General features: G+C 39.0%; 2 long non-coding RNA genes across 3 annotated transcripts; both read right to left on the bottom strand.

The window, feature by feature from the left end:
* Positions 1 to 644: 644 nt before the first annotated feature.
* On the bottom strand, positions 645 to 30,764 carry LOC116183123 (uncharacterized). 2 transcript variants are annotated; one of them, XR_002464983.2, is made up of 3 exons: positions 7,766 to 8,293; positions 6,607 to 6,766; positions 645 to 925 (listed from the first exon to the last, which is right to left on the bottom strand). It is a non-coding gene; the product is annotated as an uncharacterized LOC116183123 (long non-coding RNA). The 2 variants fall into 2 exon arrangements; XR_002464981.3 differs by lacking the exons at positions 645 to 925; positions 6,607 to 6,766; positions 7,766 to 8,293 and adding exons at positions 9,304 to 10,804; positions 28,198 to 28,369; positions 30,699 to 30,764.
* Positions 30,765 to 40,365: 9,601 nt separating this feature from the next.
* LOC110468047 (uncharacterized) lies at positions 40,366 to 43,501 on the bottom strand. The gene is made up of 3 exons (XR_002464980.2): positions 43,373 to 43,501; positions 42,480 to 42,738; positions 40,366 to 40,720 (listed from the first exon to the last, which is right to left on the bottom strand). It is a non-coding gene; the product is annotated as an uncharacterized LOC110468047 (long non-coding RNA).
* Between the last annotated feature and the right edge of the window lie 17,859 nt (positions 43,502 to 61,360).

The following is a 61,360-nucleotide window of genomic DNA, read 5'->3' as shown; positions in this document are numbered from 1 at the left end:
AAGCACCCCTAATTACTGTTAGTCAGCTGCTCTCCCCCTTTTACACACCCCTAATCACACTTCTTCCTCATCAGCCTGGGAGCTCTGCAGGGGTTAACTCTGAAAAATTTTACAGTAAAGGCAGCTTTTATTGTAGTGGCAATTACAGAAAGAGAAAAAGCAATTTAGTCTTTTATGTGGTTCACAGTTTCACTAATGCCACAGACTTTTAACTGACTTGAGTTGTTATGCATTAACTCAAAAAAGCATGGTACACAAACACTGCTAAAATAAAAAATAACATAAGACACAGCAAACTTGAACTCCTGAAACATAGGCTTAATTCCTCAAATACCAATAATGCTTTTATATAACAGCTTTGTTAGTGCCCTCAGCTTCAAGCCAAAGTCACTGTAAAGTAAACTACTCAAACAAGGCTGCAGAAGAAAAAGAGTTTTAAAAATCTGCAAAGAATTCCTTACTCCTCTTGTGTGTAGCTCCTAGTGCTTCCTGCATCTTCTGTCATGTGATGACAACAGGAACCTGGATAAAAGGCAGTATGGCCAGTTGAGTCAGTTGAGCTGGAACAAAGACTCTCATTGCCATAGGATATCCCTGGTGTGTTCTGTTCACTTGAAGAGTGAAATCTGCTCAGAAGACTTTGATAATCTTTAGTTCTGATGACACCATACAGCATTGCATGTCTCCAACTCTGTCTTGTCCAGCTGAGCCTTGCCAACTGTCTGGCATGAAAATGTCCTTCTCTCAAAGAAAACTGCTTCAAGGACTGGAAAAAGGTCTAGTCAGCATTCTCTCCTCCCTTCCTTCCCATCAGGTATAGGACTGAATCTCTCCACACAAAATGAGAGGTGTTCCAGCACTCTGCTGATTTTACAACCATGTGAGGCAAGGTTCATCCAAAGTATTGTATCCTTTTATCTTTGGCCTGCAAAACAGCAGAGAGGACAGACTGAGATAAGAGTAATCACCTGAATTATTTTGTTGAGCCTCAGCTTCAAATTCCAGAATTCATAATTGTGTCTGAGGAGTCACTGGCATTGCAGTACCCAGCATGCAAGCAGATGCTAACCACTTACAGAGACTTTTCAATTATTTCTGGGTAGCACAGTCACAAATAAAGAACTACCTTTGTTATCCTTTGGGATGAGAATGTATATGAACCCCTTAAAGTGGTTCTTACTTATCACTTAACATGGATACACTAAAAGCCATATCAGATTAAAGACATGACTACATGACTATGCTTAAAATAAGCAAACACTAGATATCTATGTCTGTAGTCTTTCTACAAAGGAACATCCAGGGAAGTTAAGATAAACCAACTAAACCCATGATGATAATGCATGTAAGTCAAAATGCATTAAATCCCTCTGTGGATATTCTCACTGAGAGGCAAAGTAGTCTGACTTTACTGTAAAGAGGATTAAGCTACCATGAACTACAGCCATTTTCCTTTTGAATTAGATCATCCACAGAGGAGCTTAAAGCACTGTAGGCTTGGTGCACTTGCTTCACATATATCCTTAATTTATCTGAATTTTCCTACAGATGGAACAAGCCTTAGTACCAAAAGACTCCTTTAGCAAATTTCTACTGATGTTAAACCAAATTACAAGTTAACTTTGTTTACAAATGTCCTATATAAAACAGACAAAGTTGTTTTACAAACAGCAAAACCAGATGCACCCTTTATAGAGCAGAAGAAAATGCCAGCAGCAGGTGTGGAACCTGGGACACCTGACAGGATCACCAACTGCAGTGCTCATCCTAAGATGTTGCTAATTTTGAAAAGCAAACAAAGAAGCAAAACTTGAATTCAGTATCACAGTCCATCTGGAAATGTCTTATTAAACATGAAAAGACAGACAAACAAAAAATTCTCATGGGACAAATTTTGGATGGAAGGCATTTTTGTCCTTCTGTCTGAGCTGGGCTGGCACAGTACTGGAGTACCCATGTCACTCACCTGAGGTGCCCTGATTTCAGCTGGGAGAGACTTAATTTTCTTCCAAGCACGTCCAGTGCAGTGTTTGGGATTTAGTATGAGAATACTGCTGGTGACACACTGATGTTTTAGTTGTTGCTAAGTAGTGCTTACTGTAAATGAAAGCTTTTGCAGTTTCCCATGCTCTGCCAGCAAACAGGTGCACAAGAGGCTGGTACAGCTGACCCAAGCTGGCCAGAGGGACATTCACAGCACAGAGGGACATGCTCAGTAAATAAACTGGGGGGAGTTGGCCAAGAGCTGCTGATCACTGCCTGGGGATGAGCTGGGCATCGATCACACAGTAGTGAACAGCTCTACTGTGAATCACTTGAACTTCTTTAAACCCCTCTCTTTTTCCTATTATTACTTTTTTTTTTTTAACTTTATTTCGATTATTAAGCTCTTCTTATCTCAATCCATGAGGTTTACCTATTTCCTGATTCCCCTCCCTGTCCCACTAGGTACTAAATGGTACCTACCTACTGTCTGCAGTTAAACTATGACAAGATACATTTTTAGAGGTTAAATCAGATGCACACTGAAATTTATCCATCCCACACTCACAGATGAAATGCTAACTAATGAGCAAGGAAGAGCAAACTGTCTGATACTGACTCTGATATTAGTTTATCTGGATGATAAATTTTACACTTGACTAAAATGAAATTGATACAATTTACATTTCTGAGTATTGGCAGGTAATTGAGATGTGGCAAATAAAAATCCAAAGAAAATAAAGCAAAAATACATTCAGCGAAGATTCATCTTGATTGCTAAAAGATAGTTTGGCTCCAAATACGCCAGTGAACAGAGAGCTCTAACTAAAATGCAAAGTTAAAGGCAACTAATTCCCCAAATACTGTCAATATTCAGTTTTCTCCACAGCACATACAGGCAACATAGATTGCCTGCAAAAATCTATCTATTGCTAATCTATCTATTGCTATTACCTACAGATCTGAGATATTAACACTGACAGAGGGAAAGTTTAAAAGAAATCTAGCACAGAGAGATGTTGAGCTTCATTTTTTTTATGCCTTTGTTAATTCTTGATCTTCCCCAGAAAGAATGAAAAGGAATCTGCCTACCCAAAGAGGCAGTAGCTGCCAGAGGCACTGCTGGTCTCACACCTGCAATCCACATGCCAGCTACAGCAACACCTCTGCACACCTGGTGCAGAAGCAGCAGTTCTGCTGCCACTGGTCCTACAGAAGAACTCTAGAAATTACTTTTTAGTAAAATTTTAAATAGTAAAGTTTTAAATTTGTTCAATCATTCCATATAAGAAGAAAGAGATCACTTTTCTTACAGATCTCTGTTTCATCAATGCACAAGCCACCCCAGAAAGAGCACTCCTACAACTCCCATAAATATAAGACCTTTCCTACTAGCTTGTAACACAGATTTTTACTTGCTTTTTATACCAAAAGTGTGAGAATTACACCATGCACTACATTGCATTAAATCATTATTATTCACAATCGAAAGATTTATTTAATCTCTAGCTGAAAAATTCTTTGTGCAAGGAGTTTGGAGAGCACACTGTCATCCTTATAATCCCAGCTATGTTATTCTGTGCTTCCACCAGAGGAGCCTCAAACCTCTTTCCATGCCCAGGGAGCGCCCCTGTGCCCCACCCTGCAGCCCGCTCCCTGAGGGCAGTGCAAGGGCTCTGCCCAGGAGAGGATGTTTCCCTTTCCAGGCTGTCCCTGCTGCTGGGAGCACTGCAAGCCACAAGGGTCCCCATCCCCTTGGTCTACCACTGTCACTGCTCGCCAGGATGTGCTATCAGCAGGGACAAGCTAAAACGCCCATCCTCAAGCAGCAAACTGTACACACGCCAGGCACTTCTGTCTGGCACAGCTTGAATTTTCTGCCTCCCTCGCAAAAAAACATTACCCAGGGGCATGTGTGGCTGCAAGGGACCAGTCAGTCAATGCATATTTCTTCTGCAAAACTTTCCTCAGCATCTGCACTGCTCTATGATTATCTGAGTGCTATTCAATCTACCTCTAACTTGAGTTACATAAGTATATTTGCATCTATATTGTAAGCATTATACTAAATGAGATGGGACTGCCTATGTAATCATGCCATGACTTTCCCTTAGGGAAATCTGGTAAAATTATGTTCCATTACATTTGTAAAATACTACCCATTAAAAGCAGGAATAAAACTTTTATGTTCATGTGAAACAAAGCACAAAAGATTCTCCACCCTTTAACTTGTATCAATTTTGATATGAAAGAAGCATTTTCCAGGCAAGAAGGGAATCTGAATTTGACTTCGCTATTACATGCTTTTGGCTTTGATTGTTTGATAGTTAAACCTCTTTCCAAAATTTTGTGGTTTTATTCTGTATTTTAACATTATGAAACAAAATAGAAGAAAATCAGTTCATCTGCCTTGAAGATAACAGACAATTTTGGAACAAATTTTCTTGGAGACTTCTTATTTGTTATTGTCTATGCCACAGAAGAGAACAACAATTTCTACTGTACTATTCAAGATCTTTTGCTGCTGGTCAATTCATTGTTTTAATTTGTTGATGCTCTGGCAAACTTTCAAGTATGTCATGGGATAATTTTAAAAATGAAGCATTCATTTAGAAGTCACACAGTGGAGATATATATACAGAGCTTCAATTTAAACCATTATTGCATAACATCCTTTTCCTTTTATAATAATCTATTAAATGCTTTCAAGTATGGAGAAGGAATAACAACCTGTAGATCTGAATGGAGCCCAGATGACCTATAAAATACATCCTGCCTCACTGCCTGACTAGTTCCAGCTCTCATCTCTAATGGTTGCTATTGTTATTCTACCATTCAGACAACCACACACATCAATTATACATTCTTCTGGGTCACAAATCCATTTTCTCAGGCAACATTTTTGTCTTAATGCATGACGCTTCCTTTTCAACCTGTGACCAAAGTTGAAGGTCTCAATATTAAAAAGATATTTTTTTCTTAAACTGTGTTGATAATAGGAAAAACAGCTTCGTGGAAATCAGAAGGTGCAGCTTTTTGAACTATTTAGAAGAGTGTGTTTAGGCCATATATTGTCTCTTTATTACAGCAAATGTATTAGGCAGTACTTTGTGCTTTAGGTGAACATTTTTTCTTTTGTTCTATTGGTGCCTGGCAGCACAGATATAATTAAATGTCCCCTGCCTTCTCTATTTTATGACACTTACAATTCAGTCATCTTAATTGGACTTTTCCCAAGCATATAAATGGCTGGCTCAAGAAACAAAACTTTTCTCAGCAAAGCAAACTGAAAACCTTTCACAGTGTATTATCTCAGCAACTTCTTTGGAGTCTTTTGCCGTTTGCCTTCTTAAAAGTGATTATGATGACAAAAGCTTCAGATAACTATCTGAAATAAGTCTAAGACAGGTCCCCAAATTAATTTTTTTTTTTGCATATCATATTCTCACAAACAAACCACTCATTATTTCCAAAGGGGCAAAGTAATTTCAATTTCATGGTTGACAAAATAAATAGGAGAGGGTAGCACACCACTTCCAAGGGTTTCTTGCACATCATGTACATTCTTAAAACTCAAAGTGAGAAATTCAGGGTAAGAGTACTGAAGCCTCCTCAGCAAGATGTGAAGGCCAGGCCTCAGCTTTGTCCAGCCACAGGAACCAGCAGCACCCCAGCAGCAGCAGGGCCTCACCAGCAGTCCCAGGGGCTGGAGGAACACACCCAACCCACCACCACTCACTGGAGTGCAGAGCATCTGCCTCAAGGACGTTGCTTCTAGCCACGGGATGCTGACACCAGAGATGCCATCACATCAACCCAACAGGTACAAGACCAAGTCAGTGGAACAACCCCTGCAGAAAATGGTTGTATTTTCATCATTTCCAAGCTCTAGTCTCAGCAGCTTTCTCAGCACAGAGACAGTTTTGCTGGCTACAAGATTAGGCTCCTCTCCTGTAGGCACATTGGGCACTATAACAAAATCATGGTATTTTGAAGTCATGCAAACTGACCTACTGAGAATGGATATTTGAGATAGACAGTGAACCTTGTAGCTGAATAAGTAACTCCACAACCAAGGAAAGCATCAATTCAGTAGCAGACACAAGCACCTCTAACAAACCAGAACAGATATGCAGATGACTACAGAGAAACAAAAATTGCTTCATTTGTATACAGACAAACACACATAAACGTTCATGTTCATATAAATGCACATTCAAGCACATACACACCAGCAGGCACAAACCTAAACAGAACCCTGCTAGCTGGTTTTTTGCCTACTGTTTCCTCCATCCATGAGCTGCTTTCTCAGGATAGTGCTGCAGTCAGAGGCTTGTGCATAATCATACCAGTCTGATTCTGAAGCATTCTCCTCATATACTCAGACCCTGCTACCATCCTCATTAGGCAGGTCCAGCTTAATTGCCCTATTAAAAGCATTTCTTCCCTTTGGAGACCTATGGCCAGGGGTGTGGCATCATCAGGCAAATCCTTTAAAAAGTATTTTCATGTTTTCTTCATTCTTTCTGGTGCATAAGTCAGGGCAGGGGAATAACTTCTGAATCTGTCTTAAAAAACTTTTCAAGCCTACATAGAGGCATGGGATGAGTTATCTTAACTCACTTGTCTTCTTGTCCTGGTTTCTGCTTCCCCTGGATCAGCCAAAGAAGTCACATCTCTCTAAGGACATCAACACAGGGAGTTTGCAAGGGGTTTTACTCCATGTTCAAACATGTACTGTTTTCGAGATAAGCCAGTGTTCAGCATTCAGGATCTGCATGTTCTGCAAAATTCAAGAAAGAGTCTTCAGGTGCTAGGGAACATGAAAGGATGATAATGGAGCCCATCTCAGACACTTTATAACTCTGTCATGAAGACTATATGAATTACTAGTCTCTCATCCATGTCACCCACTCTGTGGTTTAACTCATCCCACATCAAGATCATTTTTAAAGAAAACCCTTGGTTTACCCTGGTGAGGAGAGAGGCAGCCTTACAGGAGAGCTGAAGTTGAAGGGATGGCCAAAGCTCTGCAAGCCTGCATTTCACATGGTCACAGGCTTTGGGCCTTTAAAGCAGCCAGTGGGAACCATTTAGCTGAATCCTGTTCAGATCTAGTAAAACTGACAGATAAATATTATTTCAACATACAGGTTTTTGGTTGGCTGGTTGATTTGTTTGTTTGCGGAGGCAAGGGGGTGTGCTAGGTTTAACTTTATTATAACTAAGCCTATATAAATGCAAATACTGTTTTCATAGATATAATTTCATAAAGCAAAACTACCCACAATCTTTAGCAGTGAAATTCAAGTGGCAACTGTGACAAGTAAAGAAAAATGAATGCAGTTAACTTCAGCCATTCCTGCTCATCTGAAAGCTTGTGTCAGTTCCTAAATAAGCTTTTCATTTTCCCTATTCAGTCTGCTGATCTTTGTTGATTTACAGCATGAATGAGCATGGCACATAGCAACTTGTAGAGTATATTTTTCCTAAATAATAAAACATTTATTGCAGACCCATCAAGCCTGCCAGTAGCCTTGAATTATTATTGCAATGAAGTACCATGTTAACAACTCATTTACATTGTTGCAGAATACTCTGGGTTAATACCATATGTAATTTAATCCCATTCAGGAGACAGGACTCCCTAAAACATATCTAGAACTGATAAATTACAGTTTGATGATACTTTTCTAATCAACTGTTTTTCAAGATGAAGTTGCCTTCATCAAGTCCATCCCACCCCTCACTTTCCCTGCTGAGCAATGGCAGCTGAGCAAACCATTTCCACATGGTGTTCTCAGCAAGCTCCAGCCTCAGGCTCTTCCTCTGTCAAAACAAGAAGAAAGTATATTTAGTGGAGAGCTGCAAAGATCTTATTGCTTTGGGAAGAAAATGATGTGTTGGGCAGAATGAGGTCTGTATTTTGGTGGCTCTGGAAGGGTCTGACCTATAGCTTCATCACTGGCCTGGGGTGGGTACCAGCCTCTAGCTGAGGAGGCACAGGAGCTCTGGCTGCTGCTGTGTGCTCGGCAGGAGCCCCCGAGGGCAGGGCAGTGCCAAACACTGCCACTCACCTCAGCTGCAGGGACCCGGAGACAACAGACACCACAGAAAGATGCTTCTGCCAGAGCACACAGATGTTTTGGATGCTATAATAACAATAATGATGATAATAATAATCATAAAAAGTTATTAACAAATAAAAAAAATCCCCTAGGAATTACATAGTTCTCCATGTACCCATCAGAAATTATCTTTTTAGTCAGAGATTAGAATCAGTGTAACATTTCTTTCCAACAGAATCCCCTTGGCATGGAGTGTACACTGCAAAACCCACCTTCACATGAGTGTCCTCCAACTTTACACCAAATGCCCCAAGGCCACAGCGAGGCCAGAGTCAACACAACAGAGGGAAGGACATGATGTCCAGCACACAGGGACATGCTGTGACTGCCTCTGGAGAAGGTGGCACGCCGTTAGAGACAGCACAAGGCTCAACACCTCACGATGTCTCGGCAGCTCCCTGCTGCTCTGCCACAGTCCCAGTGCTGCCGACACAGCTGCAGCACCATGCCCAGGCTGGCACAGTGTGCTCAGAGCAGGCGTAGCCACCCTGAGTCTGGTGGGCATGGACTCCTGGGAGTATGCTGTGTGATCTCCTATGTCACAGGGTACCCAAGTTATGACCACTTTTGCATTTTAAAACTCTTGTTTTGGCAGATACTCGCAGTCAAACAAGTGACTGTTCCCGGTGTTTTGTGGGCTCATGATTTATTTGTAAGACCCCCAAAATAATTTTTCAACAGTTTTGTTTCTAGTTCCTAACACTTAGTTCTGCTATTTATGAGAAAGACATTCTTTCCTGAATATAATTTAATTTGCATCCAGTAAATCCAAATTCTACTTTTGCATAATCTTCCATGTCTATCTAATAAGCTGGGAGAGATAACATCACTAACTTCTTTAACTCTCTTGGGTACAGAGTACCCAAAATTTCACCAAATTTTGACCAAGTCCTGTCTAACAAATACTTTTTACCACATCATCAGGTACCCAGTCCATTCCTGAGATAATTCATTAATAATTTGATTTCCTTAGTTCTTTTTTTAAAGACATTTCAAGTGAGCTTCTTAGCATGCTAAAGTTCTCTGTCATTTTCTAGGTCCCTGAAACTGCTTATAGTAGAGGGCAGTATTTTAGTTCTTCTCTATTAATTTTGTTTGCAAAAACATTTGGTTTAGTTGGGTTTTTCTTTCCCTAGTACTCCAGGTGGAATATTGACTTGAATAACTTGAAAGAGCCTCCTACTTCAGTTCCATTTCAGTCTCCTTCCAAGGGCTGACTCTTATCCAGCAATATGCACTATTTCTCCTGAAACTGAGCAAGCCAGAGCCTCTGTCCTACCACCAGGTGCCTCATTTAACCCAACGCCAGGAGCCAGGTATGCCAGGCACAGGCAGCACTTCCAGCACACACGTACCTGCTCTCCTAACAGGCATTGGTGACAGAGAGGCCACCAGAAAGCAGAAGCCACGTGGCAAAAAAACCTGCTAAATCTGTCCCATTTGTTAGAAAAATATTCCTGCATGCGAAATCACATTGCTCTTATTCAGCTAAAGTTGCATGGCTGAAAAATACAACCATAAACCCCACATCCTACGACCTAATGGTATTTAATAATGGTAATCTAACATCATTTTAATACCTCTTTTACATGAATATGCTTACTCTGCTTTATTTCAAATAAATTACCTAGTTTTTTTTTTTTTTTAACTGTAAGGCACAAATAAGTGAGCATTATTGTTTGCTGGTTGACTAGATAAGGAGTTAAACATCTAGAGGTGAAGTGGAGGACAATTAATGTACTACCCTGCTTAATTATCACACAATGCCCACTTCTCAGGGAATTAGAGCTATTATGATCTACTCCTACGAATAAATGAGAATTTTAGCTCTCAGAGGGTAATGCAATAGTTTTGGAAATAATCTTTTTATGAGATTGTGGTTTTATCAGTATGTTTCAGAGTCAGTATAAACACTTTGTGTCATAGGAGAACAACTTCGGATAGGCTTGTAATTTTAATTTCTGTACCCATATTCTTTTAGTTCACTTTTCCTATGCTCCTATTCTATAAAACAAAGGAAAAATTAATTTGCTTCCATATATTGTTTCACAAAACACTATCATAATAGTAATATTCAACTAAAAATACAAATGATGATTTAAGCAATACAAATTATGTATAAATTGATTTCCAATATAACTAAACATCCAGCAAAAGCAGCCCTGATGATGCTCAGTGATATCCATACACTGGAGGGTAACTCAATCACAGCTTCAAAGACAAAGAAAGAGGAAAGGACATTTCTTTCAGAATTTCACATGATGTTGTAAGACATTTGTTTTTATTCAATTTTATATAGTGATATTCTTTATGGGCCATTTCGTCTCAAATTCTTTGGCTCTTTATCAACAGAACTGCTGAGTTACTCAAAAGCTGCCCAGTTTCAGAGTTTCATATTCAACTTCCCAGCAGACAGAACAAACCTAAACAGACATAAGTTTGAAAGCAGCTTGACCACAAAAGAAGCTTTAGGAGACCCAAATAGTGGACCATATGTGATATCAAATGGGCAAGCCATTAGCATCAGCTGTGAACATATTGTACCAACTGGGAATGAAAATAAAACATTCAACTACCAACTGTTATAATCTGTAAATAGTCAAACCAATTCCTCTGGGTTCCAAAAATATATGAATAGGGTGACTCATTGGGGCCCCATTGTCCTGTTCATAGGTAATGCAGCAGATCTGCTCCTAGGGGAAAAAAAAAAAAAAAAAAAACAAAACCAAAACAAAAAAAAACCAAACCAAAAAAAAACCACAAAAAAACCACAAAAAAAAAAAAAAAAAAAAAAAACACAAACAAAAAAACCCACAACAACCAGAAATTGTGGTTAGTGAGATCTGATACTAGCAACAGTCTTTGTATATTAAAAGACTCTTGGGGTTTTTGAAACTATATCTAAGGATTTCACATTAGGGATAACAAAGTAAAGAATTTTTTTGAAGCAACTTTTCTCTGTACAATGTGAAACATTAAAAAAGATATATCCCCATTGCAAATTATGTTGAGAAACTGGCAGAATACTAGAAAATTTATAGAGGGCACCAAACTACTGAGAATTCATTGTACAGCTGGCAAGTGCACTCTTACCTACTAGTTGCTTCACATTTAATAATACATGTTATGAACAGATGGATAGAATGTCAATAAGGCTCTCTGTATCATCAGTGGTAATGAAATAGTGGACTTTGAATGCTTAATAGCACAGAAAACAAAAAGCCTAGAGGAAATTTGTCAATGTCGTGCATGCAATACTTCAGCAGTGCTTTAACACTGTTAGTGTGAGGCCATATGTTTCTTCTAACAGGATCTACTGGAGCTGGGTGCCAAAAAAAGTTTGACACATTTTTTTTAACTCCTACAACACGTTAAGAGCAAATACCCTGTGAATCAGTCAAGCAGAGTAGTCAGCAGAAGTGCAATATCATTACTCTGTTTTACTCCTTTTCTCAATGAAAAGAAGTTATGGGAAACTTATTTGTAAACATTGTTCTTTATACCTGTTTCAGAAATACATTTGAAAGTAATCTATTTGCAATTAAATATATAAATAAAGACACTAATGTGTTAGCAATAGATCTCATTGTCAAGAACTGAAGAACATGTGAATTTAGAAAATACTGCAAGGGATGAAGAAAATATATATAACAGCACCTAGACATCAGACACATAGAAAGGAATAAAATAAAAAATTCTCTTTGGCAAATAATTTTAGTCAAAACTCAGCTAAAATATCCAGTAAAAATGTCTTGGAATAGTCAGAATGAGGAGGATAGCAGCAAGTGGCCATTCTGAGATGCAGATCTGGGAATATGTGGGAATGAGCCCACCAGGCTTTCTCAGAAAAATGCATGGACAAAGAGCAGCCTGGCAGGTAGTAGCACCTACAAAGGCTATAAGGGCACCTGGAGCGGTGTTTCCAACCTGAACACTTTTCAGGGAAGCTGTCCCCAGTATTTCAGGAAGTGTTAGAGAGCTGTGGCAGGTAAACCTCTGTGAAACACCGAGATCCCAAGTTCCACAGTACAGCTGGAATCCTAAGCATGTGAAGTCAGCAGAAATCAATGCCAGTTTAACTATTGATTCTAGGAGAACAATTAAACAAGCACTGAATCCCTAACAGTCTGAAAACTCCTCAGGAAAGGCTCAAGTACTTTGAGCAGAAAACCAATACTTTCTGCCTTGTGACTCACTCCTAAGTGACCAAACTCCCCATCCATGCCCTCCTTCCCCACACTGTCTCCTCAAAACTTTCCTGGGCTGCTCCAGTGCTACCCAGTCATGATGCCCTGAGGTGCACGCCATGCTTGTCAGCCAGGACACCCAAAAGTGTCCCTTTGATTTCAGAGCCACCACACAAGGCCACTGTGGGATGAGATCTCTACCACCACTGACTTCAGCTGTGCAAACATTCCTTGTGTTCAAAATTGGAGAAATTTGACAGACAAACAGCATTTCCTTAGAAAACAAGCTAGAAATGACAGCCAAAATCTGTGTAAGCCATTTCAATTTCTTCCCCTTCCGTGCAAGCCAGAACACTCATAACTAATAAAAACAAAAAAAAGTTGCATTAAAAAGAAAGCAAATTTTTCCAGCTGCCTGCAGTTTTTGCTCTGTATAGCACCAGTATCCACCAGCATGCAGCAGGAGACTGAATTGCTTCCTTGCAGAGGGGAAGGATGTGCAGAGAAACAAAACCTATTTCTCAGTGCCAGGAATGCATTGGCTTGCCTGTGCTCTGAGCTGGCACAGGCTGGATCCCTTCCTGCAACCCTGAACCATGCAAACACAGGACTAGTAATCCCCCTGAAAACTTGTTATGGCTCTATGCATTTCCCTTCATGAACATATTTCAATTTCTTCTGAATAAGGAGCTAAAATTCAACCCAGGACTTCCAAATCAGACCTCGAACTTAAGGAGAGCATCACCCTCCTTTCTCTTGCCTTCTGTTTCCTGGGAGGTATTCTGAGTTCTGACCTCAACAGTTGCACCTAACAAGAAAAAAGTGAATTTTGTGCAAGCTGCAGAAGTACAAAGACTAAGCAGTATGCAGGTTTTCTGTGAAGCAGAGCAGCAAGAGGTGAGAAATTCAGAACCAAGTAGCAGTTGGGGATCCTCACTCACAACGACGAGAAGAGCTGTGCATCAAGAATTAGAAAGAAAGCAAAGGGACTTATCTCAAATCACTGATGAAAATAGGCTGCTTATCAGACTTCTCATTCAGAATCTCCTGTGTTCCTTGGACCCTGAGAAAGAGGACATGAAGAAAATGCTGTGGTGAGCATCTGACTGCTGTGTGGTTTGAAGGTAAATGTAGTTCTCGGCTTAGAAGGTCTTAGGTGGGTTTTTCAAAACCAAAAAGATACTGATAAACTGAAAAAAGGTTCTTAAGGGGAAAAAAAAAGTATTAATATTTAACATGTGTAAAAGGTATCAAGGAAAAAGGACATAACTAGAAATAATGGAAAGAAAAAGCTTAAGCTCAATGGAGTATTGGGAAAGTCTTCCTGACAGCGAGATGTATTAGCCTGTGAAATAGTCTCCCAAGGAGAGATATGGAAGCTTTCACTTGGGATTTTAAAAACTAAAGTTGACGTAACACAAAAAAAATTCTCAATGAAATAATTCTACAGTGGCAAAAAAGCAGGCAGGATGATCTATTATGTCTTTTCTAAGTTTCTTCAGTCTTTGATGATTTAGGAACATATCTTGAGCAGCCAAAGATTATCAGAAAGGAGCTTCTTCAATTAATATGATGAACAACAAGATTACAAAGGTGATCACTGTGAAAGCCTATTATAAAGCATCTCTCTAAATACTAAAAAGGAGATGCTTTTCAGACAATGGAAGTTTTACCCAAGACCTGACAAATATAACCTCAATCCACCAGCTTTCAAATGCATGCTTAGTTTTAAGTATGCCCTTGTTTCCCATTAATTTAAAGAAACACAAACGCATGTCTGAAATGAACTTAAATAGGCTTCCCAAGAGTCTTTGAAAAATTTCATACTCTCTACACACACCTGGGAAATGCTATCAGTAAGCAGATTTAAGCAAGCAATACTATTTGGTACAGATGTATATTAACACCTTTCAAGTCTCCACTGACCTATTCTGCCTTATCATACAGTGGCCTATCATTACCAATATCAATATGTGTTTCATTCACTACTCCAATATCACTGACAAATACTTAAATAGAGCCATGGAAATAATGAATTGCTGAGTTACTGGTTCAGAATAAAAATAAAGAAAAAGTGATTCGTAAATATAACCTACAATAATTTTTTCAGCTTTGTCTTGCCAACAACTTATTAAACACTTGGATACAAAGTAGTTGTAAACTGTTTCCTCTAGGAACATTACTGAGGTTAAATCAGGGCTGATTTAGAAGGAACTCGCAATTTATATGCTTTAAATAACAACACACTATTTGTATATATTAAAAAAATCCATCCTCTATATCCATGGACTGCAATATACAGCTTAAGAATAGAGGTATCAAATATCTTTTCACCCAGAAATCTGCATTTGCAAATATTAAGTGACTCTACAGCAAGGTGTCCCTCACTCTCTCAGTCATATTTTAAGTCCTTCGCCACTTCCACCAGGACTTTATTCCAAAATAACTCCCCAGTTTGACAGAAACACAAAACATCTTCAATGTCAATCACAGGAGTTTCTTGTAAGGAGAGAGACTGGGGAGGAGGAGAAGAATTAGCTCATGGTCTACTCTCCTACCCATCCCACTGTTCCTTGGGCAGCCGAGTACCCAACCACCCGACAGGGGCCACTGCTCCCCTTCCTCACTCCACCTGGACCCTTCCTACCTTTTCTCCTCACACCCTTTTATTTTTCCCTCTTATTATAAGACTTTTCACAAGCATTATTACTATTATTGTCTGAGTTTTACAGCTGGCACCTCATCCCCTGCTGCACTAAATCAACACTTGTGAAAGCAGCAGCCTTCGAGTGACTGAGTAGAGCTGCTGCTTGCAGAAGTGTCAATTTGGTGCAGCAGGGGATGGGGTCGCAGCTGCCAGAGAAGAGAGGCCCTATTTTATGCCTCAAAATGATAAAAATGTCAGAGGGGAGGGAAATCTGTACAAAATATAAAAAGTATGTAGAACAAAGAAAAGAGGGGGAAAGGATTCAAAAGAATGAAGAAAGAGGAAAATGACACTGCACAATGGAACAAAATCATTGCTGAATAAGAGACAGGATTTTTGTAAGTAGGCACTTTCAAGTCAAAACAAAGTCATATACATATCATAAAATAGAAACCTGATGATGGTACCCTTCTGCTTTGGTGGGGGGAATCTCTGACTCATTAAACTGAAATTATTGTCTTAACTACATCTGTGATAAGCTAGGATATGCTTCCAAGCACAAAAACTGGGCATAAAAAGATTATTTCACAGAGGGCTTGATTTCAAGTGGAAATTGAAAGTGGTAGACTGAGAACCCTGCATTCAGAAATTTCAGTCAGCAAAAGTGAATAGAAATTCCATGTTCTGGAGAAAACTTGGGCACCTCTAAATCTACCACTGTTTAGAGGGTCCTATTTGAAAGTAGCTGCCTGTAATTTAAAGGAAATTAAACCTGCTTAAAGGAAAGTAAACCAAAAGAAAGTACAGATCAAAAAGAAGTCACAATTTTTGCTTTACATGCTTATAAATAGGTGAATCTAATGCGTATTTCAAATACTAATATCAATAATGTTTTGCTTTAAAGGATTTCCTTTGTTTCTTCTAACCTTTCTCTGGGAGCTACTGCTTTACTCTCTATTTATTTTCCAGTGTGTACTCGTAGTAAGGGAAAATAAATGGGCTACACAGCTTAAACACTGCTAAGAAAAAGGAAAAAAAAAGCAAGTAAGGGCATAATTTATCTATTTCCACAGAAAAGTGAATCCACCTCCCCTGCATTGCTGTTATGCTTTGACAGACCATGGCATCCCAAGTGGAGCAGAGAGGATTCCTGAAAAAGCAGTGCTCTGCTGCACAATTGCCTTGTTCAAGGCTCACAGCCCTCTCAGCTGCATGTTATAATTTGCAGATTTTTTTGCACTCGTGAATATTGAAAGTTGCTGCTGAGTCAGCCCTGGATACAGAGAAGGCCTGGAAGAGCAGAGGTCCCATTTTTCCTCAGTGGTTTATTGAGAACCACAACCAGCTCAGCTTAGTTAAAATTCTGTGCTCAGAAATTCATCCTGCTCCCTTTTAAGGCAATAGCAAAGCTCACTTTAGTCTCCAAAATTTGCCTCTGTAGGTCACCTTATATATATTAAAAAAAACCAGCACAGATACATATAAAGAATGAAGAATATAATTTCTGTAACTGGTCTTGGAATACATTAGTCATTTTTCAAAGACTTTTTGGAAGGAGCATATTTGCAGGACAGATTTCAAATGTGGTCTCAAAACTCAAACACTTTATCACAAGAATTCATTACTCCCCTTATGTCCACTTCATTTTGCAAAGTAAATTGTACAGCCCTTCAGCTCCTATCACTATTCTGTTGCCCATCTGGCAGTCAGCACTCTTTATTGATACTCATGTTTGAGTCCATGCTTCATGCTCATAAATCTTGAAAAGATACAACTATTCCTTTCTTCACAATTTGTCAAATTTAAACACAAATATTAAAAAAAGGCCACAAAACCCTCCAGCCTCCAACTATATCAATATTGGAGTCAATATTCAACAAGGACTACTAGCTTAGGTATGTGGCATTGTTTTTCTCTAGTGGTTAGACTAACAATACAAATAGCAGACTAATTATTAAATAAAAACCTCCTTTGTTCAGTTGATAGAGCCATTAGGTGCTAAAAAAGCCACGTTTAGGTTCTAGCAAGACTAACACTGTGTCATCTCGCTATATTATATCAACATATTGATCTGTCAGCCTAATTGTATAGCATTCTTGAGGCTTGTTCTAACCTTACACAAAAAGGCCTCACAGATCAAGCAGAGCTGTTAAGTTGGTTACAGCTCAGCCTATATAAAACATACGATGTGCAAAAACAAGAGCAAAAGATGCACATTAGGCAATTCATCAATTCAAATACTTCTCTAAACCTATTCCTTGCAGCAATACCAGTGTAATTGAAAATTTCTTCATGAACAGAGGTAGAACAGTGACATTAAGCAAATTAATAATTATCAAACAGATCTGTGCCCTTTTCATTTACCTTCTTCAGCTGGAAGGTGTTCATTCAGCTTTGTGTACATCAAATTACAAGAATGCCTCAAACCATCTTCAGAAAGTGTTTGCACAGTATGAACAGTGGGATTACCAAAGTCAGAGAGCTATTCTCCTCCTGCCAAATTCCTTTCTTTTACATGATCTAGAGTGTTTCCATGAAAAATCCTGCAGCAAGAACTCCTCAGTTACTCGTCAACATTAAATGTTCTTCTCAGTTATTAAAAAAAAAAAAAGAACAAAAGGAGGAAGGGAGAAAGCAACCTTTTATCTTGATCTTGACATCAATCACCTATTCAACGTAAACACACATGGAGTGTAAAGCCCAAGTTCTTTAAAATGGGCCTAATTTTCTACTGTTACTAATTATTTCTCCTTGTTTTTCTTCCATTGAACTATAGACAAAATACCACTGCCCATTAAGCAGCAAGAGTCAATTCAACTATTCCTGGTCTCCTAGGCTTGAAATTTTGTTCTAGAGCCGCTCTTGTACTGTGTCCTTCTGAATTAACAGACAGGAGACTTTTCATCATGCTGAAAATGAACCATGGTTAAACAAGAACTCAAACACTTCAGTAATCCCTGCTTTGGATGGGGTGCAATAATAACTGCTCTGTCAAAACCTCCTATGCTGGAAATTTTGTTTGGTCCCTGGTTTACATTGGTGACAAACATCAGTTTCACTTATCATGACAAATGATAGCTAGTCATGGTGTTTATGGCACACTGATGTCATACTGGTAGGCACAGTATAACACAATCCAAACAGAACAGAAGAAAACCACATTTTGGGCTTTGGGAAAAATCAATGTGTCCTGCTAACAGACTAGATCAAGACAAGAAAATACAGCTGAGCTAATAATATGCTGCATGACAGCAATTCCTGTAGCTGCTAATGCTGCCATGGCAGAACTTCTGGCCTGCCTTTTGCAACTCTTTATTCACAGCAGCTTACATCTCAAAAGGAAAACCAGCAGCAAGCAGCCAAAAATTTCCTCCCACAACTAGACTTTCCTCTATTACAAAAGCTAAAAAAATACATTCCAAAAATATTTATAAATCCAAATGTTTGTTACACTGGTTGAATTGCAAGAATTTTTGAAGCTACTGATTTTTTAAAAGTCCGAATTTATAACCTTAAATACTGAAATGAGCAGGTACTATTAAGAAATAATCATATTTTACACAATTACCCATTCCTATCTATTTCATAATAGCCTAACATTGCATACATATAGCCAAGAGTATTCACAGTTACAGGACTACCACAGTGCATTTCCACACTTAGGATTTAACTTTTAAGGATCGACATGGGTCACTGAGCTACTTGGGATGGCAATAAGAGTTTGGAGGATACCTAGAGACTGGGATGCTGGGCAGAGGATGTCAACAAAGGAGCACCTAAAGCTGTGTTCATCCCACAGCCCCGTCCTGCCCTGCCTCCCCTCCAGCCACACTGCTCACTGCTCCCAGACCCATCCACACAGCTGCTCCCCAGAGCAGAACAGGATCTGACCTGCCTTTTAACCAAAAGCAGAGAGGTTTTACCAGCTCCTGCTCCCAGCCCAAATCCACGGCAGGGCCCAGCCAGCTGCAATGGCCTCGGATGCTGTTGGGTCCCATAAACACTATTGATATTTCTAAAACACTTTCAAGCACGAGGGGAAAAAACATTACCATCCATTAATGTTTAGCCTAATGACGATTGTGGGAGAGGAGCAAATATTTCTTTCTAAGAGGTGTGTTGCCATGGGGGCAGCTGCAGGACGCCGTTTGCTGGCGGGCTGCGCGGAGGCGCAGGTGCTGCGCCGGGCAGCGCTCGGCACCCGGGACAGCAGCACCCAACAGGAGGAGGCTGCCGCAGCCTCCCAGCGAGGAGGGTGGGGAAAGCAGCACCAACTCCCAAAAATTACTGCAATTTACGCTCGGGCAGCTCTGACCTACTTTGTAAGTAGCGAGTTATCTCGTGAATTTGCTCAAAATAGCAGATCATTCAGTGTGAAGGGATGAAAAACAAAATCCACCATTTCCACTGCAGGAGAGCCACCAAAATGAGACAACTCCACGCTTGTCACTGCAGCTGTAGCTCCTTTCTCGGAGGCAGTAAACAGATGACCAGTCAATCCCTGGCTGCAGCCGAGGCCCGCAGCCCTCTGCGAGCTGGGCACGGGCGAGCTGGCTGGGCGCAGGCACCCCGCGCTGCGGCCCAGCGCTCCCCTCCCTGCAGGGCTCCACTGCAGCATTGGGCAGCTTCCAAAAGGGAAGTTACCCACATTTTAGTTACGAGTCGGCCTACAAACTTCTCCTCAAAGCTTATTTGTCCTTCCAAAGGACATATGCATAGACTTGGTAAAAAGCAAACAAGAAAATTTAATTAATACTAACCCTATGACCTTTTTGTTTTGCTCTTAACAAATTGTTCCTTGATCTTTTCTGGATGATTAAATTTTTTTTTTTGCCTCCGTACATGCAATTAATTTTGTTTTCAGGTTTACATTATGGAGATATTAAATAGAGTGCATACATACATGAGCATGTTCAGCTAGTATTCAGATGGAGGCATGGGAGAGTTCCTTTAAAAAAAAAATCAGTATTTCAATCCAGTCATAACAGAAACCAAATCTTCAAACATTGGAGTACAATGCAGCTACCCTAGAGAATAGATATTTGGTTTTCTGACCAGCAATAAGTTCGTAATTGAACAGCTGCAGAAAAGAGAGGAAATAAACATACAGCAAATTAGTTTTCAAGCCCATCTTCACCGAAAATTTCTACTGTATTGTGCTTTTGATCACAACATGATAAACAGAGTTCCTCCCTTCCTTCTCTGCCCCTCTACAAAACAAATTAGAGTGGTCTATAGAAGTTTAACCTATTGTATTGCATAATACCTCACTCACAGAAGCAAATTAGGCACAGAGTAGCTCAAGAACTGAATCTATTCACGACTCTAAGGAGTGTCAGATCCCAAGCAGTAATTAATTTATTAAACAGATACAATCCTTTTTCAAACATTTTTTTCACTACATTTTGCTTAAAAATAGTAACTTTTTCTTGTAGTTTTTGGTTGTTTTGGATTTTTTAAGTGCCTCTGTCATTATCAGCATTGCAAACAATGTATCAATCAAAAGAACAAAGCAAAATTTCAATTATTCTTATTTTAAAAGTGCCAACTCTGTTTCTAGATTTTCAGAGAGAATGGAGGAATGCATAAAAATATGAATTTAATTCATATATATGTATCTGCACCTATTTATATTGATATAATCTACTGCTGAAGTCATAAATGTTTAAATCCATCTACTGCATTTGTTCATTTCCCATTTTCAGGAAAAAAAGTGAAAGGAGCTTCTTTACTACAGGATGAAGAAAAATGCTCTAATACCAAAAGATCCAATTAAAATAATATGGTGATTTGTTTCAGCAGGATTTCACACATACAAGAGAAATGCTAACCCTTGGGAGAATGTTCTCAGCTCATTTAACAATATATGTTTCCTCTGATATGAAAACTTTAGCTTTTGCATTATAACATCATTGCTAACAAGGCACATGTATATATCGCATAAGTAGATGGGAACACGAATGTGAGAGGAATTGTAATAGCTCTTTATCCATCCTGCACTCCTCTCAGGATTGACTTGCATCTGTTGTTTGCTCACCTGGGTAGCTTTTTCCTCTCCACACATTTAAAACACACACTCAAAAAAGGCTCTGTACTCTGAAAGACAAGAAGTAGTAAAAAACTAAGATACACTAGTTAAGAAAAAAAAAAAAAATTATGAAGGGAATCAAAGGAAGAATTTATTCCAGTGCTAAGACTACCAAGACATTTCAAAGGGCAGCTGGCATACAGCTTTCTCCACCAGCCAGAAGCCAATCTGCCCCCAGAGCACAGCGAGTTCTGGGACACCTTGGGAAGGGGCTGGGCAGGGCTGCACAGGTGCCAGTCATCCCTGGGCTTCCGTCTGCAGCCAGGGACAGCAGCAAACTGAAATCTGCAACTCAGGAGGTGCAGTTCTTACCCACACAGTCTTAATGGTATTGAAATAGAAAAGCCAAAATTATTAGGTCATTAGAAGTTTACTTCCCATTTTTGTGTACCTGGAAAGAAACTCTGCTTGGAGATGAGCTTTTTATTTTTTAACTCGTTTTTATGAATCAGTTAAAGATAGTCAGGACTAGTATCTGATGTCACTGAGCAATTTCTAACACCTGCATATTTTAACATCGCAATAAATTCACATTCTGAATTTTCCTGTTTATGCCAGCATCTAATTTTCTCCATTTGTAAGAGAAAGTTCAAACTTGACAAGTAAAGCCATTAATAAAGGAAGATTTATTTTTGTAGATCACTTTCCCCTGACTATCAGCACACAAATACTCCTACCTAACCATGAGGACAAATGTAAAACTAAGATCTGAAACATCAAATCCCTAAAAGAATTTAGGCAATAATCTCAAATTACAGATACAGTCCTACAGTCAAAATGTCAAAATTATGTCCAACCAATTCAGGGTAGAAACATGAATGATGTGATTAGGAATTTCATAAAGCCTGCATAAGGGACAGCTCTCTAGGAAAAAGCTGGTCTCCAAATACTTTTTTTCTGCAATACAGTACTTGTAAGTCTAGAACTAAAACTTGCACATGCCTTGTATATTTGATTGACTCCACAAGGTTTTCATCTAAATTCAAAATATAACTGTGTTTAGATATATTTGAACATTTTATTGCATTTAGTTATGAGAGATGAATTTTTCCTGAGAGAACCTAGGGCACACAACATTGCCAGCTCATTCCAAACAAGTTAATTCTGAAATGGGCTTGAATCAATAACACAAAACAGGCAGTAAAGCCAATTTTTACGGTAGTCATGGTTTCATAAAATAATATCAAGGCAGTCAGATTGTAAGCTCCCTGCATCTCAAATATAATTTGCAACCATCTCTAAGCACAAAGAGGAAATAGACAGACGGAAGACATAGATAAAAACAAATGATAGATAGATGAAACAAAAGGAACTGGAGGTAAAGAAAGAATGCAGAGTAGTTGCCATTCAACACAGCGTGAAAAAAAGCCAAACAAGTGCAGCATGTAAGTAATTCAAGGCAAATAGAATGTTTTTCTTCATTTAGGCTTTAAAATTGTTATGAAAAGGCTCTTTTTTCACTCTATCTGTAAGACATAGGCAGACAGGGGATGAATATATAAATATGTTGCTGCAATACATGGCTTTTAATGAAAATGGATTTTTAATGATCCCAAAAGCTACATTTCTGTCTGACTTGCTCCATTTCCAGACAATCAGCATGAAGTATGCACAGCAAATGCACTGGTTTTGCACGTCCTTCACCAAATCCCAGGATAAGCAAGCGCCCAAGCACTGTGAAAACCAAAGTTGCCATTATGCAGAGCAGATACAGAGAAGCTGAACGTCCTTCACTGCTTTTATTGAACTTTCAAGGGCTCCGTGACACTGCTGTGCCTTCTCCCACAGCAGACCCCAGTGTGGGTTACCTTGTACTCTATATGCATAAATAAAGGATGATGCATGGCAATGTGCCTTGCTGTTGTTCTCTGCCTCAAGGACACTTGTTAAAAGTGTGCCATTCCTCCCACTCCCCCAAGCAGGTACATTGTGTTGAAGTGTTCCATGTAAAACTCTGAGCACACAAATACCAGAGGATTTAGTTCACAGATGAAGAAAAGTCACAAGGAGGAAAGACACTGATGCAATCCATAGCCTTCTTGCTATCTGAACACAGTGAATTCCTCTTTCCAATGTCAAAGTTCCCCTTTCAGTCAGTAATAAACAAAAAATGCACTGAATAATGTACAAAAATGTACCAGTTAGTATAAATACAATTTTTTCCTGTTTTTTCATGTAGGCAATAACATATTTTTTAGATTTCAGCATCATCATAGAATACAGGAACATTTTCATCACTTTATCACAATCCATGAAGTTTTATCTACAAATATTTTCTGTAAGGGAGGTCCATTGATTAGGAAACTGTAATATAGTTGTCATAAAACCAAGCATTTAAAATGGGCTTGGACTCCTGTATTCACTTCATATTCAATGCTTCAAGGTAAGCTTTGTGCAACCTATGTTACTTGGACAAAAACATCTCCATATTTATTTCCTGTGTTATTATTTTTGCTTGTTTGAAATAATAGAAGACAGAAGGAATCCAAAAATAGGACACTGATGAAAAAGATAATGACCGAGAGGTGCCACACAATCAGTTAACAAATGCTCCTATCCATGAATGAGCCAGAGGGCACAGCCTTTTGAAGGGCTCCACAGAATCAACTATTTACATCACCTAACAAACAACAAAAAAGACCCCCAAAACCCCATTTGATTGGCACTTTCAAATTCATCCTTTTTTCCATTTTTTGTGCTCTCCTGACTCAGAGTGTCTTCCAATTAATATTTACCAAATGGTTTCTCCCTTCTTCATTTAAATCAGTTCAAAAACTGCACCTGTTTCATGAGACCTATGTGTGCTTCTGGCAGCTGATATTTGAGGAAAAACAAAGAGAACTTAAAAATCCTAACTAACTACATTAAAATGTAATCAAGAAAGAGAAAGCTAAGAGTAGCTCTGCCAGTACAAGACACCAGCAAGGCACGTGGGGGTACCCCAGGGACACAGGTGGGTAAATGTGTGGTGCATAGCCTGGGAAGGACCCCACATGTCTCATGCCATCAAATGTGCCTGAAATGCAGCAACAGCACACAGCAGTTACTGAGTGCCCCGGAGACACCATGCTTGCCTCATTCCTCTAGAAAATAAGGCAAAAAACCCATTGCAATAGTACCACAAAACAACAAAATCAAGCTACAGTACTCAAAGCCAGAGCTCATTTTAAACAATAACATGTGGGAAGAGATTTGAAAACAAAAAGCAGCCACTGTGCACGACAGCCAGAGGATGCTATCAAAGCCAAGACACAGACAGCTAAAGTCATTTGCCAATGTACAGATTCACTCCAAGCTTCACTTAAAGCCATCGCTGCTTCTACAGAGTACAGGGAAGGAACCAGATTTGCCCTAAAAGGCTGTACAGGGTTCTTTTACATATACTTTTGCTAATACATAACAAAGTACTTTATACAGCACTTTTGTTGCTTCTATTTAGCAGTTCTCCCACATTATCTAGATGAGAGACAATTGCACAATGGCAGGTAAATCTTGTTAGAAAGCATCCTAAATGAGAGGGAAGAGCTTGCCTCTAAAATACACAGAAAAGATCACAGGTCTGTGGTGTATGCTGAGGTATTTGCCTGGGATTCTTTAAAGATAATTTGGTGAGGAAGAGACTTGCAGCTTTTTGAAGCAGTTTCCTTCAGTACTGCCAAATTTCAAATTACTTTTCTTTTCCTGGCAGCTGTTAAGGAACTGATGTTACTGGAGCAGATGACCAGCCATAGGAGTGTCTTCTATGGCAGTCAGCAGAGTCCCATGCCCACAGGAGTTTGGTGGATGTGTCCAGCTGCTGGTCCAAAAGCAGGAATTGTGACATGACCCTGAATGTTAGAGGTTCATGCACATTTCTGCATTATTGCAGAGATCCCTCTATTCCAGAGTACCCTTAACAGGGTCTAGGTCACTTCTGTACCACAGCTCATACAAATTAGCTTCCTGCATATTCCTGTCAAGCTAATGGACAAAATTCAAAGAATGTACAACCTTAGAGGCATTTTAATGTGTTATTTTCAACTGCCTTATTTAAATTGTATCATTTTTTTAAAGCAACATCTTATATCCTTGAGTCATATTTGTTAATTCCCTATTAAAATGCACCCCCTTTCTCACTAATAGAGTGTTTTAAATTATGCTCACACATTTTTATATTCCTACTCACTATTAATCAAAACCATAATTCCCATAAACTTAAGCACAGGTTGCATTCCAGATGCAGACAGTTCACATATTCTGTATGTTTTACACGTATTTAAAAGAATGCAAGTTCAGCAATATTTAATCAGTCTAAGATTAAAGTTTATTTACACTGACTTCAGGTACTTTTGAAAGTGAAAGACCCAACAGTTATCTCAGTGGTGACTAGTTCAGTCTTTTTGCAGTCTCAGATATGCTACTGTCATCCACATGCCCAAATGTAAAGGAATGCCAGCAATATCAAATGAAATCTGTTTTGTTAGTTAGATTTTCCTACCAGTGTTAATGCAGCTCTTCAATGCCTGATCTCATTTTGAAAAATCTTACTATCTCCTTTTTATTTTCAAAATGCTTCTTATTCCCCTGTTGCTGAGAAAACTTGGCTGTGTTTATAAACTCTCTTATTAAATGTTTTCAAAGCTAAGCAAGGTAGCAAAAAGAAAATTCTTCCTCCTAGCTTTCATCTATACTTGTCTTTGAAATTATGTAAATATATTGGCTGTACATTTGGGCATTTTTGATAAAGAATATTTAGACAATAACATGAATAAAGTTTTTTTCAATCTTTAAAACCCTGCTTTCATAAATACCTGTAAAAACAGTCTCATTTAAGTCCTAGAAAGATGCTGCAGTACAACCTACCTGAATAACACTTATAACACTTTTAGGGAAATAAGATGAGGTTCTGGATTTCCAGCTTCAATAAGGCAGAAAACTTCATAATCATAATCCAAAGAATCCTTACTAGTTCTTGAAGGTTTTTTTAATACTTTTTTAAGAGGTTGACAGAGTAGTAGTTAGATGCATAAATAAGATATTTTAATTACAATCTAACAAAATCAAGACTGTAACCATGATTAATTTTTTTTAATAACCTTAGTTCTTCAAGACTCCAGTCCTAATGGGGCAATCATGCATCACTGTTGTGTTCCAGCAGAACTATTAGGCTCTGTGCTGTGCTAGTGTAATTGCAGTCTAATGGTTTACACTATCATAATGGTACTAAATATTTTACTAAACAAAGTAAAATATCTAAAAATTATTTAAATTGTTCCAGCTTTAAGATCGTACATCAAAGAAAGAACTTTTCCTTTCTTTCTGAATTGAGAGTAACAAAGATGTCAAAATTAGTTTCTTGTTTCTCCTAATAAAGTGGTTAAAACATAACATTAGAAGCAGGGTTTAAAAATTACAGTGAAAAATTACTTAGTAAAACATGAAAAATATTAAAATATTTTGAGGCATTTTGATGCTCTGCTTCAGCAGGCTGGCACAGCTTAAACTGTCAGATTAGCAAAGGATATAGGAATACTCTATTCAGAATCTAACTTGGATTTTTAAATCAGAATTTCTGATTATTTACTTAACAAAATTTTAATAAAAATCCCTCTCTGTGCAAGTGTAGCAAATCACAAGCTATCTAAGCACGAGATAACATCATTATGGTGCAGCTGTGGTCAGTACCAGCAGCAGAGCAGCTGAGCTGGCAGCAAACCCAGCAGAGCCTCCCTCCCCAGAGCTGAGCCTGGCAGGAGCAGAGTGACCTGACCCCACCTCGGCACGTGCCCACTCACCAAGTAACTCCACGCACTAAGTCACACTAATTCTGCAAGCAGGGACAAGCAGTACAGGTAAGGATTTGGTAAATCCTGCCATTAACACACCAGAGTAGCCCCAGCTGCACCCTGCAATAGCTGCTGCCTTACTCCTTGGACAAAGCCAAAAATATCTGTAACTCCAAAAGGGGCACTGAAGTTAGTACTAAAAGTGCTGAAAGCTTCTAGGATTGCTTTCAGAACTCCAGAAATTGATTTTTAAAAATCTACTTTGCCTAAAACCAATTTATACTTAATTCCATTCACTATTTTTATTTTAAAAAACCTTATTTTTTTTACTTCTAACAATGTTTTTCAAACACTGTTTTCTTGGAAAATAAATTTTCTTTTTCCCAAAAATCAGGACGTTTTTCAGGAAAGGTTTTTGAATTTGGACTAGGACACAAGGGGTTTTTTTCCAAAATTTTGTTTACTACTAGTATTTTCTACAACAGTGGTTCGCTTAAAAAAGAAAAAAGAGAGAAAAAATATGTTTTTGCTATCTAGAGAACATTTTGTACAGCTCATAACTCCTTGATTTAGGGACTGCCAAGATCTAGATCACTTTGTACCTGGAGAATAAATTAGTTCTTTTAAAACAGAATAAAATAAAATTTTCTTCTACCTGGCACAGGAACTTTTTTAAAAACATGAAATAGAATTAATTCAGTTATTTGGTATTAAATAATATTTGAGCTCACACCAAGGTACTAATAACAAGAACTAATTATTGCCCATCCTGTAAGTGAGAATCTGTAGCTTTCTACTATTGATGACACATTCTCTTTCTAGCCATGCTCTGTTCTGGTGAAGTGAAGAAGCACCTCACCAGTAAACACTCTTAAAAGACTCAATATCTGCACTATGCTAAAAAAAAGAAACAAAACCATAAACCAGAAAATAACCCCAGCATTTGTTAAAGAAAAAATGCTACTTAAACCAAATTTCTCCAGTAAAATTTTCTATTTTGCCAAAAAGCATTGAAAATGCACTTAGGGCTTTTATTTCTCATTTAAATTATGAAATATTTATTTTAAAAAATACAGATACAAAAAAAAAAAAAAAACAGGGTAGAAAATCTATCTTCTAAAGATCTCTAGGATTTATTGATACAGTATACACACCTAACTTGTTACTCTTAGATAATTACCTAACACAATATTCTACTTACAAGGAGAGGTTTAATTTTAATTTACAGTTTAATTGTCCTACTTAAAGTAAGCCTGTCGCCTGTGTCACTTTGTGGCTCATAACTGTAATCCTCTTTTAATTATTTACTTCAAGGGAGCATTTTAATTATAGACATTACTATGCATGTAGAGCAACTTACACTCAAAGGCAGTGAAAATTTATACAGTAGAGTGCTCACCTGAATCTCCACTGGCCACAGCTCCACGTGCAGTGGCTCAGCTGCAGAGCTGAACTTAGGCTGCCGAGAGATGCTCTTCACTTCTCTGGCCTAGGACCACATTTGGGGTGCCTGAAAACAGGCAGGAGCACCAGGGCACAGAGAGCTTGGATTACAACTGCAAGGCTCCCAGCTGAAATATAAATGAGATTATAACAACTTGTCACATCTACATTTGACCCTGCAAATAACCTTTGGACCAGGGAGTGGACACACAGCATTGGCTCCGGGGTGAGGCCACCACTGTGCTCCATTTCTGTGCTGATCAGTAGTGGAGTGACAGAGCATGAGCTTTCCTCTGATTGATTTCCTGAAATTTGAGCAACCAGTGATTTATGGGTTTCCTAAGATAGGGGCTGTCTATCAGCTTTTATTTAATAGCCATCACTTAACCAATATTCTATGAAATAATCTAGTATCTATGCAAACTAGGTATATTTTTAGCTTTCAAAATATCACATTGCAACAAGCTCCATCATTTAAAAATTAAAAAAAAAAAAAAAAAAGATAAAAGAAAAAAACACTGCTTTGTGTTTGCTTCAAATTTGCGGGTTTGTGTGCTATTGCTGGGTCATCTTTACAGAAATTTTAACTTCCAAGGCAGACATTTCATCATCACACAAGTGGCACTATGCAACTTACCTGCTTGGACCAAGGAATATTTTTCATTGCTTGAAGTCCCAATAGGCAACTTCAAAACAAACTGAAAATACTTTAATTTTTAACATATTTGGCACAATAGGATTCATTTCTCTGCAGGTACATCCAACCAGAAGGGATGGTAAAGGATGCCTTGTCCCCAGACTTGCCAGCAGGTGACTAGGGCTATCTGCCTGGGGCAGATGGGGACAAGGGGCTGTCCAGCCTCCTGTTCTACATACTGAAAATATGTGGCAGAGTGAAAGAGCCCAGGTCCTGCAGAAGTCCCTTTTTTACCAATAAAACACTTCCAGGATTTGTGGTGTCCCTGATTTACTCCTGACTCGCACGTCTTGCTTAATGCCCAGGCAGTCCCATGGGCAGCCAGCGGTGTTTCCAACTGGGATCCTTCCCTCTTAGAGAAGCTCCTTCTGCAAACTCCCTCCTACACAGGAGGAGACACCAAAGCACTGTCTCCCTCCCAGGAGACAAGAGTGCTGCCAGGATTTCTGAGGGGTACAGGTCTCCAGCACATCCAGCAGTGCAGACAGGAGACATTGGGCACGTGGGAACTGCAGGCCTCCTGTGTCTGAGGTAAGTGCCTCTCACTTCATTATTAACAACCTCCATATCTTCATAAGATGCTTATCTTTTTCAATAAACAGAAAGAGTTACTGAAGGTTTTGTCTGGTGCTTTTCTTTTTTTTTTTTAATACTGGGATGAATCCAAAGATTCCTTTCTTTAGTATCTACCTTTCTTCAGTGATGAATGTTTTTTCATGAGCAGTGTCATTACATACAATTTTTATCATCTAGATTGTTCTATTTTATTCAGCAACCTAGAAAAAATTTCCTCTTTCTCTTTCTAAAGAAGTAACCTTCAACCTACAATTTGTCTGCTGCTTCTTACAGTATCCTCAGCACAGCCATGGCCCCTAACAACTGAGGGCATTCAGCACCTTCCAGCACAGAGTATATCACATTTCACATCTGAAATTGCTTACCTCATCAGTCACTAAGGGCCCAGTTTGGAAGTCATTAAAAATAATGAGAATGCTGGCACTTCTCCCAGCAATAATGGCATTGGGTTCTGTGTTGCTTTTATACTTTAAGACATTTGTATACATCCACAAATCATTTAACTCTTATCTTTGTACTAGCTTAATGAAACTAATGGCTGCTGAAACTATGTGGGTTTTATTCTACTTTTTATTTAAATAAGCTTCTGCCCACTCCATCATAAAACAACACAAACACTTACACAGCATATTGCATCACAAAAGCCCCAAAGTATTTACCAGGATCACTATAACCATCACTAAAATGCACGCACTTCTCAGTCAATAAACACTTCAGCTGACAATACAGCCACAAGAGAGTTTTCGGAAGGAAAGCTGAAGAGCAACAAATCCAATTTTCCCAAAATAAATTTAGAACCAGAGTCTTGCATTTTCCTCTCCATCTGGATCTACTATAGCCTTTCCCACCTATGACCATGCAAAAAAACCCCAACTCCATATTAACTCACTGAGTAGCAACATCACTCCTGCAGGGTCCATATCTTACAAACTTCGACAGGATAACGAGCCCTCAGGAACACGCTCCAGGCCAGCACTAAATGCACCCTTAGAATTTCAACTAATCATTGGGAAACACACATTAATGCATATTAAAACTGTAAAATATTCACCCTTAATACTCAAGGTCTAGCTTAGGGCCAATATAAAATTTCTCACCACTACACCTTTCCTGATAGGAACATGCACAATTTACATGGTTTGAAATAAATAAGAATAATACAAATATGGGAAAAAAAATCTCACCTTCTTTAGATGTGTGCTTATTTGCTCCAGGCATACATTCGAACTGTACATTAAAAAAAAAAAACTGTCATGAGAACAAACGCTAAAGTTACAAATCCAGCATTTCTGCATAGGAAGTGTGATATTTCAAACTCACAGAAATTAATGACAGTTTCTAGAATGACTCATACATTTTGACATCACCTGCTCACAGATAAGGTATCTCTAAGATGCAAAGGACTTGAACTCCAGTCACCCTAGAAGTCCATCCACAGTGTGAAAAATCCAAAGATCTGGACTGCTGCTGAAAGCTCTATCTTGTCAAAAATCAGTAGAGTTTAGTATGACTAAATGGACTGATTTACTTAGGTGGGAGCATAAAGAAAAGGTAGATGTAAGTCAAATAGTAATATTTCTAACCAATAATAAAACTACAAGTACCAAGTGTAATAAAAAAGTTCCCCAAATGCTTCATAAGGTAAACTTTAAAGGTGTTTTGATGTTATTATCAGTATATGTGAAAATCTGAAAAACATTACCACTGCACAGAAGTTAATCTAAAAGCCCATTTTGTAAGGTTATTAAAAAAATATTTTTAAGGCTGTTAAAAGTTTAATACCTTTGCAAAGTATTTTCTTTGCATTTATTTTTAAGTGCTGGATAAAGTCTGCTTTTAGAACACATATTGCTTAATGCACCCTTTAGTTGGTGTAGCACTTTTAATTTCAAAATATTTTAAGCCATGTTACAAATACCTTACCAAGGTACAAAAAAAAAAAAAGAAATCACCCAGCCATCCTTAGCAGTAACTAGAATATCATTTGTTTGATTTCTTTTATATATTAGATCAAGGAATGAAATGACAGCAAACTAGCTTTATAATTATCAATCTAGTTTGAAATTATCTACCACATATAATCCACAGAACTACTAGTACAAGCTACACAATTTAAGCAATAGGTGCAAAGGCTCAGGCATCATGAGTGATCCCACCATTTAAAAAGATGAAAACATCCTTATGCAGCACAAGTAAGTGAAGAAGAACGTAAAAACTGATTTGAAGATAATATTGAACAGCAAAGACAAATAACATTGTGGCAATTTTATTAGAATAGACATGTTTTTAGAATATTTGGTGAAATTTTATATTTGATTTTTTCCTGCAGTGAGTGGCAAAATGAAGGTAGTAGTTTTCAGATACCAAAAACCTGCCTGTGGCTCATCATCCAATTAATTGATATGAGTAAATTAGCTGAATCAAGCTAAATGACAGCTGGTTGCTCCATGAAAGCTAGTAGTATATCACAGTAAGAGGCTTTCAGAAAATTAGATCAGTGCAAAGGTCTTTCCTTTTGAATCTTAGAAACACATTAAAAGGCATTTCTATCTTCACTTTCAGAAAAATAAGCATTTAAGAAAGGGATGACAAGGTATTAATATTCAGAAACTCACTGAGAAGATTACAGGTGTTACAGTAGCAGTGGAGATTTTTGTTGCAAAAGCACAACAGAATTTTTCATCCAGATCCTCTTCCATGAAATGGATAAGATCTCTCATACCCATTATCTCAGATGTCTCTCTCCTATCTTCCTCAAGGAAAGAGAAGACACCTTGATTGCTCTGTTCTTCCATCCCCTCTTACTACTGCACCTGCTGCACCCATTTGAAAATATCCTGCCATCCCAGGTGCTCTTTTGCACTGAGACAGGAGTGACACTCGGGACAGCTCAACCAATCTTGTTAGTCTCTTATGAAATTACATGGGATCACTGCTTTTTAAGGCCTTATAAGAATCTTGCTTTGGCTTTGTGCAAATGTAGGATAGTACAGGGGATGGTACAGAACTTAAAAAACACAGCTGAACAACTAGGGAGAATTGAATCTGAATTCATTACACTGGGAGCAGAGTTAGAGATTTAGTGCCAGCTAACGCAGAAAAAACCTATAAACAACCCCCCTTCTCTTCGGATCTAAGCATCAATGCTGACTAAACTGCAGGATTAAAATCTGCTCTTAGGAAAAATAATCACATATAAGCTCCAATTAAACTCCTAAGTGTGAACTCTGCTGCAATGGGGACTACACACTCTCAGGCTGCACAGAAGTTCCATTATGTGAAAAAGAAAAAAGCACAGCTTTTCTTACCACTGAGATGCTTCTCACACTTTTTCATTTTAGTGGTGGTGTTTTCCACTTTCCTCCCTCCTGTCACCTCAGACAATGATAGCTCAAGTGGACAATACAAGCAGAGGGGACACTTCTATTAATCACACTCCTCCCTCATTTTTTTGTTTTTGTTGCTGTAGTTTTGCACGCATCAAAATGAGAATTTGCCCAAGATACTGCCTGCATGAAAAACTCTGTGTCACTTAGAGATTCTGAGCAACAGGTATTCATTGATGGATTTCAAGTAGATCCTGAAGTGGCAGCCAAGACTTTACAGCTGAGGGAGCTGAGGCTGTTTAGTCTGGAGAAAAGGAGGGAAACCTTATCACTCTCTAAAACTGCCTGAAAAGAGACTGCAGCAAGGTGGGGGCCAGTTCTGGAAAAGAAGCAATAGTATGAGAGGAAATGCCTCCATTTGCACCATGTGAGGTTTAGACTGGATATTAGGAAAAAATTCCTCACTGAAAGGGTCGCCAAGCACAGGAACAGGCTGCCCAAGGAAGCGGTTGTGTCACCATCCCTGGAGGGATTTAAAAGGTGTGTAGATACAGCATTCAGGGGATTGTTTAGTGGTGGCCTTGGCGGTGTTGGGTTAATGGTCAGACCTGAGAGGACTTCTCTATCCTAATGTGATTCTGTGATTCTACCTTCCCAAAATATTGTACAGAAAAAAATCAAGACTCTGATTTTCTCATTCAAACATTAGCTAAGAAAATGTTTAACCCTGGAGACATTTTCAGAAAATTAGTTCAGAGCCTTTGCACAATTTAATCAGAAGAAATTTTAAACTCTGATTGTGCAATTAAACACAATATACTCTTGCAGCTGCCATTTATCACACTGCTACCATTTCAAGTAATCTGGCCAAAAGAACTGTCTGGTACCTAGGAGTGAAGAAATGGAAAGGATAATGTTCTGTAGGAAAGCAGGTCTATCCAACATTTTACAGTGCTAAAAATACCCTCAGGATTTGTTCTGATACCTTGTAATTATGCACACATATCCTGATTTATGGTGCATGTCTCCCAGCTAAAAGTAGTATGCACTCTGTTTCGTATCTTGCCCTATTTATGTGTAAAATACTCTAGTCTGTAATGCCATAAAAGAGAGGACAGGCTCATTGCACATGTTGCTATTGCTTTTATATGAGCATAGGCATAATCTAATGATCCTTTTCAACTAAGGATAAATATGCACAATTTAGCCTTAAACATATTCAGTGTCAGATCATTTCAACTGCTGCCTTTGAGAAATATGCCTGTGATGTTACAGATCTCTGCTGTCCAGCCTCCTCCTCAAGACTGTAGAGAGTGCGGCAAAGGAGACAAATATATCCAAACTGGAAAAGGGACAAAAAACATTGGCAGCTGTGCATCAAGACACATATCTGCTTCAAGCCAAAGCTGTGAATTCATGTTCCACAACCTTCCTCTGCTTCTCTCCACCTTCACATGACCCTACTCTCTCACTGACCACTTATGTAATTAATGAAGTAAAGAGAATCCATCTTGTCCAGGTAAGTACTAGCAAAGAGAGAGGTGGTTGATAGAAAAATTAAAAAGTATTTTACCTGTAACAATTACTGGACGTATCCTAACTACTAGGTATATGCAGGTCCATTTCAAAAGAAGAAAGGGCAACCTGGCTTAGACAAGGAGATCTGATTTTCATTCCCCAAGTCTGCTCTGCAATGCTCACACAACAACTGGCACGTGGCTGAAATCCTCTCTTAGGAGACAGAGAGCAAAGGAGTTACCCAACATTTATTTGCTAACGGGTTATTTAATTTTCTTGGGTTTGTGTTGGTTTGGGTTCCCTTTTTTTAATTATCCACCAGTTTCAAAAAAGGGGAACACATTTACAGATTTAATGTTTTGATGTGTTTCTGCCCACCTTTTACATACTAATCTTTAAAAAAGGAAATGTGGTAAGTGCAAAGGAGTGGCCTTAGTTGTCATCTGTGTAAGGAAGAGCTGGAATTTGCATGTGCTAACAAGGGATTCAAAGGCCATAGCAGGGAGAAGGGTCTTCAAATTACTGCAGCTGGGGTCATTAAAGATCTGACTGCTTGTTTTTTCCTAACATATCTTAAATTTGGTTGACTGTTATTATTATTATTATTAATTCACACCTTTTGCACAAAGGAGAAGGTTTGCAGTGTTAAAATAATTTTGAAAAAGGACTCAGTCAACATAAGGTCCAGTTTATCCATTAAATAAGTCCATGTTTTTGCTGACTACTTTTTAAAAAACTATTTAACTTGTAGACTGAATTCAAGCCTTATTTCATTTCACAACACAGCTTAAATTCTGTGTTTGTCAGTTTGGACAACTCTGTACCTATTTCCTACTTGTATGGATACAATTAAATATGTACTAATGTACCAATAATGAACTTGCATTATTAACAATCACTGCAACATAATTAGCAATTCCCAGAAAAGGATACAACCCAAACCTGAAACGTTCATAATATTATTTTCATTTATTTATTTTCGTATTTAACTAAATCTACTACACATCCTTTATGTTCCTCTCAGTGGTAGTTCCACCAAGTTTTTTACATTACAATAGAACTATTTTTTTCCTATTCAGATTCAAGTAAGTTTTTCATCTCATTCTGGAATTGGTGCATCAATTAAGATGTGGATCAAAAGAATATTTTCCCTCACACGTGCAGAAACCACAAAATGTATGGAAAAGGAGCAGCCTAGAGAAAGGCTTAAGGAGTTCTCATGCTTTTTCAGCAGGTTCACATAGATAGCTATGCAGTCAATTTTATGAATATCCTAACCAAATAAACCAAGTGACACTTGTCTTTAATAGCCTCTCTAAGGAACATCTAATCTGCATACATCTCACTTTCCATACTTTAAACTTTTTCTTTAAATCAAAGCAGGTTTGCTTTTCATGACCTCTTTTATGAACCCTTTATGAATAGTTCCACTGTCCATGTTTATTAGCTTTTTCCTTCTCTTTTCTCTTTCTTTTTTTTAAAGGATATCTGATTTCCTTCCAAAATAAGATGATTTTTCTTGTCACCCCACTATTTTTTTAGTGTTCCCTATTTCAAAAGGCTTATATATTTAAACAAGTAAGGGCTCTGGTGCACCATCATGCACCAGATGTAGCCTAGAAATAATTTTATTCATCCAAATTCAATTAGGTGCTGAGACAGTAAGGAGCAAAACTAGATTCCTTAAGACAGAACCCAACATTTTAATGAAAATTAACACCTCCCTCCCTCTATGTGTGAGCTCTCTGATTATTAATCTTGATACATGGGAAGATGAACACTGGACAGGGTGAAGGACTAGACAGTGCCTCTGCAGCCAATGTGCTGAACAGAATGAACTGAGTGCAGGAAAACAAGATTGTAACTTTTAAATTTTAATTGTCTCAGAGAACTAAACCATTAAAATAAAGTTCTTATCAACACACTGCCAAAAAACCATTAAACCAGGTGCAGAATAACGTCTTTTAAAAATAAAATAAAATAATTAGAAGATAGAAGCAAACAGACTATTCATAAAAGCAGACAAGAGAGCTTAGGTTTTTTTAGTTGTCATGCAATTTTCTTACAGGATTCTCATAAGAAGAGGAGAAATTAACCAAGAAATTCTTGAACTATTTCTTTACATGGAACGAAGGAGATATCACAGAAATGACTGCACATATAGATAATTTTAAAACTTTCCTTGGTGCATCTGAAAACCCAACTACAAATAAGGAAAGTAGAAGCAAACTTAAGCAGTGAAGCTATAGTACGCACCTTAACAGCCTAAAAATAACCAGTGAAAGCTTCTACAGTAAATTGAATACACAAAATAAGCTATCACCATGTCAAAACCTAATATTTTTACAGTGATATTCTATAAGAAAAGTCAAAATAACAAATACCCCGATTCAGAAAATTAGAGACTGTAATGGCATTACTACTTTCTAGCCATCTGGATCCACAGAGATATTTAATACTGCTAAGAACTAGGGCCTAAACTGAAACCAGAAGGACAAAAGAGAGAACGATGGACATAAGTGAGTCATTTAGCCTCAACAGCCTAAAACTGTCAGGAATCTACCATTTTTAGCTTGTAAGATAGAGCATGTATTTAGCATCTGAAAAGTCTGGATTTTGTAATAAGCACCAGACTCAATGTGCAGAGGATACAGCCTCTTTGTAAGGCATTCAATAACATCATACTTGATCATATAAGAAGAGCCATTTAGACTTCACATATTGAGCAATGGCTCATCTACAAAATATCAGTGTATAGAAAAAGCAAAAGAACACATTACAAAAGAATATCCAGTCCCCCTGATAAGACTTTAAAGCAATATATAATATACCCTGGATTAATATCATATTAATAGCTGTGGCAAACTTATACCCTTCCCATTTCAATAGTCTGAGCCAAATAGGGAATGCATCTGACTATCTTTTCAGTAATTCTACTTTTTAAGTGTTACATTGAACCAGGTCAAGCAGAACCCAAGATACTTTATTTCAAGGCTATTTCAACAGTTAGAGCTGCAATTTAAATAGAAAGCGAGTGGTACTGTTCTCTGTACTTTAAACTATTTTAATAGTTTAAATAAATGAAAGTTATTGAAACTAGTTTTAAGAAACGAACTTGAATCATGCACAAATGTGCTGGTTCAATACAGAATAAGATCAAGAGTGCAGAAATGAATTACATTAAAAAGCAAAAATATGCTAAATCAGACAAAGAATTGAAACTCCAATACATCACAGATGATTCTCCGCTAGCACATGTTTCCACCCAGAATACACCTATTGCACACAGAAAGCAGAAAATGAAAAGAAATGCTAATCCATGCAACAATGCTGCTTCACAGAAGCAGTGAAGGGCTTCAGTTGGGTCCTTAAAAGCAGGTATTGGGGGAAAATGAGATACAGCAAAACGAGTAGGCAAGTGACTCAAAGATAGGTTCCCACCTTCTTCTCTACCCTGCTGTCCACACTCCAGGAAATAGACACCTTTAGCATCACCAAAGTACATGTAGGAAAATATATTTGAGAAACTAAGGCACTAGAGGTTACATGGTGGTGCTTCAAAGCATTTTTTTTCTAAGATCATTCTCTCACTCTCGTTTCTATTTCTTTTTATAGACACAGACCCATGAAGGAAAGACCTTGCTGACTGAAGCAGTTTCTCTACTGAAATGTGCTATTGGCATAGAGCGATATTAAATTAGAATAGAAAGCTTAGAAGTTACCTTCACTTAAATACAAAAGCATACACATACTCCACTCAGAGTGGAAGAGCAAACAAACAGAAAATAAAAGTGCCCATAAAAGCAATTATCTTCCTTAGCTGCAATAAGTCATGTTCACACAGACATTGCCTAGTGCTCCCAGGCCAGACCAGCTCATCGCTGCATGGGAGGAACAGAAAGAGCTGGTAAGCCAAGCTCCCTTGTGCCAGCAGTGCTCAGGGAGCCTGAGGAGCTGCAGAGCCCCCAGGCAGTGCCCCCAGGCAGTGCCCACTGCCTGGCACCACACAGCAGAGCCACATGTCCAGAGCCCCTCCAGCACACCCCTGGAGAGCATGAGCCTACAGCAAACCTTGGCCACAGATCCACCACAGATTTCAGTCTCAGGCACCCATATTTTATACTTCAAAAGAGAACTTTAAGCCTCACAATCTACATCAACTAACCATGGGAATGCTGAGGCTTTTATCACAAATGCTTAGGAGGTCTCAAAACTTCCTCATCCAGCAGGCATGCCCAAAAACATCTCAATTCCAGCAGGTTGGAAATCCACATCTTTGAGGCTTAAGCTTCATTAGGAACTGCAAAGAGCTACTCCCACAAATATTTTGCCTGAGGATATCAGTCCCACAGGCAGGCAGTACTTTTACCTAGAGAGGTTCTAGCAAAGACCTTCCTCAAAATCAATTGTCATCATCACTGTGACTAATCCTGCACTCTTCCCAACAGCCCTTCTCAGCCTGTATGTACAGAAATCAATTATCTATTCCAGGAAAGTGCATTGAACACAAAAGGTGGGGCAAGGACCCAATGACCAGATGTTGCAATTACTTGTGCCCTGGCTGTATAGTCCCCTTACAAACCCAAACCTAGCTTCACTTGCAGCTCATTCTGTGTCTGGAGTGAAGGAAGAGGAACAATTATACTATCTCAAATCATCATTATTGTTTCAATGATTGCATTAGCATTCTCAAAGCATAAACCGCCCACAAAACATTTGAGGCAGACATCTAATGATGGATTTTCCCAACAGAGAAAGCAATTCCTCTAAGCAATAAAACAGTCTGTGAGGAATCCTGCAGTCATAAATCTAGTATTTCTCATTACAGAATTTACATCAGCCACGAAGTGATTACTTCTGAAATTACAAACCCTTGTGGGCAGAAATATTAGTGGGTTACCAATTGCCATTCTCATGAGTCATGAGAAAAGTAGCTCAAGCCATAATAGCAAAATATCAAAAGAATTAATTGTCTTATTAAAGACAGAAAGTTTAGGGCAAGTATCTAGGCATCAAAATACAAAGGTCAGCAGTAAGTTCCCATCTGAACTTTCAAAGGTTACCAAGGAATATCCAAGCAATACAGGTTTGTCACAACTTTTCAACGTATCTCCACAAAAGCAGTATTTAGACTCTTCAAACCTCCCCAGCATTTCCCACATGGGAGCATGTAATGTGCAGAAAGGAAAAGAGAGGGAGGGAGAGAAGAGGGGAAGCATGCAAGGCCTTCCACTCTTGCAGAGCACAGGTTCTCAGTTCCCCAGGGCAGTCCTGGCTCCCAGCTGTGCCCAGTGCCGGAGGCACGCGGATGTGCAGCACGCGGGCAGGTCCCAAGCCACAGCAGCGGAGGGGCAAGGGACTAAGGGGGACCATGCAGGGACAATTTTGCCCAGCTCGCTTGATGCTGAAACACATATATCCCAGGACTTGTCAGGGAGCTGACATGTCCCTCTGTTTGAGGATAACTATCCCAACAAAAATACTTTTTCCTTCCCTAGGTGCTGTGACCTAGCAGCAACCCAAAGGGCTTCAAGGATCACTGGGATTAAACCAAGCACCTTTTATTAGAAAAAGCATGTCCTCCAACACCGTGCTTGGGACAAGATAAATGTCATATATTCCTTGAGGAAAACTAAGATACTGCACAAGCACCTTAAACACAGGACTGATCATTCTACTGAGTGAATAGAATAAGATAAAATCTGTTTAACTCATATGAACTCATACTTCACATACATTAATAAACGTTTCTAGTTTAACTGCAGAGAAAGCAGAAGAGAGATGTTTTCAAGAAGATATACTCAATTGTAAAATACATTTTCACACAGATAGTTAAACACAGGATATTGGTTTTGACTGCTCACAGAAATGGAGGGAAAGGGGAAACAAAACAAAAGAGGAAACAGGGGAAAAGGGAACCATAGTTAAAAGCAAAGAACTGTAAAAGTGCATTCTCTCCACTTAACAAGGCAACTGCTCCAGTGACAGGCAGAAGACTGACCTTGACCAAGTCCCATGGCAGACGAAACTTTGCTGTAGAGCACTGGCTCCATGCCCTGCCGTTAGGCTCAGCTATTTAGTGGTAAGAGGCAGGCCAGGAAGGAGCAGAGAGGCAGGTCCCCTCCTGGGCAGCAGCAGTGGAGAGTGATGTCAGTTCAGAGGCCAGGTGGGATGCTCAGCTGAAGACAAGGCAGGTCCCAGCTACAGCACAAGCCCCTTTCAAACAACCTGGGCAATTCACAGGATGTTGTTCAGCATGCTGAATAATGAGGATTTGGAGCTGGCTCTTCTTCCTGGAGACTCTGGGGGCTTGACTGAGCCCAGCTGCACACACAGAGGAGTGGCCTCATCTCTCCACAGTCCTGTGAATAGGTATAGTATTTTATTTTTACTACAAGCCTCATCACTGGCTATGGTGCTAGTTGCCTTATACAGAATGGCGTAAAAATTATTACAAGCAAGGTAACGGTAGCAAAAAAGCCTAAATACATGCTTGCAAAAGAAATTAAGTTTTATTACAAAAAAAAATTTAAATAATTAATCATACAATTTATTATCTCATCTTTGCCATATCTCATGCACTTCATTTTAGCTATTCCTGGAGTAATCTGATCACATACTCCATGTTTATGAAAAAATTATTTATAAACTATTTTTATTCCTTATAATGGAATGAAAAAATATTCAACATGCTCATGCTTTTTGCCCTAATAATATATTTGAAATTTATAGGGTTGTAAGATAGTATCACACTCTGGCATTAGCTTTTTGATCTATTGGTGCCACTTTAGTAGATGATAATGTCTTACCAGTTCAAAATACTGGCTTAGTAAAAAACATACTTCAGTGTTCCCATAATGCATTTTACCACAAAGGGTAAATATATATTTACTGTTTATTTTCTATTTCACTAGATATTCATATAGGGAATTGTTCTTGTAGCTGGTTCTACATCCACCACTACCCATAGTGTCACTTGTTCACAATTCATTACAAAAATGCCTTTTTTGGGAAGAAAAATCAAAACACTGTTACCTAGAGATGAATAAAAATTAATAGGCATATTATGCATAATTCAGCTTCAGGTCTCATATTCAAAACCATCACGAGTCAAACTCTAATCTGGGGCTGAGCTCTACTGACCAGCAGAAAGGGGCAAGTATTCTCCTTCCTGCTGGGGAAGATGCTCCACTCCTTATGTGATCAGCAGCTTGCAGAACTCATAATCCAGATAACTCCAGATCATTTTTTTCCTTTTATTTCCTTACTACTCTTAGGTAATTATGAAACACATTTCATTACAACCCCAAACCAGAAAATTTCTACATTTTACAGGGCAAATGTATTTTCAGGTGCAGCCAAGCTACTTTCCCTGCACTGTTAATCCAATGGGACATGACATCACCCATGATCATGATCAGTCATCTCCACATGAAATTGCTTTCTGCCTCTTTTAAAAAGATGCTTAAAGATGAAAAATTATTTTTGATATTAAAGTTAAAACACTTCATCTTGAAACTGTCAAAATGAAAACTTCCAATTTCCTGGATTGTTTATTAAAATCTCAAAATAGTTTTCCTATTTCTCAAAGCCTGATCTGGCAGGGAAAGAACTCAGAAGCAAAACTGTTCACTAGATTAAAATATAGTTCTCATACATTCCCACTCATTCCCCAGTCTGATGAAAAATAAATATATATATTCTCTTGGATTTTTGGGAACACACTAGCAAACATGTGGTGAACACACCATTTCACTCCAAATCTTTCTGAATCCCTTTTGAGTATTTTCTGTACCAATTTTAATGAAGAATTGAGATTGATAATAAACTATTAAAATTAATTAGAGTAATTAGCCAGGACAGGGAAATTCACAGAAGCATATTTTTCCAGAGAACAAATATCCACTTTCACACAATGAATTCCCCTACAAGAGGCTGAGCTAACACCAACAGCACCTGGCCCACTGCACAACTGGTCAATCTTCAGATTGCAGTCATGAGACCAAGTTGTGAAATTAATCTCTTACACCAAATTGAACAATGAACTTCAGCTGAAAGACTTCTTGCCATATTGCCAGAGCATGAATCCTGTACCTACAGCATCTTCCAGTGCAAACTCACCCTGCAAGTGTCTTCCTGCAGGGTCCTCTGGTCATACTTCAGGGCATAGTTCACACCTGGCAATTTAAACACGCCTCCTCCAAATTCTGTTGTTGCAAATCTGATTTATAAGCCACCTTATTAGGAGGTACATGAAAGGTGAACAAAGAGGTGCTGCTGCTTTGTTTTCAAGGATGAAGCACAATTTACACGTTGCTTTCACTTGGGCTTTTTCAGGGATCTCTCCTCAAGCTTGTGAAACAAAAATTTCCTAAACAGTCTAGAAATAGAATGGAGATGTGAATGTGCTTACTGGAAATATTTCTTTTCTTAAAACCCCCAAAAACTTAAAAACAATGAAACACTGCAACAGGAATTTACAGACTAAGTAACTGGGTGCTAGATACAAAACCAGATTAATTTTTTTTTTTTAAATGAAGTGATTCACATGGAACAGATGATGTAGGAAGAGGGAAAGGATTTTATATATATACATATATATAGATGTGGTCTGGGCTGATTGTCATAAATCAGAATAAAAGCTTTGGGGTTATACTGAATAACTGAATTGTCAAATACAGAATTGTCAAAATTTAGGACTAATCCAAAATTCCTGTAGCAGTCAAAAACCCATATTAGAAATTATTAGGAAAGGAACAGAGAACAGAAGTTATTTTAGTATATCTGCATAAAAATATAATATCTGCTGTTTGAATTCTTTTGTGTATTTCCACTTTGCCACATACTTCAGCTAGAAGCTGTAAGAGGAAAGATAAAAGGTGGGAAACAAATTCTGTCTGCACTATGATGAGACAGACCACAACGCCTCAGCCAGGGCAAAGACAACAGAGGTGATGATAGACATGCATTCAATGGCAGGTGACAGAGACAGTGGGAGGGAAATCACTGCTCACCATCTCTTCCAGCACTAGGGTCAAAAAGAGAAACTGGTGATATCAAGAGATGCCACTTCATCCACTGAATAAGTAAACTGAGGGAACTGTCCGCTGGGAGAATCAGGTGATAAAGATTCATCTGATCTGGGGAAGTCTGGAGAAAATGTATCAAAAGCTGTTACATGTGAAGATGTCCTTCTGGCTGAGGAAGTCCTGAGCAAGCTGTAAGACCCTCCCACAGTCTTTGCTAGGGGGTCTTGTAACACGTACCAGAGAGGTAATCCTACACTCCTGAAATATTCTTTGCAGTTTCTTAGGTATCATCTATTCAAGACAGAGACCAACAAAGCCAGACATACCAGGGTTTTTTTAGAGTGAACATTTTTGTAATTTATTTTTAGAGTGAACATTTTTGTAATTAGTTTTGCTAATTACAAAAATGTTCACCCTTCCTCTTACTTCCCAAGAGTAAATAAAACCTTTCATTATAAAACCCACTGCTGTGAGGCTGATGCTCTGGCTTTGGGAAGTTCAACCTGCTTTGGAAAGGGAAGGCAAAGGACATCAGCAAACAGAAAATATGGGTAGTCAGGAATGGAGATAGCAGGCTGGTGAAGCCCTGGTATCCTCACACTCACAAGCTCCAGAAAAGGAGCCTCAGATGGTCACAGCACAGTGCTTCACTGCAGCTCTTGGCATGGCTGCCCAGGAGCAGACTGGGTAGGAGTTGTTCTCACTGGTGCTCTTTGAGAGAAGTTATATCAAGTTAGTTTAGACAGTAACATTCACCAACAGAAACACGTAAGTAGCCCAGTTGTTTTTGCTGAAAGGAAGAGGTGGGATATGAAATGGGCTACCAACAGTGTATGAAATATATATGAAAATATTTGGAAGCATATTCTTTTGGTTTTACCTCAGATAATGTTTTCATAAACATTTGAGTGTCTTGCACACTAAAAAGGAGGTACAGATATAAATTTTATTTGTCTGACAGTGAAAGCTTGAAAGCATTTTGGATCATGAAGGCATTTACACTTTGATTTCTTGAAAAATAATTTAATGGTACCAGCTAGAGAGTGTGACAAAATAGATGTATTAGTTGAAAAAAAATGTTATTCTTCCCAGATAAGAATACTATTACAAAATTTTCCCAGTGAGAAATTTTAAAAACTGGCATGGGGTTGTTGGTTGGATTTTATTGCTAGTGAAATATATGTTGTTGTGTCATGTCATAAACAGAAAACTGAAGCACCCTTTTTAAATCCTCAGCACTGCTGACACTTCCAACAAGTACTTCCGTATTGCTTTTGGTCTTATCTGTTTCTAACAGACAGCCTCATGCCTTGGAAATCTGACCTGAAAGAAAAATTCAGCCCCAAGTATCTGCTGTCAATTGTGCAGAAAATAGGAGATGACAGCAAAGTCACTCCTGCATGCCAAATTAGATCTCTTTCCAACATCTTCTAATGTCATTATTAGCACTCAAATACACTGTGTCAAAATGTGTCTGCATAGGGAGATGGACCAGGCAACATCAAATTTATCTCTTAGTCAATATGACAGGCTGGTTTTGATTCAGACTTCTGAACACGAGAGACTCTTAGGAAAAAATATCTGCTCCATCATGAAGGTTTGTTTACAAATATGGATACTATAATAGATGGAAACAGTTAGGAAAAAAAACTGTATTATGCAGTTTCATTGGATTTCTGGAATCAATAGCATAATAGGAGTTAAAATCATCAGTGGGAGCCTTAGGGTCTATGCTCCAAATAGTTAATGGTGCAATGCAAGGAGTTACAAGATCATCTTCAAGAAGACTGCTTCAGAGATAGCCTTAACAGAAAATACTCATCCTAAAGCAACCACGTAAATGTGAATTTAAGTGTACCAGATGGTTTTAGAACAATATTCAAAGGCATGAAAAGGGAACCACATCTGCAAATATTAAATTCCAGTAATTTGTTCACGGTTTTATTTCTGACTAAATGTACCCAAATAAAAGTGAATACCCAGATGAAAAAGGCACTTAACTACTGACAGAAAACAATTCCTGGAAGATCAAAGTCCTTCCCTGTAGCACTGAAAAGAAAAAAGAGTGCACCATCTAAATACAGTGCTACTGCTTAACATACAGCATAAACAGACACTACAGCTCCATACCCTTTACCTGTACAGCAAAGTTCAGAAGGTTAATAGAAGAAATTAAATAAACCACAATGAAAAAGATTTGAAGTATCATACACATCGGACTATTAACCTAAAGAGAAGAAAACACTGTTTAATTCCACTAAATAAATGGATATTGATAAACTTCACCTATTCTAATTAGCAAGATTCTTCCTGTTATTTCATCTTAATATGACTTCTTAACACCCATTTCATTCCACCCAAGACAATTATTATTTCACAGAGACAATGAAGTTCTGTACCTTCTCATTAAACTTGGATGATTCTTAAAAAAATGTTTAGGAATGTTTACATACTTTATGTTTGGTTCTTAGTGAGCATGGGAAGTGGCTGTATGCCATTTACACTTACCATCCACAACAGAGGTCATCATATTCTGCATTCTGATCTGGGCTCACAGACCCGTAACTAACACATGGTGCATACTGAAAATGCTTAGGAAAAAACTACAACAATAACAAAAGTAGTACAAACCTCTCCACTCCTTAATAAAATTTAATCCTGTATAACAAGAGCAAGTTTGTACAAATCCTAGCATTCTAATTTCTTAACATTCTAACTTCTTAAAGCAGAGGAAGTTAACCATGATCAATGCATATTTTAATGCAAAGTATCTCATTATCTTTCCAGAAGTGAATTTTTACTTTTTCCTATGTTAATTGCAAGTACTTTTGAAGTGAATTTCAGAATGCAACTTTAACACAGATTTTAATCATCTCATTACCATAATATGTATAGACAGAGTTTCTCATACCACAAAATGGTACTCCTTAATAGAGAAGCATGGTATCATTTCATTTTCTGTGTATACACTCTATATATGATACGTCAACTTTTGCCAGCTACAGCAAAATGAACTCTTATCTGCTCAGCCCATTGCCAAATTAAGACTGAGCAAAAGACATACACAGATGTTTACTCATAACTTTTCTCCCTTTCTATTTCTTTTCTCAATAGCCTGCATGTAAACAACAATTTATCTGTATGTTGCTGCCAAGGTTTCAAGTTTTGACTGTTTGTCTATTTTTACAAAAAGAGCAAACCCCCTGTTGGTTCATATGAAGGGATAGAGAGGCCAGTCCATTTCCTCAACTCTGCCGCCTCCCACCTTAAGTCAAAAAAACTTCTTATTATTTTTAATCTCATCACAGAAGAATAAATACAACCAAGCCTGCCTCCACACCAGCAGACTAGAAAAGACAAGTCACTATCAAGCATTTCTGGGGGTAGGGAGCAAGGGCAAAAGGCCTAAGGACAAACATTGGCTATGGTTACTGCCACTCAAATAAGCCTTTCCAGCTGTAAAATCTTCAGGGTAATGAATTAACTCTGAATTACAAGAACAAGCTAGCACAGTCTTGCTCTGTATCTTCAGCTGCCAACTGGTAGATCCTACACATGCAGACTAGTGTTCCTCCAACAAATGTACCAAAGAAGAGCAAAGATTTTAAAATAAACTGTAACAAGATGTGGGTATAAGCAAGGTCACCGCCTTAGACAAAGATGACTGTGACAAACAAGGTATTGTTTTTAAAGCAGCTCTTTACAAAGACTGAGCAGGGGCCAGGCACTATTCCCAGCCACAAGGGCACAGCATCATAGCTCAAAAGGAAGAGATGGGGGCAGCAGCCTTGCATTTAGGAAGGAGAAATGCCAGAAATTACTGAGTGGATGTTCACTCAGTGTTTCTTGCACCTTCTGTTAGGGAGAATGAGAGCACCCCTCCGACTTAGTTCAGCAGCTGCCTCCCTGTGGTCACAGCAGAGCAGAGCTGGGGTTTCAATTGCTCTGCTTTGGTCTCTTGACAGGGGATGGAAGAGATTTTTATACCAGATGGCCAAGTACAGGGAAATTGATGGTGGGAAAACACCTGGAAATTCAGTTCTGTCATGGATGGCATAACATATCCAACACAAATCATCATTTGTCAGAGCCTCTACCCCAAATAACCCAATCTCTAAATAGATACAGGAGAAAGCTTTGTCAATTACTACTCAAATGCACTAATTAAGAGGTAGCCAAATTAATCTACAGTTATAACTTTCTCTTCTATATTCCCAAAGACAGACAATTAAAAAGAAAAACAAAAATCCTAAAAGTCTAGACCACATGATTTTAAGCCTATTAAGCATTTCCTGAAAGAGATAGACAGTTGTCAGGGCCATTCAGTTAGCCGCAGAAATCAGCTGCATATGTTTTTTATTTCTCAAAATGAATTTCTAAATTATGAATTAGATGAAACTTCTTCCTGTCTCTGCCAAGTAAATGGCAGTAACAGTAGAAACCAGGAATAAAATGAGAAATTGAAGGATGAGATAACTAAAATTGATTAAAGATTATAACCGTGTTCATAAAAATGTAATGTTTAACATAAAAATGCAACCTCCAGCGCCCTCCTGCACATAAAGGAAGAAACAGCTCGAGATGGTGACATGGCATAAAGTAAAAGTTGAGAAAAAGGCGCATGATGAATCACTAAGTTACACCACAGATGAAGTAACAGATACACCATTTAGCAAACATGTCTCCACACAAATATCTTCACATTTAAGTTTGGTTTACAAATACCTCCTGTAGCTTTAGTCACAATTACCCTACTAGTAGCTTTATAATCCTGTGCACAAGATGACAACCAACCTTGGCATGGTCTGTGGACCAGAAGGAATGAACTGAATAAACTTCAGTCACTGATATTTGTGCTTTTGCCTGCCCCCAAACTCAGTGACACAGCAAAATAAACACAGGAGGCAGCCACACCACATCATCCCCTTACCTACTGCTACCCAAATCAACTTTCTGATTGGATCACCTAACAAAAATCAGGAAAAAAAAAGAAAAGAGAAGGAAGGAAAAAGGACAGGAATTACCCAATCGCTCTTAAAACATATCAAGTCTAGCAAGTAAATAATGAATTCAAAGTAACCCCTATGGATACTAAGTACATATAATACAGTATTTGATCTTCAAGTCACACAGATCTCTAATTTAATATAACATAAGATGTGTGCAAGATTCCCTCAACTGTGCAGCAGAAGAAAGTTTCTAGTTCAAGGAATAATGAAATTTCCCTAAAATGATCTTATCAGTCTCTCCTGCACAGAGGAGCCAGGCCCACTCATGCCATACCACATGAGCAAACAGATTCATAGAGAAAAAAAAAGACTAATACAACTTTTCCTTAGTATTCCTCACACTACAGATAGGCATGAAAATAGTCAAATAAACAAATCACTTTCTTTTCCTTTTTTGTGTGTGTTTAGATAAAACATCAAAGCAATCAATAACACTTTTCAGACCATTAAGTTTAATTGATGAGAACATCCATTAACAGAGTACTTTCTGAAACTGTAGATATTAATTATTTTCTTTCAAATCCTATTACTCATTTTTATGACTTGAAGGCTATTGGGCACCCAGGAAAATGGCCATAGTAACACTCAATACTTTCTATTAACTCTCTGTTTTACAAGGTATCTTTCAAAGAGCCTCAAAGATACCAGACAAATCTAACAGCAGTGCAGCCATCACACACATCCCCCCAGCACTGCCTATCCTGGCTAACAAATGGTTTTGGCCTCTTACTGACCATAACCAAAGGGCAAATTTAGAGGCTTTACATAAAGTTACCTTGAACATCAGACATAGTATAAAGGTCCTATAAGCATTCAGGATCTATCCAGCCTACTTTTCCATATAAAGTATCTTTTTGCACAAGCTTTTAAAAGAATTAACATATTTTTAATGAAAGCTATCTTTATTTGAAACATTACAGAGGATGCTTTGTTTGCTTTTGGTTAGTATGGTATTTAAAAATAAAACTTCAGTTTCACTTTAGAAGAGCCAAGATTTTGACTCCTGTCTCATAGTAGAAAGACTCATGCAAGACAAAACAATTATACCAACACAGTTATAAAGAAACCATGTCTATGGGTATCCTCACATTCCAAAATCAGACAAGTCAGTCAGACACAGGCTCTGAAAAAAATCTTAAATTCAATATATTTATATCTGGTTTTCCACAGAAAAGTCATATTCCAACAGCCAGAGAAGATTATCGACTTACTGTTGATTATTTGCCTAGGAGTTTTACAGATACATTAATAAAAGAAACAGCATTCTCTGTATCAAACTTATAACTAGTAATGCCAATTTTGCTTTAACTATTTGCTCAATTGTGTGGTTTTGGGACCCACATATAATGTTATAAACAAATCACACCACTGCCTAAGGCAGAAATGGGTAGAAAATTACTTCAGCAAAAGTGAATGAAAAACACATTTTCTAGCTATAAACTCATATATTTGTGGTCAATATTTAATAGTATTTGTGTAGCAATATTTCTGCAATTAAGTTTATGCACACTGTGCACCATAGTCCCAATGAATCAACACAAATATCGCTTTCATTTGCAAGAGTTTGATTTCCGAAAAGAACATAAAATTAACTACAATAAAATTGGCTGGTGTTCAGGATGTTTTTTTTCTTAAAACATCATTTAAGGAAGAGACTAATAGGAAGTATACTTCTCTCAAGTTTGCAGGTCAGGTCCAGTAACACAAATTTGAGTTTTGTTTCTCCGTTTGTTAGTTAATTAACGTATGCACAAAGGATTAAAAGACAAACTAAAGACCTACTTTGATAGACCCATTCCAAATTTATGCTCTCGTCCTTCCCTTCCCAAACTTCAAGACTCAAAAAGCAATGGCAATAATGGCATTAATTTCTTCAAAAGTCCCCTTGATCAGGGACTGAAGGACTTCAGGACTGTGTGACAGTTGTACATTCAGTTTTTCTACCGTCCACTCACCTGTGCTATCTTAACATTCCCTTCCAACCCTGATGACCACGGTTCTAAGGCCACACAGTGTGACTATCAGTCCAGTCCAGCACTACCACTGCAGCCACTAGACTGTACTACTGCCAGATTCAGAACTGTATTACCCAGTGCCTTAAACACTTCCAGAGCAGTGACTCCAGCTCCTGGGCAACCTGACTACCCTAACAGTGAAAGAAATTTTCTCTTATTTAATCTGAATCTCCCATCCTAACTTAAGGCCATTTCCCCTGGTCCTTCCACTGCAGAAGAGACCAGTCCCCACCTTGCTCCAAGCTCCTTCCATGTGGTTGTACAGAGTGGTGAGGTCCCCTGAGACTCGACAGGCCCAGCTCCCTCTGCCATTTCCCATCAGACAGGGAATGGTTCTCGAGCCTTGCTGCACTTTGCTGGACATGTTCCAGCATCTTCATGTCCTTTTTAAAGTGAGGGGCTCAGAACTGGACATAGAACTTGAGGCACAGCCTCACCAGTGCTGAGTACAGGGGGGGGATCACTGCCCTGGTCCTGCTGGCTACATTATCCTTGATCCAGGACTGGGTGCCATTGGCCTTCCTGGCCACCTGGGCACACGGCTGGCTCATATTGTGCTGGCTGTCAACCAGCACCCTAAGTCACTTTCTATTAAACAGCTCTTAATTTCTTTAATAGATTTGGAAGTAAAAGCAGCTCACTGCATTGTCAAAATGTCAATGAGAGATGTGCACTGTATCTCCTGCATCCACACACCCACAACACCCTACAGCATGGCACTGTGTATGAACTTTCTTTCTCCAGAGTGGCACCGGCTTTTTCACAAGAGGTTTTAGAATCAGAGATTGGTTTGGGTTGAAAGGGACTTACACAACTGATCTAGTCAAACTATTTTGCAATGAGCAGGGACAGCTTCAACTAGACCAACTTGCTTGGAGCCCTGTGCAACTTGATCTTGAATGTTACAAGGGATGGGAGATCTACCATTGCTCTGAACAACTTGTTCCTGTGTTGCACCAAGCCCTGTAAAAAAAAAAAAAAAAAAACAAACTCTTATCTTTAGTCTCAGTCTATCCTCTGCTACTTTAAAACCAATACCCCATGTCCTATTGCTACACCCTGCTAAGAAGTCTGTGCTCCTCTTTCTTACAAGTCCTCAGTGAGTACAGGCATGTTGCTAAGAGGTCTTCCCAGAGCTTCACTTCCAAGCTGAACAATCCCAACTCTCCCAGTCTGTCTTCATAAGGCAGGTACTCCAGCCCCATGGCCTCATCTGTACCTGCTTCAAGAGGTCCATGCCTTTTCTGTGCTGAAGACTCCAAAACTGGATGCAGCACTGCAGATGGAGTCTCCCCAGAGCAGAGGAGCAGGATCCCCTTCCCCTGCCTGCTGGCCACACTGCTTGTGATGCAGCCCAGGAGGTAGCTGGCTTTCTGGGCTACAAGCTCACACTGCAAGGACCTTGTACGTATGATTTATGATTAGCCACATAGTGTTATTCTTTAAAAGGGATGCTACCAGCTCTCTAAGTATGGAGATCAGACACACTGGTCCATAATTCCCAGGTTACCCTCTAGAACCAAATTTATGGACAGGACTTGCAGTGACAACCCGCCAGCTTCCTGTAAGGATGGGATGCAGCAGCAGCATAGCTTCTTGATATTCACTCCAGGCTGATTTATTTTCTCTGACCCACCTTCTGAAAAACAATCCACCATCAATACAAAACACACACACAAAAAAAAAGAAAAAAATCACACCACCACCATTACACACATAAGAAGAAACTTCCCAGCACCTTCAGCAGCAGAGACCAACACAAAGAATTCATTGACCACCCCTGGCCCAGGCTTTCCACTGAGTGCCCCCAGTTACGCTGCTGTTGTCAAGTAGTCACACTGATTTTCTGGGTTTGATACACTAAAGAGCTTTTTGTCAACAGCTTGAGCATCTTTTGTAAGGCACTTTTCTAATACTTTATGAGATGTTTAGTTTCCTGGTTTTGTTTGACCTGCCATGTTTTAAGGACTTTCCTCTACTATTCATTTGAGCAGGCTTTCCTGTTTCCAGCAGCTGGCCATTTTGCTACAGTGCCCTCCACTGAGGTTTCTATCTAATGAGGTAAGCTCCTGAGGATTATTTAGTATTTTTTTTAACTTTTAGATATATGTGGGGGCTTCTGATAACTTCATTAGAATACCTGTATTGTTAATAGCTCTCAGGATGCTTACAGGCCTTTTAGATTAATTCTTTAATTGTTTGTTGTCCAATTGTCTGCTTGTTCTGCAGGTCCTGTACTCAAAATCAAATGACCATGTTCTGCATGTGTTTATTTTGCTCTCTTCAGCTGTAGAGCTCAATATGATCTTATGGCAGTCACTAATCTCCAAGCAGCTCCAGTGCACTACTCAGGAGCACATCCAGAGTAGCACCTTTCTGGATGCACCAGGTGTTCTGGGAAGCAGCCACTTTGCACATCTGCATGCATCCTCTCTTTTTCCCATCATGATAAGGCTCCAATCCAGTCTCTACAGGGCACCTGTTGAAATGTCTCACTGTTGCTGCCTGCACTGAATTTGCAGCTTCCCTACTCTCATTTCACATTTCCTGAGCACTATTACAGGTCTGAGCGGGGGGCTGGTAACACAATCTTAGCACTGCAATTTCATTTGAGCACAAGATTTCTGCCCACAGTGGTTCCATGGATCTGCTCTTCTCCCATAATATTTTTTATACTGTTGTGCTTTATAAAATGCTTCCTGTACAGCACCACTCCCTTACAACTGAATGTCACTCTCATCTTTCCTATAAAGCTGATATAACAGCATTGATTACCCTCCTGGCAGCACTGCTTACCCTCCTTTCACCAGGTGTGTTTTCCAAAATTATCATTTCACACCAAATTCCCTCATCTTACATTATAGGCTTTAAAGCTGGTGGGACAGAACTCAAGCTTTTCCTTTCCTCCATCTCTCATTACTGCCTCTTACTACCACTGTTAAGTGGCACTGCAGATGCTCTGAGAGGACTCCCTTTCTTCTTTCACTGTGCTCTTCTTTGTCCCTTGCAGGCTTGTTTGGTGTAGCTCTGGAAATCAGCCATGGACGTTCCTACCCCTGAAGATGCCCCTGCTGCAGGAGCACCTCGTGACAAGAGGACACTACAGCAGCAGCTTGCAACAGCTGCATCTGAGATTCGGGCCACTCTTTCCTAACAGGCAATTCCCTGCCTGCAACTTGCATCTCCCTGAGCAGTGCAGGGGCAGCTGCCATGGTGGAGGCTTCCCCTGCAGCCGTGCAGGAGTCCCACTGCTTTGTGCACAGCTAACTGGAAGGCACGGTGCAGCTCTATGAGGCTGCATCACATAGTGTTGAAAACAAGTCATGGAAACAAAGCAGACAAGAACAAAGAAGAAAAAACACTGAATGGGCAAGGTCAGGCTATATGAAATCAGCCCTGATCCCACTACCTCAATTTAACTAATATTCATCACCTCATCAGAAAAACCCTGCCTGCATTCTGCACTCCTTCCTCAGCAACATCCATCTGTCAAATTATGCACTCCTTGCTGAGACCAGGATATTATGGCTGCAAGAAAGCATTTAGCCCATCATGGTTGCTATTGCTAAGTAATAAATAATACTTAAGGGAAAGGAAAAAGAAAGTACGAGACTCTTTTTTAATTCCATTTGAGTGAGCTGATGGCCTTTACCTCTTAATATTATGTTATTATTGCTACAGTAGGAAAACATTTGGCTTCTAAGTGTATTTGAGACATCTGTGAATGACTCATTACCACTTTCTTTTCTTAGAAAAGATTGGCTTCTGGCTCAACTCCCAAAAAAAACCCCACTGGAACACCTGGACACCAGAACCATACTGTTGTGGCTACTGATCCATCTGCAAAACAAGCTGGCTACTTGTCTGATCCAGGATAGTTCAATAGAGAGATACTCTTCATGCTTCCCTATAGCTATGAATCCCTCACCCAGAGACAAGGGGCAATTTGTTAGTTGCTCACTAAATCCCTTGGTTTCTATCAAGTAATTTTGAAAACCAACTAATCTGTTAGACATGTCACAGGTGCAGGCCAGGTGTTGCAGTGGATCAGAAGAGGAACCAGAAACAGAGGTTTTAGCAAATGAACTGGGACTTTGACAATAGCAATTTAGTTTCAGTGGGAGACATTTTCTTATTGACTTGGTTTATCAGTTTATTTCATTACTTATTGAATTATGATTGTAATAAAAGCACCTGAACAACTCTAAAATACTTTTAATTGTTCTGCATGATATAATTGATAAAGAGAATTTATCTAGAAAGACAAACTGCCTTTTGACTGTCTGCTATAACAGTTACAAGCTGAATAATCAAATCCTTTCAAAATAGCTATCTCTTGTCAAAGGAAATATAGAACGAAAACAGACATTACATGCAACTTCTAGTGTTTTTCTCTTTTTCCCCATATAATTAAAGGTCTTGATATTCCAATAGCTGTTTTGCTGTTGTTTGTACTAAAATGGTTTGCAATTATTCTAAAATCTCTTTCCATATGTAGACAAGTATTTGCATAATATAACACTACCTTTAAAAAAAAAAAGTTACTACAATTAGTAATTCATTTTTACTTCTCCCAATGGACAAAAATATTTCACACCAGCAATACCTTGTTACCCCAAGATGAGATGCCAAAAGTATTTTTCCATTAAAAAATAAAAGGTTTTATTGCAAATATTTGCTTTTGGTTTGAGAAGTTAAATATTCTGCTTGCATTTAAGTCTTGAGTTAAACATTTTCAACAACTTCACTATTTCTAACTTCTAAAGCAAAACAGGTCATAACTTGAGAATTTTCTCTCTAGGGTACCAGCCTCAATAATTACATTTAGAAGTTCAGTCTTCTGAGTTAATGGGAAAATCCCAATTCTCAGTCCAACATATCAGAAGTATGGAAAAACATTAAATAAAAGAAAAAATATTATTAATAATCAATAGTCTAATCTATTACCCATAACTATTAGAAAATCGGTACAAGGCAGCTGACTAAAGTATAAGTACAAGTATACATGACAAAAGTTAAAATCCACATTTTGCAAAGATGTGTTTGAAGTGATAAGGCAAAGAGGGAAAGGATTGTTATGAAAACCAAGTGCTAATCTGCTAAGTCTTACTGAACCTCTCCCCTAACACTTAATCTAAAATGCTTTCAGCTCTTAAATTCACCTTCCAAAACCAGTAGGAGGTTAAAGCAGGACCCAATGGGAGGTTACATTTATTTAATATTCAGTCCTTTCTCATATGAAATATTGCAGTCTGTCCTCCCAGGTATTTGTAAAACCATTAAAATAATGGCTTACAACTATTACTTGTAATAGTAGTTCTATTTGTAACTACCACTGACAAAGGGTAAGCTAAGTGCATTAATTTTCTTTGAAAAACACCCAAAACCTTTGCTGTAGAGCACTGAGGGAATGTGCCCCATTAACTGCTTCAAAGCTGTAAGCTGAGGCAATGCTAGTAAATATTGTTTAGCTAAAAGGAACCTGCATCTCTCTAAGATCTTCTCCAGCTGTACCTTCCATACCTCACAGCTCTGCAGGTCAATGCAGATACCCCCCACAAGCTCTGATACAAATTCAGTTCCTCTACCTTTACACATTAACATCACATTCATAAACATTCATACCTAATTAGAAATTGGCTATTCTATAACAGCCACCACATTTGACATATATTATTGTACTTACATATTTCTAGTATCCATTAGAAGTAAGATCAGCAGATCAAAGAAGCAGTAATAACACAAAATCCACAGAACCATCAAAGAGGACCTGTCACAGAAATGTTTCTGTGCCATTTCTATGACATGCAATGAGCACAGCTTCCTTTGACTCTGCAGATCGTGATTTCAAATCTGCATTTATGCACCATGATAAATTTCCAGAAGTTTAATTTTTACCTTTGTCTCTGTATTTTGCTAAGGAGAATTTTAAGAAGCAACTAGAGAACAGTATATTTATCTTGTTCAAACAGGAATCTTAAGTGTGGCCAGGCAGTTTTGACTCATGTAAAAATTTTTTCATTTATACATTATTCTTAGTGACAGTGAATAAAAGAGCAATGATTAGTACTTGTTGCTACCACCTTCAAAGGTATCCTTCAATTAAAAGCAAATTTGATGTGCAACACAGCCTTTTATTGAGAACATCCAGTTAATAGATTGTTTTTTTCAATCCTGTTTAAAAAGTCCACAAATCTAGTATTTTTATGATTTCACAGCCATTAAATAACTACATATAAGAATAATATATAGACTTTCTCATGGTATTTTGATTCTGCAACAGCTTTTCCCAAAGAAAACCTGTTTTCTCTAATTTAGCTTTCTGCTTAAAAAAAAAAAGAGGTTTAAAACTTGAAGCCAGAAGTGTCCCTTCATTGTCACAATGAACACAACCAGAGCACAGCTTTGGGCCCTGCCAGCTGCAGGTGTCTGCCAGCCCCACTGGATGTGGATGGTGCCTTCAAAACACCTGCAGTCCACATGCAAAGGACAGAAAAAATTTTCAGGCTCCTAAGCAAGACATTCTTTCCTTTGCTCCCAGCCACCACTGAGGTGAAGCTATACTGCTGACAATTATGTTATTTTTTTTTTCTCAGACAAGTTCTCTTAAAAGACTTTCCTGTTACTGCATCCCATTATACTCACTATGAACATCTCCATATCCAGCTGCTACTTTTATTACTGTCTCAATTCCAGAATTCTTAACATATTTTTCCTTTTTCTAATTTTTTTTAACTACACTTAAGGTATGAAACACCTATAATTGCATTTTATGTATAGTCAATTAGTTATGATAGTTAGTCATAGCCTTCTCAGAAGGAAAATGTTACGGAAGGCCACAGCTGAATTGCATCATTACAAATGTAGACACACAGCCAGGCAGACAAACTGACTCTCAACCATTGCTTCCCACATAACCTTCCAGCCCTTTATTTTTTTTCACATCTCCCAAAACTGTGAAGTCAACAGCATTAAAATGCTACAGGCACAAGTACAGCATCTGTGCCAAATCCAGACACATTCATTTTCACCAGCTACCAGTGACTTTACAATGAGCTTATGAAATAACAGCAATAGCTGATGATTGCTCTGCTCCTGTCCCGGCACCAAGCAGCCAGAGGAAAGCCACCACAGAGGCTCGAGAGGGCTCAGATAGGAACATCACTGTCTGGAACTAGCTTGCACCTTGCTGCTCTGCCTTGAGAAGCACAGTGGGTCCTCTTTGTTCCTCTTAATGACTTTTAACAGCAAAAATAAAGTGGGAAACACTAACTCTGAGGAAGACATCCTGTAAAATCTCCAAGGATGCCAAGAGCCACCTTGATGTCCAAGCAGCTTGCTGCGCCAGAGAATGGCACCCCTGTTGGGTAGAAAGCCCTGGGAGCACAGTCAAACCCAGAGCTCCTCAGAGGTGCAGGCATGCTGGCAACATAAGGGTTATATATACTGAGGATTGAATTGCTAGTTTGCTTCTTGGCCTTTGATAACCAGAAACCAAATTGCTTTTCTGTTGAATAAAGTATCTTTCAAATTCAATTGCTTATCTCCTCATTCATTCAAGAATGGGAGACCTCAGATTTACAGAAATGAGAACCCACAATAGAAATATGCTATATTAGACATAGAACAGACACCTGAAAAATAATCAAAACACACTCTATTGATTTTAACCTTCAATATCAAGGTATCCTTCAGCAGTCTCAACTGGATGCAGGCTATAAGAATTTCCAATTATTTGAATATCTGTATATGGGATAAGCATTTAGTTATCAACATCCACCATAAAACATATTTTGGGTTGTTATTAGGGCACTATTACGACGGAGAATTGACTGCATTGCTGCTTCAGACCACGCTGCTGCCGCAGCGAGAGCGCCCAGTGCCAGGGCGGGCACCCAGGGGCACTGCCCACGGGCAGAGCTCCCTGCGGGGCTGCAGCCGGGCACCGCGCCCGCACGCTGCTGCAGTGCCACGGGCTGCGTGGGCATTCCCACCCGGCACCGAGGGATTCTGCCTGGTGACGAGCCACGTTCGTGTGAAAGGTACACGTACGTGTAACTTGATGTTCCTCGGGCATCTGCAGCACCAGCAACGGTGTCTTCTGCTTCTTAACTTCCTAACTCTGATTCTGAGAAATTGCCATGAATAAAGAGGGTACGGGAGGTCCCATACTGGATGCAGGGCAGCCTTCACAGGGTCTGGCAGAGCCTGGAGACCCTGCCCTGGGCACACCACAAGCCAGAACAGAAGAGGAGCCCTGGGGTACAGGGGCTCTCTACTCCTACCATAAATTCTCCCTTACTGGAAGAGGAAAGAGGAGGGGAAATCTTTCTCCCCAAATACTTCTCTCCCGAAATCCTCTGGCACGGATAACACCTGGCCCTCCAACACAGGTGTTCAGAGGCTGGGCTGGATCTCATCAGGCCCTGGACCCTGCTGCTGGCACAGAGGAAGCAGCAGCAGCAATGGCTTCAGAGGGGCATGGAAGCGCTCAGCGGGTCTGGGCAGGAGCTGCTCTGCAGGCCCAGGGCCCAGAGCTGGCTCACTGACCCGCATGGCCACTGGAGCGCGGCAGCCAAGCCAGTGCTCTGCCACCCTAGAGCTGCCAGAGCATCCTGCACTGCCACAGCAAGATCCTGAGGAGTGATCCTAGAGCTGCCCAAACCCTCCTGCACTGCCACAGCAAGATCCCGAGGAGTGATCCTAGAGCTGCCCAAACCCTCCTGCACTGCCACAGCAAGATCCCGAGGAGTGATCCTAGAGCTGCCAAAGCATCCTGCACTGCCACAGCAAGATCCCGAGGAGTGATCCTAGAGCTGCCAAACCCTCCTGCACTGCCACAGCAAGATCCCGAGGAGTGATCCTAGAGCTGCCCAAACCCTCCTGCACTGCCACAGCAAGATCCCGAGGAGTGATCCTAGAGCTGCCAAAGCATCCTGCACTGCCACAGCAAGATCCCAAGGAGTGATCCTAGAGCTGCCCAAACCCTCCTGCACTGCCACAGCAAGATCCCGAGGAGTGATCCTAGAGCTGCCAAACCCTCCTGCACTGCCACAGCAAGATCCCGAGGAGCTCAAGGCATGGCTGCCGGGCAGCAGCTCTTCCTGCGGTTATCAACACCGACTCCTTGCTCTGGCACCAGCTGCTCCATCCCAGGGTGGCACAGGGCGGCCCAGAGCTCCATTCACAGAAAGGGCTGTATAGCACTGAGGAAATGAAAGAGGAAAGCAAAACACTTTCTCCTTATGAGGATTGCTCATTGTGCGCTTGACTTCAGCAGTGCTGGCAGTATTACCTCTGATCACTCAGGAGAGTCAGCCCAGATTTAGCAAAACCAAAAATGAAATTTAACAGAGCATTATGATGAAAGGCATTATCATAGACTTCCCTGAGCCATTTGCACCGTTGCAGGGTAATACTGCAAAAAAATATTAGTACAGATGCATTTGGTGATTTAATAAATAAAAATCTTATTTTAACCCTTTGTTTTATCAGCATTTTCACAAACATTAACCCAGAATTTTACAGGCTTACTCTAAAAGGGTAAAACTGTTCATTCAAATAGTACTTTTCATTCTATTAAAAATATATAAAAATATTTAAAATACTAATATAAAATTCTCATTAATTGACATTAATGAAACATCTGCTAAGGGACTGTTCCTAATGAAAGGACAGGCACCACATCTAGACACAGAATAAAATCCTCTAACTTGTACATATGCTCAAAATCTACTGACTAATAGACTAAAGGTTACATCTAATTCCCCAAAATAAGCTCCTGATATTTCTCATAATTTTACTTCGACTTTTCCAACTTCCCCATCAGAGGTACTGATAGCTGCATTCTGCTGCTCATGTGATCCTTAAGAGTCTCTCCAAGCTTTTTGATGTTTGGGGTTTTTTTCCATATCAACTCAAATATTACTTCCCGACGTGTAATGTCAGAGAGCAAGTGAAGGCAACAAGCACTAGAGCAGGTGTCTGGAAAGAAGTATCCTACCTTTGCAGCCTCAGGCTACAGACAAAGTTCCTTCTGCACAGAGGATCCACTCCGACTTTCTTACAAGGTTTCTATTAGGGTTGCCTTTGAAATTAACAACTGATACAAGATAATATATTTGGAGACAGGTATACTTTCAGGTTTACTCCACTTTACACAGATCTTCTGACCAAGGTTTGAACAGAACACTTGAAAAGCAGACACTAAACAGTCTCCAAACTGTACCTGTAGTGCCTTGTCAGACTCCAGTCCCAGACAATCACAGCACATGAAGCAGCTCTCCAAAATTCAGGGAAATTTTGGTACATTTCTGTCTGTCATCTTAACACGTACTTACAGCATTAGCTTATATTGAGAATGACTGATACTACACTTAGTATCAGAAACCTTTTCTACCTACTATCATTATAAGCTGCAAGTCTAAAAGGATGATTGTAAATGAACCTTCCTAAGGTAAAAGTAATGATATAACTTTTAATAGTTTCACAGCTGCACCTTTATAATCAAAAAAAGAAAGGTACCGTGTCTGTCTTTCATGAATTTAGCTAATTTTAAATATTCAAAGTAACTTCTAATAGGTGCCATTATGGAAAAGATGACACAAATTTCTGTAGATTCACATTTTCTTATTAGAATAAGCCTTTTTAGATAATCCTCCAAATTTGCCAGTGTCTTTATTATTTCCCAGACTGAACCTAGGAGCAGAAAATCTTTATTGTATATTTATTTTTAATGTTGCAAAAGGAGTTTGATTACTTTGTATGCCAACTTACACCTAAAGAGAGTTTAGAAAATGATCTTAATGTACTAGTAAATAGAGAGGTTTGATTAATATCCTTGAACAACAGTGAAAAGAGCCACATTTTATTGTACTCCCATGACACCGCCATGCAGTGGCAGCAATAATCCTTCACCACACTGTATAATGAAAAAAGCACTACAACTT

Source organism: Lonchura striata, chromosome 9, assembly GCF_046129695.1.
Source record: "Lonchura striata isolate bLonStr1 chromosome 9, bLonStr1.mat, whole genome shotgun sequence".
NCBI lineage: Eukaryota > Metazoa > Chordata > Aves > Passeriformes > Estrildidae > Lonchura > Lonchura striata.
Note: the sequence above shows the minus strand (reverse complement) of the source record. Positions and strands in the feature narration are given on the sequence as shown.